Consider the following 68,884-nt stretch of genomic DNA (forward strand, 5'->3'; position numbering starts at 1 on the left):
TGCCGCCATCCCGCTGGCGAGAGGCTGAGAGAGGCCGCCCGCTCGCCGGCCGGGCTCGTGTGGCCAGTGCGTGAGGGCGCGGGGGCCGTGTCAGCGAGACGCAAAGCGCAGCCGCCGCCACCGAACGGACATGTTAGGGCGCAGCGCCGCCGCCTCTTGTTCCTCAGCCCCCGAACGGCACTGAGAGGGGCCCGCCGCCGCCGCCGCCCGCCCCGCCGCCCCGCTTCCTGCCCGGCCCCCGGCCCCCGGCCCCGCCGCGGCCGCCCGCTCCGCCCCCGCCCCCGCCCGGCCGGGCCGCGGCCCCGCTCCGCCCTGCGCGGTTCTATGTGACCGGCGGGCCCGGAGCCGCCGCCGCAGCGCGAACATGGACGCCGTCAACGCCTTCAACCAGGAGGTGAGGGGGCGCGGGCCGGCGCCGGCTCTCCCGCGCGGCGGGCTTGAAGCTGGGCTCGGGTGGGGACGCTTCCTGCTCCGGTTCCGGCGGCCGGGCCCGCGCGGCGGCCTGCGGCCCGGGAGGTGGCAGCGGCCGCGGGGCCGACCCCTCCCCTCCCCCACGCCCGGCGACGACCTCGGCCGCGTCCCCGGCCGCGCGGGCCCCCCGTCCGGCCGGCTCGCCCGCAGCCCCGCGGGTGGCCCCGGGAGCCGGAGCCCGCCCGGGGCCCGGACTGGAGCGCGGCGCGTGGGGGGCGGGGCGGGAGCGTCCGCCGGTCCCGGCTGCCGCTGCCGGGCCGCGGCCGCTGGACTCTGATCCCGGGCGGTTGGCGCCCGCAGCGGGTCGGTAGCGCGCCGGTCGGACCCGGGACTCGCGCACGTGGGAAGTGGGGTGGGTACACGCCAGGGGTGCTCCTTGTCACTGCCAGTCGCGCACGCCGCCCTCGGGGGCTCCGAGCCCGGCGTGACACCTGAGAAGTTGAATGAGCGACGCGAGCCGGCGGGAGGGCGGCCTCGGCGCACCGACCCCCGGCCGCTCACCCTCAAGCACGCCCCCCGCCCCGAGCCTCGCCCCGCGGAGACCCCCAGCCGGGCCCGGAGCTGCCGCGACCCTCGAGCTCCACTTTCCCTCCGGTCCTTGCGGGCGCGGCGCGGCCCGCGCGGGGGTGGGTCGGGGCCTCGGGGGCAGGGCGCCCGGCCCGGGTGATTTAAAACGCAGTCCGGGAGAGGGGACCATTGTCACGCGTCGGGCTGCACAGTCTTCCTCTCGCACACGCCAGCGACAAACCCGGCATTTAAAACGCCAGATGCGGCGGTCGTGGGTGCCTTGATGGGGCGCTCAAAACTTGCTGCGTCTCACGAGATTTTGCGGGGTCCCTCCCATCGCACTTCCGATTTGCGGGGCGCGGCGAGCACCGCTCACCGCCTGTTGGGTCGCCCGGGAAACGGCGCGTCTCCGACCGGGGGCCTGGGGGCGGCCCAGCGCCCGCGGGCCCGCCCGCCGTCCGAGGTCGCCGGCCAAGTTCGGCGGTGGCCGCTTTCAGGCTGGGGAAGTGGCTCCTGTCTGACCTTGTGTTTCTTCTCCAGTCACAGCTGACGTTCAGGGTCGGGTCGTCGGTGTGGGGCGGGCAGCGCCGCGGCTCGGCTTCCACGCTCCTTCGGCGGGGACCGCGCCGGGGCGACGGGCGGTCGTTCCTCCTCCTCCGGCGGCGGCGGCGGCATCGGGCGGCTCCGCGGGCTCGGCTCCGGGGCGGAGCCTCTGGCCGGCTGCCCCCCGCCCCTCCCTGGGGCAGGGCCTGGCAGGTGCGGTGCAGCGCGGGAGTCTCTACCCGGCGCGACCGTGGCGTAAAGGTTCCGAGGACACTGCTGTCCCGAGATGAAAACAAGGAACTGCTTTTGCTTCGGGAGGACACTTACGAGAGCCGGGACTGGGAGACAGGAAGGGCTTCGGGTGGGAGAAGCGACAAAGGGGACAGCCGTCCAGGGACCGGCGGTGCGGGCCGGGGCGGGCCGGGGCGGGGTGGGGGGCGCTGGCTGCAGGGTTTCGGGGTGGGGGGGATTGTCGGCGGCGGGCCCAGAGGGGGGTTTCGGTGTGAGGAGTATTCAGTCCTCGCTTAGGCTCCGTGCACGTTGCGGTTAAGCCGCGCTGTTCGGGGAAAGGACGGCGTGTTCGCCCTGGAAAGGTGGGGTGGGTGGTTTTTACCTCAGGAAAATCAGGGATGGCCTGGGCGCCTCGGAAAGGGGAAGTGTGTTTTAATAACCCCTTTGAGGGCACAGCAGGAGACTTCGGCCGTTGCTCGGTCCCGGTTCTTACTCCCGCCCCTAGTCCGTCGTGGCGGACTTCGCGTGGCGCTGGGTGGGGGCGTGGTGTCTGCCAGTCCTCGGAAGGGACGGTCTTCCGAGGGGACCAGTCGCTTCGGCCCCGGCTCGGCCCACGGTGCCGCTCGGGTATTTCTCACCGCTCGCTCGCCACGCGGCGTTGTTTCCTGTGACCTCGGGCTCCCACGTCCCCTCCTCGCCGGCTGCCAGGCGGAGCCCGGCCTCACCGAGGCCGCCAGGCGTGAGTAGGCCCAGGCCTCGGGTCTGCGGTGGCGCGGGGCCAGGGGGCCGCGTGGGGAGCGGCGCGGAGGGGCCTGGGCCCGCCGGCAGGGGCTGCAGGGAGGGGAGCGCGGTGCGGTTGAGGAGCCGGCCGCCGCCTGGAGCGTTTGAGCTCCGCGTTTGGGCTGCGGGCAGACGGAGGTGGTGAGTTCGAGGTGATGTGACCGGGAGGTTTGGTTCGTCGTGCCCTTGTGGAAGCCCGGGTTTGGGGACGCGGGGCGGGGCGGGGTTCGGCTAAGAGAAGCCGTCGAGTGTGGACTTGGCGAGTGTGTCGTGGGAACGCGGGCTCGGTGGTCGCCTGGCGCCCCGCTCTCGGAGCTGGGCGCGCGGGGGCGGTAGCAGCCCCGCAGGCAGCCGCCCGCCCCGCACGCCGGGGGCCTGTGGCGCTCAGACCCGGGCAGACCCTGCGGCGACAGCGGGAGAGACCCGGAGTCCCTCCCGCGTGTGCCCTGAGGAAGAACATGGCGGGGGGGGGGTATTTAATACGCACCCAGCCCTCGGGCCCTTGACGTGCACGCGCCCTGCCAGCACTCCCGCGGCCTCGTCACGCGCGGAGGAGGCGCCGGCCTGGAGAGGAGGCACCGGGCCGCGTTCTGCTGCCTAACGGTCGGGGCGGGCGCCGCCTCTCGTTGGTGCCCGGGGTGGCGCTCTGCGCCGAGTGGTGCGAGAGTGGTCGCAGGTTGGAGCTGAAGAGAACGGCGTCTGGACGTTTGAGGGTAGTGGGGTCTGGAGCCTGAGGCGAGACGGGGAGGTGGCAGGCGAAGGGGGTGGCGAAAGTCACGCGGTCGTCTTCAGACGCTCGAGTGAGCGCTCGAGGGCCAGGAGAAGGAAGGGCAGAGACTAGTGCCCTGGGCACTGACGCGGGCCTCCCGATGGCTGGGGTGGGGTGGGCTGGGGGCGCGCAGGTGGGGGAAAGTGTGGTTTCACGCAGCCAAAGGGGCGGGTCACTCGGAGCAAAGTCGTGCGGGAGGAAGGAGCGGGGGGAGCCCGGCCAGACGGGCCTCTCTCTGCTGCGGGCGGGAAGGTGAGGAGGAGGGGGCGTTACAGACGCCGGTCACGGAGCACCTTCGGGCGAGACACAGTGTGCGGGAGGCCAGAGACGGGCGGAGATGAGCCAGAGAAGTCCGCGTCGGTTCCAGCCGGTTCTCGGTTGTGCTCCGTCCGGGCTGCACGCACACTCCTCGGTGTGACGGTCCGGTGTTCGGTAGCTTTGTTGGGCGACTCGGGTTTGTGAGTGCGGTTTCTTAGCCCGCCGACTGCACGTTCAGCCTTCAGTCAGTCTTCTGGAAGTCCGAAGGAACACATCTACCCCCGCCACACACGCACAGCCCCTGCCCAGATCATCAGCGTCCGGGGCGCGGAAACAAAGCACGTGCAGCCCTCCGCGTTTCCGAGCGCACGGGTGGTGCGTGGGCGCGCTCTGCCGAGTGGGGTTCGCTCGGACGCTAACACCGGGTGCGATTCCGTCCGCTCCAATGGTCGTGTGGCTGCCGCCCTTGACTAAACGGCATTCTCCGTGATTCCCCAGTGGGTGGACATAGGGGGTGTCTCATTTTTTGCCACAGACACTGTAGCGAGTGTTCTTAAACGTCTTGGGTAAGAGTTTCGCTGGGACAGCTTTTCTCAAACTGGATTTCGACCTCTTTAAACTCAAAAGTTAGGGAGCACAGAGCTTTCGTGTTTGTGGATTGTGGGGGCTGATATTTACCATATTAGAAATTCAAGCTGAGAACTGCATACATTAAAAATAACAGTAAACCCACTAGCTACATGGTAACATAAATGACAAATGCTTTCAAAACAAAAAAAAAATTAGCGAGAAGAGTGACGTTTTCCGTTTTGCAAATCTCCTTTAAACTTTGGTGAAACAAAAGCTGGACTCTCATCTCCTTCCGTCTGGCCTCACGCACATCGGACAGCGTCTGGAAAAGGGCTGTACCCTTGGCAGAGGGCGGCGTCTTCCTCTGGTCGGGAGCGGCTTGCGCCTCCCAGACCCGGAGGGGAGCTCGGACCCCTGGGTTCTGTTCTGAAACTGCAGCCTGAGGTGGTGCCCACGATGCCGCCTTGCAGTGCGGGCGGGAAACGGCGCTTTCACTCCACTCGTTTCCCTTTCAAGTCAGCCAGAAGGGAGCTTTATGAATACTTAATGTATGGCCCGAAGTTGGCGCACTTGCCTGCGTGGGCGTCTGCCGTGAGCCGCCGTGTTGTGGGGAAGGAAGAGCTGAAGCGCTCCAGGCTGCTCTCACTGGAAGTCTTCTGTGTGGACTGTTGTGCACCTTTTACCTGCGGATTGCGCGGTGCGACTGTCTTCTGCAGTTCTCAGCACGTGGTGAGGACACTTGCGAAGTTTTCTTCCCACCCGCAGTGCTACTCTTCGGTTGCTCTGATCCGAGGTCTGTCTGCAGGGACGCAGAGGCCTGGCCCAAGGCTCGCTGTGCACAGGAGACGAGAAGAGCAGGGCGAGTGCCGGCGCGCCGCTGGAACACTCCTCGGGTCTCCCTGGGTCGTGGCACCCTGCTGCCAGCCACAAGGAGTCTGGGGGTCTTGGAATTTAGCCATTCAGCCCTGGCTGGTGCCGTTCAGTCAGTGGATCGAGCATCGGCCTGCAAACCAAAGGGTCACTGGTTCAATTTCCAATCAGGGCACGTGCCTGGGTTGCAGGCCAGGTCCCCAGTAGGGGGTGTGTGAGAGGCAACCACACATTGATGTGTGTCTCCCACTCTTTACCTGTCCCTTCCCCTCTCCTCTCTCTCTAAAAATAAATAAATAAAGTCTTACGTTAAAAAAAAAACAAACAAACAGAAAGAAGTTACCACCTTCACGTTGGGTCGAGGACAGCTGGCTCCTTACTGCTTTCTGGAGCAGTGTTTATCACTGGTGTTCATGTTGAAAACGTCCCCTCCTTATGTATTATTTCGTCAAGTATCTTGTTTCAGTAAAAAGCTACTTGGGTGCATGATAAGGAACTGATCCAGAGAAAAACTGGGATAATGGAGAAGTTGACTTATAAAGTCCTGTGAAACGATGCAGGAGATAAAGAAACGGAGAAAACGGTACTTCATCCTGTGCATGCGCGCCCTGTGTTGGGGGAGGGGTGGTTGTTTTTTTTACCGGATACGAATTGGAGGTTGTGCTCTGGAACACTAGTGTTCCTTCCAGGTAGCTTTTCCATAGGTGACTGCACACATTCAAATCTCATTCTAGATACACCTGGGTAACACGGCACAAAAAACATGGTTACGTAAAGGATGAACCTTTAGTGTTATTTGTTGAGACAGTATGCTGGATTCTTTTTGTCGGCACATTTCAGAACAACGGCACACAACTTTAATGATCTAAAAAACAACCTGTGTTATATACAGAATAAGCAGCTTACCTGTTAGTTGAATTTTTTGGTAATATTGGTTGATTAATAATATTCTGTTCCTGTGGGACCATAGAAAAGGTAGCATTAATAATTATTATATTTGATTAGGATTAGGCCTGACCAAGGTCTGTTGAGAGCTTATACTAGAAAAGACACGTCTACACTTCTCTGTTAATATTAAGTAATTAACGATATGCTGTTACAAATTTTTTTAAAACTAGAGGATTTCACAAACAGTATTATAATTTACTATATCCTGGTTGCCTTCCTCCTGTTCAGTATTTGCATGGCTATTGATTACTTTTCATTCCTTTACAGTCTGAGATCTGTACTGAAGCTTTGAAAGCGTCAGTAAATACATAGAAACCTTGGTGTTCCCACGCAGCATTGGACACGTAGTAGAGAATTCAGCAGGAAGTCCAGTGGAACTCGAGTGGAGTTTAGGGTAGAAGCTACAGCTAGATGTGGAACATGAAAGCTGGCCACTAGTGCTCAGTTAAAAGTGGGGGATCGTCCGAGTACCTCTCCAAAGTTATAATTTGTGTTTGGATCGTTGATGATTTTGGTATACATCCTTGTGGGTCGGTGATCCTAGTTGGAAGAGACAGTAGAGCAGTGATGTACCTGGCATATTAGACATCGAGAGCAGAGCTTTTTCTGTACTTTTTTCTTTTTTTAAGTACACTATTTTTTTAAAAAAGATTTTATTTATTTATTTTTAGAGGGAAGGGAAGGGGAAAGAAAGCTATGTCGATCCACTGCTTCTCACCCCCCCACACACACACACACTGAGGACCTGGCCCGCCACCCAGGCATGTGCCCTGTCTGGGAATCGAACCGGCGACCCTTTTGTTTGCAGGCTGGTGCACAATCCACTGAGCCACACCAGCCAGGGCTAAGCACATTACTCTTCTTACAACAAAATTGTTTTCAGAAAGTCACAGAATCAGCCAGGAAAGAAACCTGAACTTCATACCAGTTACAAATAAGTATTATGGTGGGGGAAAAGCTGGTTAATATTTTTAAATTCCATTAATACCTTTTGGGAAAAGGTAAGAAAAACTTGTCTACGTACTGGTCTGTCACAATAACGAATGATAATACTCCAATTTATTTTCAGGCCTTACCTTCTGTGCATTTGTTAGTGACTGTCAAAATTGATCATCACATATTGTATTCAGTGGACACAGCCAGATTTATCAATCTTATCTTCACCCATAATTGATAGAAGCACACTTGTTACTAATTTTAACTACAAAAACTTGTGCATGGTGCAACAGATATACCAGAGTTGGGAAGTCTTTGACGTGATGACATTGTCTATGACTTTTTATTCCTGGATCTTTGTATTTCGGAAGTACTGTTCAAACAGAGGGTCCACAGGTGTGTGTGTGTGGGGGGGGCACACAGGACGGAGACCACGGAGCTGGAGGGGCAGCGCGCAGGCTGCCCTGAACCTTTGTGCAGTGTCGCTTCACACGCCGAGGTGCGCGGGTCGGCTTGCTGGGCGCACTGGCCGTGGGGCCACAGGGTGTCCTCATTGAACTTGCCTGAGAGTAGACTGCTTGTTAAAGTGTACGTGATAAAAACGTGCAGATTCCATGCTCATGTATTGTTGAAACTGAACAGCCACCGCAGCACGGTAGTTTAAAACTTCAAGAGCCCCAGTCAGCAAAATTTTGTTCTTGCTGTTATTTAGAATTGCCGGTGCGTGGTGATGATAAAATGACTTTTAGTCAGCCTTATTATTGTGTTTAGAGACAACTTACCCACTTAACTACCTGACCCTAGGTGGATGTCTCCCACCGCTCCACTCCAGGTGTGCTGTCACCCTCGAGAGCAGTGGCTGACGAAGCCTGTAGTCTCAGTCTCCCTTTGCGGTGTCCCCGGCCCGGACGCTGTGTCGGGAGTGTCCCCCTTTATTCCCCGTTAACTTTGTCAGGGCTGCATTTTAGCTGAAGCAGAATTGTGATACTCTGCCTCCGGGAAACCTGCAATATGGACATTTAGGGTAATACACCTTGTAGGCCTTTAGGAAACAGGTAAAATATTTTTAAGCTTTAATAGTTATGTATCATCTAGTTCAGCTTAATTAAGAGATGCTGAATGATAAGTCATTTGAGAAATAACAGCCAAGTTCGGAGTTCGGTTGGAGATATGTTCAAATCTTTATAAAGGCCTTTACCATTGCTTAATAAGTGTAAATGCATGCTTTACAAAGTTAGGTTTTTAAAAATACATGAGATGTCCAAAACAGACACATCCGTAGAGACAAAAGGTAGATCGCTGACTGGGACGAGGGAGAACGGAGGGTGACTGCTGGTGGGTTCGGCTTTGCTTTGGGTGGGATGGTGGAAACGTTCTCACCGTGCGTGGTGTTGACGGGTGCACCACTGTGAGTGTGGCAGAACCCACTGCGTTGTACACGCTAGAGCAGGGGTGTCACACTCATCTTCACCGGGGCCACAGCAGCCTCGCGGTTGCTCTCAAAGGGCCGAATGTAACTTGAGGACTGTATGAGCGTAACTACTTCCTAACGGTTAAGTGAGAGCTGGGCGCTACGACGGGTAGAAGCAAGGTGCCGGGCCGCATAGAACGAGGCGGAGGGCCGGATGGGGCCCAAGGGCCTTGTGTGTGTGCCCCCCCCCCCCCGCCCCGTGCTCTATGGGGATGGGTTTTACACTGTATGATCTCAAAGATATTTGAAGAACAGCACAGACCTGTTAGGCTTTAACACATTGTCTTCGTTGCTTTGTTGCTTGGTCTGATTTTCTTTTTTTAAATACTCTTAAAACTTTTGTTTTGAGAGTATTGTATTAAAGCTGGGGACGGTGATGCGAAGGAAGGACTTCCGGTAACAGAAGCGACGGTAGAGAGCCTGGGCGGGGCTGCCTCGCTGCTCTGAGAATGCAGTGGGGCCTCGGTTCTCAGACCTCATTCGTCCGCAAGTCGGGAGAAATCTGTCAGACGTTTGTTTGAAAACGGAATCTCCTTTGTTTCCTGAGAGGGACGTGCATGGCTGAAGGGTTGTCGGCTGTAGAACCAAAGTTCTGGTCAAGAACCAGAACCACATTGTTCAGGATGGGAGAGGTGCGAGAACTGAGATTCGACTGTTTCGGGAGAGAGATGCGCCCCGGCCGGGCCGCGTGGGCTCGCTGGGGAGTCACAGGGAAGGGGCCTTGGAGACAGGGTCTGCGAGCCTTCAGCCAGCCGCCGCTGCCCACTGCTCCCTGGCTGCACGTCCCCTGGGCACCCGCCAGGTTTAGGAGGTGCTGCCTCTGGGGGAAGGAGGGGGCAGGGAAAGGCACCAGCTTGCTCTCCATAAGGTTAAAACAGTACCTGCCAAACACCAAATGGCTGTGTAAATTATATTGTTAATCATGAACTCTAAGTCCAAAAGATATCTTTAGTTTCTACATGCTATTTCAAGACCCAGTGGGGACATTTGAAGGGAAGGACAGGAAAGGAATTCTACATTTGCTCATTAAATACCAACCAGATGCCACCTAATGGGTTAGGTGTTTTGTATGTATGTGTCTTCATGTTCTTTCTACTTTAAAGGGAGGCGTACTGGAAATGTGGTGTGAATTGTCCAAGGTCACGGTGTAGGAATGGCTGCTCTGAGATTTGTCTGAGTCCAGCCCGTGGCCCCGATGGCTGCTCAGAAGTGTGTGAGCAGCCGATCTTTGTCTTTTGGATGGTCTGTGCAGTGAGAGGGCTCACCGCAGCGCTTTCTGTAAGATGGGAAGCATGGCAGCGAGGGTGCTCCGGCGCCTGCTTTTGGAAGCACGTGTCAGCGTTTAAGAAGGACGAAGTCTGGCTAGTGTTTAAGTCATCCACAGCAATGCAGTAGGTACGAGGTTTAAAACTCAGGGTACTCCCTTAGGCGGTGATATTTCCTTGACTAGTTTATATTCAAAATTCAGATTTTTAATTGATGAGGGGTTTTATAAATGCTACCGTTTTCTGTTTCAGTCCCACGCATGTGCATAGATCCAGTCATTGAAACTTCACGGAAGTAGCAGGGTCTGGATAAAACACATAAAGTGGGGGCGGTGTTTATTTTTTTCATCTTGTCAAATGAGTGTTTGTCCTGGAAACAATTTTTATTTTTTCTCTTGAGGTCTAAGAGAGAAGTGCTTAGTTCACAAAAATGCCTTATAGCCAGCTTTGGGGGGTACACAGAGTTCACTAGCAAGGCACAGGAGAAGTGGTTTTGAAATCTGGCATCTGTGCCAGTAAAGTAGAGTGAGGGTATGAATGAAACATTGGACGTTTTCTAAAATCACCTTCTGGCCTGTTTCTTGAGCAAGTGAAACGAAGGAGTTGCGGCTTGATTGCAGTTCAGCGAGCCGGGGTGGAGGAGAGGACTAGCAACCCCTGCGGCTGGAACACAGCAGGGCACAGCACTGCTGAGGGAGGGGGGCAGGCGGGCAGGCGGGCAGCTGTGGATCCCCAGGGCACAGGCCAAGGAAGCGTAGACCCGTGGAAATGGGAGGGGCATTGGTCTTACATGAAGCTTCAGTTAGGGCATACTCTATAGAGCAAGGCATCAGAAATTATTCAGAAAATTTGTTCTGCCAGCAGTAAATGGTAACAGAATCAGGGTTTGGTGATATAATTTTAAAAAGTGGGAAATAATGCAGATGAAGTTTAAACTGCCATTTGCTACGTTACTGTGTTCCATTCTCTTAAATACATATAGAAGTCACTAACCCAACAGCGGTTTCATGTTTAGTATTAGCAGTGTATATTGCACTTGTATGTGTTTTGTAAAAAAGCCTTGTAAATTTGTCCCATTTTAGGAATATTTCATATTAATGTCTCCCTGCCTCCTAAGCAAGTGGAAAATTGGTTAAACATTTCGACTTGAAAGGATTTGACTATGTAAAGTAAATAGAATTTACATAGGAGTAAATTATATACTGTTAATTAAAGGTATGTTATTTAACACACAGGTGTCAACCAAAAATACATTTGAAGAGTGATTTCTCAGATTTGGTTTGTTTATTTTTAGAGAGAGGGGGAGGGAGGAAGAAAGAGAGGGAAAGAAACATTGATCGGTTGCCTCTCACACACACCTGGACTGGGCCCAAAAGCACAACGCTGGCATGTGCCCTAACTGGGAATCGAACCGGCAACCTTTCGTTTGGTGGGACAATGTCCAACCCACCGGGCCACACTGGTCAGGACAGATTTGGGTTTTATAGCCACAAGAGCTTCAGTTATATTTTTAAATGGGGTGATTTTTTTAAACTTACTTTGAAAAATTTGTCTCAGTAATTTTGAAAAATTTTATTAAAGATTTATAAGCCATTGATTAGACATAATTGTTAACTTAAAAAAAAGGTTTACACCATGGATAAGTTGGATCTAATAATGATGATTCTATATGTTTATATTTAAAGTAGGAGAAATGCATTTTGTGTTTCAGCCCTGGCTGGCGTAGCTCAGTGGATTGAGTGCTGACCTGTGAACCAAAGCATCCCGGGTTTAACACCCAGTCAGAGCACAGGCCTGGGTTGTGGGCCGGGTCCCCAGTAGGGGGTGTGTGAGAGGCAACCACACATTGATGTTTCTCTCCTTCTCCCCCTCCTCCCCTCTGTCTAAAAATATATAAAATCTTTTTTAAAAAATTTCATTAATTTTAAAGTTAATGAAAGTTAGAAAAAGTTAAATTAGAAAACATTTCACCAAATACCATTAACATTTTAGAGTATTTCTGTCTTTTTTTTTTTCTCCACTTGCTTTTGAAAATTTTTGTATGGTTATGGAATAACATGACATTATTTTCTAAGTTTAAATTGCCATCGTGGGAAATTTGAGAACATATTATTTTATAAATTTCTAGAAATAAAAGTATTAGATCTAAAAGGTTTAGACATTTTTTGAGTCCTTGATTATATAGCTGCGAACTTCTCTCTGAAGTGGAAACCCGCCCACTAGGTCCCACAGCAGAGCGTCCTGTTTGCTCTCTGCTCTTCTACACTTGGGCCGGCTGGATGACTGAAGAATTACATCTCGTCGTTCGAACTGCTCGTTAATAAGGTTGAACTTTCTGTGTCTGTGAATCAGTTAGTAGGGTTGTTTTTCTTAATTGAGTTACTTTCCTCTGTACCTTCTCCCGTTTCACTAGTGCACCCTTGTGTTTGTGCATGATGTCGACTCATTCTGCTTCCGGGGAGAGGGGCAGAGTGGTCCTTAGCTGAGGGGGCCGATCCGCCGCCCCAGCCCCCACCCTGCACCCCTCATCCCGGTCATTTCCCCGTGGGCAGGAAGAGCGCGTCAGCTCGAACGGGCCGTGGGTGACGCGTGGGCACAGCCAGGGCGTGAACTAGCAGGTGAGCAGGACCGCCGACCGTCCCGCGCCTGCTCGTTCTGGCAGCGAGCCTCTCGCAGAGCTGTCTTCGGCCTATGGTTGGAGGGACAGAGCACACTTGCATGAAAATGATTTCAAAGTTGTTCCTAATTGTGTTTTGTGGGAAAAACTTGACGTGTACTTTCATGGGGTGTTTATGTGTTAGTAATAAACATTAAAGTTATGTTGGACTTAACTCTTGGTTTGGTTGAAGCCAGTACATGGGATATATTAGGTCAAAAGAGCAAAAGGAAAATTGTAGAATTGAACGCTTTGATGTCTGCATTTGGGGGGAGGGGGGATCAGAATCCCAGCCTGTCACTCTGTAGGTGTCTGTTTTTAACTAGGGGGCAGGGGTAGGAGTGAGTATCCCACTGGAAAAGAGTCTGAAAGGAAATACTGCTTGAGGGGTTTAAAAGGTTAAAAACATTACTTAGACTAGTATGTAGTCTTCTAATTCTTTTCATTGCTTTGACAGCTCAATTTCAAAAAATAGAAAAAGACATATTTCAGAAATCATAGGCTTGATGCCAGTAACTTTTCTCTCTGCCAGTTGTGTTTTATGAGTTTCTAGAAATGTCACTAGGAGCCAGAACAGATTCACTCGTGATTTATACTACACCAAATTAAACTCCTTTGTTTTGTAAAGTGTGTTTTGTCTGACAAGCTCTATAAACTGATAATTGTCAGGATTTCATCATGAATAAATTGGAAAGATGGAGGCAGGAGGAGTTGTGTCGCCGAGTGAGTTTTAGCTAGCTGGCAGTGTCCAAGGAGTAGCATAGCAGCTAAAGTCGTCCTTCAGGTAGGCTCTGTCCTTGTTGCTTTTGAAAGCACCATTGACTCGGGGGAAGGCACGCAGAGCAGGTTGGTGAATACACACGCGAATTGGAGTAGCTGCTGCATCAAGTGGCAGAGAACAGCCTCCCGGCTCAGGACCTGGAGTGCAGTCGGCGTGAAGGTCTGCTTACAACAGAGATGCCTGCGAAAACAGTCTTAAGGGTTTCAGTTGATGGTAGATACAAGGTTAACAGTGGATTAAGCACTGTAAAGGAAAAAGAAAGTGATGATAAGTAATGGCCCTGACTGGTGAGGCTCGTGGGTTGGGTATCGTCCTGCAAAGCGAAGGGTCGCGGGTTCAATTCCAGTCAGGACACGTGTCTGGCTGCAGGTTCGGTCCTCAGCTGGGGCACACAGGAGAGGCAACCAATAGATATTTCTGTTCCTCTCTTTCTCCCTCCTTCCCTCTCTCTCTAAAAAAAAATTTAAAAATAATTATAATAAAGAATGCCACTCCCACCCCTCCAGATTCTGAATACTAGAACTTGTGAATATGTTCAAATATGGCAAAAGAGAGTTTGCAGGAGAGGTTAAGTTAAAGGGATGGGTTGGTCATCACACACTGTCCGGATGGGCCCGCAGGACCCTCGAGGTCCTTCTGTGAGAGAGGCAGGGGGTAAGGGTGATGTGACGGCGGAAGCGGGGGTCCCAGGCAGAGCAGATGCTGCCCTGCAGGCCTTGAAGAGCGAGGTCGTGAGCCACTGGAAGGTAGGTGCCCCCGGAGGCGGAGAAGGCGGGACGGGCCTGCCCCGGAGGCTCCAGGACGACCGCAGCGCTGCCGGCAGCGCCTCGGCTGTGGAGTCTGGCTTCCAGCCTGTGGAGTCTGGGGCTTGACACGTTTCTACTGTTTCAAGCAGCAAAGTTGGTTGTGATGTGTTACTACAGAAATGGGAAGCTAACACGAAAAACAGTTCATTGGATCCCAGCAACATAGGAATAAATCCGGAAGGAAGTATCAGAGGGAGATTTGGGGTCCCTAGTGGGAGGACTGGGGTAACCACTGGAGCACGTGAGGGGCTGAGCCTGTGCCGCTGGCCGGCATCCGCCAGGGCTATTGCGATGTGGGCATGGTTTTGGCGTGAGCACTGGAGTAGGTGCTGAGATGCTCTGCAGCTTTCAAAGTCTTTTTTTTTTTTTTTTTTTTAAGATTGTATTAAGAGGGAGAAATATCTGTGTGGTTGCCTCTTGCACACCCCCTACCTGGAGACCTGGCCCACACCCCAGTGCTCTGACTGGGAGTTGAACCAGCGACCCTTTGGTTCACAGGCCAGCGCTCCATCCACTGAGCCACACCAGCCAGGGCCAAAAGTCTTCGATGCTGCAACATCTTCACCAGTGGGAAGATGGCTCTTCATGCGGTGCTTGGGTAGTAGATGCGACACGGAGAAACCCCCGTGGGGCCCTGGGCAGCTCCACTGCCTGAGCTGGGCGCACGTCCCGAGCACGTGCCCTCTGACCTCTGCGCGTGGTCTCATGTAACCTGAACAGCACGATGACGGGGGTGGGGGCCAGTCGCCCTTGCAGGCTTACCAAGTCCCTGAAGTTTAGAAAGGCTAACTAAACTTGTCGGAGTTTGTGCCACTAGTGAACAGCACAGCATCATAGTGCTTTGACTGACACCGAAACCCTGAGTTCTGCCGGTGTCGTGGCCAAGTATTCTCATTCCTTATCTTCTCTTGAAACCTCTTTGTTCATAGAAGGGATTGTGAAGCGAACCATGCGCCCTGATTTTCTGAATACTTTGTGTATCGAGCTCCTATACGTCATGCGGGGGGACGCTGTTCATACTCAGATTTCTCGTAATCATGCAGCTTGTGACAAAGCAGAGAGTCAGAGCCCCGTGTGTTGCTGGCAGGTGTGCTTTTCCTCCCGCTCTGAGTGCGTTTCATCCCCTGGGGGCTGCTGCTGGTCTGCGTGCGGGCACCTCATGGCCCTCCGTGTCGTGCACACGCGTCCTCCCCCTGACCCATGCACAGGCTGTAGGGAGCTCGCTGCCCCGGCGACGTTCAGCGAGCACCTGCCCTGTTGCCGGGGAAGTGCGGGTCAGTCCGTGTGCAGGAACTAGTGTGGTTGTCGTGATACCTGGGAAGTAGGAAATGGCGTGTCCTTGCCGCGTGTGCGGACAGTGAGGCTGACAGCTGAAGTCATTCTCCCAGAATCATCAGTGTGGACCCAGTTTCAAAACCAGTTCTGTCTTACTTGCTCCATAGTAACCACAATGTCTGCTTTGGGTGTGTTTTTTTTCCCCATTAATGGAGTTTGTTGGAATTTTTATTAAGTTTTATAGCTTTCAGATTTTATATATAAAACTGATAGGTTTTTCCTTAAGGTTGTTGGCTGAGATTGGATACTGGTCAGGAAAAACTACAGCCTGCATTGTCTTTACCCCCGTTGCTATCGTGTGTCTTCTGGTGTGGCAATGCTGCTTTTCCCCAGTCTTTGTCCGTAAGAGACGGAACGCTGGTGTGAGCCCTCTCTGCCTCACTGAGAGGTGACCAGCGGTTAGTTTGGGCTTTATTGGCCTCAGTTGTAAAACAGAAGAATTTTTGGAATAATTAATTGCCTTTGGGTTTTTTTTTTAAGATTTTGTTTATTTATTTTTAGAGAGGGAAGGGAGGGAGATAGAGAGAGAAACATCAACGTGCGGTTGCTAGGAGTTATGGCCTGCAACCCAGGCATGTGCCCTGACTGGGAATCGAACCTGCGGCACTTTGGTTCGCAGCCCGCGCTCCATCCACTGAGCTGCGCCAGCCAGGGCTGCCTTTGGTTTTTTGTTTGTTTGTTTTCCGTGACCCCACAGGAGGAATTTCAGCTCTACTCTGAGCTGGGGAGCGTGTGCGCACACACCACGCCCGAAGCAACGGGCTGCACCAGGCGCTCCCCCGTGTGCGCGTGTGTCCGGGTGTTTCTGCTGGGCTCAGCTCAGTTTTACGATCTGCTGCACGTCCGCGCACGGTTTGCAAACCCTGCCCTGGAGTTTCCCCAGGGGTCTTCCTGTCTGACAAAGCTGCGTGTGCTAGGAGCAGGATGAGCTGACACCCAGTGCGTGCTCACTCTGCGCCAGGTGCTGCGTTAAGTGCTTGTAAATGAGTCGCCTGAATTCTTAAGCTTCCCTAAATAAGTAGGGGCTGTTATCCTCCTTGTCCCCGGGAGGAAGCGGTTTCTCGGAGCCAGTGAAGGGCTTCCCAGGGTTTCCCAGGCAGTTGATCGTGGAGCCTGCGTTCTGATCGTCACTCTGACAGGAATTGGCTGTTTTCGGAAACTCAGTAACCACGATCTAAATCATAAATCTTCGATCAGCACCAGGTCGTTTGCTTCCCAGCTGTCTTGGCCAGCACCGTGGCGTGACAGGTGACTCCTCTTACTCGAAGTCATTGACCTGCAGCCTTGCTCGAGGCTCAGGTGAGGACCCAGCACACTGCCTCTGACCTGTTGCTGGGTTGGACCGTCACTTTACCTCTGTGCCACTTTTCTGTTCGTTATTAAAAAAACCTCTGGGCCCACCCCCTTACAACAGTTAATATTTTAGCATTTATTACCTTTTCACTGGGTCTAAATGCATATATTTTCTCTTACTTCATAGTGTAGTCTCCATTGTCTTTAGTGTCTGTGCTATTCCCTTGTGCTAACGTATTGGAGTATTAAAGAATTTCATTATTGTTGGGTATTTATTGGAAAGAGTTTGAGCTTTGGGCAATGGTAGACTGCCTCTTAATCAGCTGTATGGCTTTGAGCAGATTCTCGAACTTCTGAGCCTCGGCGTTCTCATCCGTGAAGTGGAATTATAACATCTACCTCGCCGTAGAGGCTACTAGTGTTTCTGTTCCGATGAGCACTGTCCGCGGGCACAGTACTGTCAAGGACGCTGCTGTCTGCGCCGTCTCTGGGTCATGGCCTCTGGCGGGGGCCTCGACCTGAGTGCGAGGGGACTGTGTGGTGGCTTTGCACGTGAGGAAGTCAGGGAGGCACTGATGCCTTTCACTGGGCTTTTAAAGGGTAACTTTTTTTAAGCCTCCAGTTTTGAAACTTCCATACCTGTTTGTAGTATTTTTTTCATAAATTATATCAAATACGGATGCACGGGTTTAAGATTTAAGAAAGACACTGGTAAAGGAACGTGAACGGCATCTATTATAAAAAGAAGCTTGGATGTGATGGAGCCTTGCAGTGCTCAACACGGAAGGGCTGTCTGAAGGGCGGTCACCGGTAAGGCTTCGGAAGACCACCGTCCCCTTCCGCGTGCCAGGCACTGAGCTTACGGCATCAAGCCGCCCACTAGGCTCTCAGATTTTGTTGGGTGAGTGAAAAATGATCCGATATTGCATTTCTGCTTTCTCACCTGCCACTTACGTCTTAACCGGCTGGACTTCGGAATCACTTTCAAAAACTGGGATCACTTGATACCGAAAGAACAAGGTTGGCACCCTGATTAACCTCATAGCATTTGGCCACGCAAATGCCTGTAATTTCTGGGGCTGGCCTTGGTGTCCCTTCACGCGGCCCCTTCTCTGTACCTCGTTGGCATTTTTGGTGTGTGCCCTGCCGAGCTCCCGCGTTGTTCCTGGCGCCCTCGTCTTGCCGCGAGCTCCTCTCACTCGTCCTCATGGCGTTGATTCTGCGGCCGTCTGATTTTTAGCCTGGATTTCTCTTTCTGCGTTCAAGATCCGTGTTCCATTCTCTGCCCGAAGTCTCCGCCTGGGTATTCACTAGGCGTCCCAAATTAGATTCATTACGTTTCATTATACTGTCCCTGAGTCAATACAAAGTATGTTAAACCAGGCATGGACGCCTGCTTGCCATTTTTTCTGTACTATCACAGTTCATGGTCTCTGCATGTCTGTAGTAGGTCCACAGCATTGTATAAGGCCATGAATGTGCCATTAGGGACTGGGAGCTTTCACCAAATTTTAATCAAGACAATTCTCTGGGCATCGTCCAAAAGAGATGTAACCCTTCTGGGTATTATCTCAAAACAGGTGTAACAGCATTTATGTTAGTTGTTAAGTTGTTACTATATTGGGTTGGCCAAAACATCTGTATACTTTTTTTTTCCATAAAATAAAAGGCATATTTTCATATTCACCAGTAATTTTATTATTTGGATATTTTGAGTGTGTTGGCTATCTCTCGTGTGGTATGACATTGATTGTTCTCCATGTCTTGATTCAATTGCTGTCACCTTCAGCTGGTCAGCCCGACTGCGGAGTGCCGTCCAGCGAGAAACTCCACAAACCACTTCTGACACGTTTGACCCATCACAGCACCTTCTCCATACACTGCACAGATCTTTTTCTGCATTTCAGTTGCATTGTTACCTTTCCTGAAATAATAAAGCATAGTATGCCAAAAATATTGCATGTTTTCTTCCATCTTCAGTGTTAAAATGGCCACACAGAAATTCACCAATTTTGGCAGTTTTGAAATGCATGCTGATATGACAGCTGTCACAATATAATCTAACAAAATTGTTTCAAATGAAGTTAAAGGCAACTAAGTGCTACTAGAGCCACTCTATGGAAAAAAAACGAACGGACTTTTTGGCCAACCCGACAATTAAATAAGATAACGCGCCACTACTCCTCAGCTCTCCCTTACACTGAGCAGGCCCTCCGAGGCTGGCCCCCACTCTCGGCCTGGCCGCCTTTGCTTTGTGGAGCGGAGGGGCGCCTTCCTCTGAGTCTTAGAGGTGCTGCATGAGGGCTCTCTCGCTAGTCCTTTGCCTGAATGATGGCTATACTATTATACCATGCAGTCTGCATTTTAACTTTTTCATAAGTCCTGATAACTTTTTAAATATATAGACTATCGTGGAGAATTTCTTCAGAAGATACACTTACCTGGTCTGTCTTGTGAGCTCAGTTGGCTATTATTTTAATGTGGCAAGTTACTTTCTACTGAAATTATCAAGAAATCCTGTTTGGGACGTTAGTGAATATTAGCTCTGGTTTGGGCTTCATTAAAATGGTTCTCTAAGCTTTTAATGGCCAGAGAAGTAGTTCTCACTGTTGCTCATTCTTAAGACCCATGTATTAACTTTTTTGTACCCCCCTTTCTCTGCTTTAAGGTATAAAGAAGGAAATAGAAAAGTAATAAACAGCTGTCTTAATTTTAAAATTTACAAATGGTCAGAATATAGCCTTTATAAATGTATATTGCATATGTCATGTAATATTGATATTTTTAATTTGGGGTTTTTTTTTTGACCTGTACAATTTTAGAATTTGTATTTAAGTTGAAATATTTTCAGTTTTTCTTGTTTTTGTCTGATTTATATATCTCAAACATTACTATCTCCTTTCTGATTGCTTTTCAATCAGTGAGCATCCTCAAGAAAAGTTTGTATTATGTTGCTAAATGAAGTAATAAAGAATTACGACCATATTTATTTCGATATTCCTTTTCAAGAATGAATTTCTGCATTAGTATCTTTGTTTCTCCTCTCTATTTCTTACTACTTATGGGGGACCCCACGTTCCAGGATATGTTGCCAAGTAGGGCCGCCCCTCTGGGGGATGAGACGTCCACCCTCTAGGCTGGCCTCTCAGTGACGGGCTGGTAGAGGTCTGTTCTCAGGAGTTCCACATTTGACGCAGTAACATGACTTGGGGAAAACAGAAATATGATTCACACAAGGTTGAAAATGCTTATTTCAAATATCCTTTTAGAAATCCCAGGCATTTGGTGTGTGCCTGTGATGGAACGAAACAGAAACAACAATTGGAGAAGGTAGATACTGGCTTCTGGCCAAGGTGAAGGCGTAAGTACATACACTTTGTACCTTGCACAACCAAAAGAAGGATAACAGCAAATTCAAAAACAAACCAAAAAAACAACCAGAACTGCCAGAAAATTGAACTGTGTGGACGTCCTACAACTAAGAAGTTAAAAGAAAAACATTCATCCAGACGGGCAGGAGGGCTGAGACCAGTAGCCAGGCGTAGGACTTGCAGCAGGGCGGCAGCTGGAAGACTAGGACGTCCCACATTTGGGCGCAGATAAACCGGGAGGAACAACTAGGCAGCAAGACAGACCACACAGCCCAGGGCTCCAGCGTGGGGAGATAAACTCTCAAAACCTCTGACTGCAAAAATCTGTGGGGGTGAGGCAGTGGGAGAAACTCCCAGCCTCACAAGAGAATTTGTTGGAGAGACCCACTGGGTCCTACAACACACAAACCCACCCACCCGGGAGCCAACACCAGAAGGGCCCAATTTGATTGTGGGCAGCTGGGGCAGTGACTGAGAGCCGGCGGAGAGCCGAGCAAGTGGCAGTGTTCCCTCTCGGACCCCTCCCCCACACAGTGCCACAATGCAGCCCTGTGGGTTGCCCTGCCCTGGTGAATACCTAAGGCTCTGCCCCTTACAACATAATGGGTGTGCTGAGACAGAAGTATGGCCCAAGTGAAAAAACAGATCAAAGCTCCAAAAATAGAACTAAGCAATGAAGAGATAGCCAGCCTATCAGATGCAGAGTTCAAAATGCTGGTAATCAGGGTGCTCACAGAAATGGCTAAGTATGGTCACAAAATAGAGGAAGAAGTGAAGGCTATACAAAGTGAAATAAAGAAAAATATACCGGGAACCAACAATGACAGGAAGGAAACTGGGACTCAACGGTTTGAAACAAAGGAAGAAATAAACATTCAACTGGAACAGAATGAAGGGACAAAAATTCAAAAAAATGAAGAGAGGCTTAGGAACTTATGGCACAACTTTAAACATTCCAACATCCTCATCGGGTGCCTGGAGGAAAAGGGCAAGAGCAGGAAATTGAAAACTTACTCAAAAACATAATGAAGGGAAACTTGCCCAATCTGGTGAAGGAAACAGACGCCCAGGAAGCCCAGGAACCTCAGAGGGTCCCAAAGAAGTGGGACCCAAGAAGGAACACACCAAGACACATCCTAACTAAATTACCCAAGATTAAAGATGAGAGAATCTTAAAAGCAGCAAAAGGAGACAGTTACCTACAAAGGAGTTCCCATAAGGCTGTCAGCTGATTTCTCAAAAGAAACCTTACAGTCAAGAAGAGACTGGAAAGAAGTATTCAAAATCATGAAAGGCAAGGACCTACATCCAAGATGACTCTATCCAGCAAAGCTATCATTTAGAATGGAAGGGCAGATACAGTGCTTCCCAGATCAAGTTAAAGGAGTTCATCATCACAAAAAGATCAAAACTATAAACAGTAAAATGACAACAAACTCACAACTATCAACAACCGAACCTAAAAACCAAAACCAAACTAAGCAAACTACTAGAACAGGAACAGAATCACAGGAATGGAGATCACATGGAGGGTTATCCGTGGGGAGGGGAGGGGGAGAATGGGGGAAAAGGTCCAGGGAACAAGAAACATAACTGGTCGGTACAAAATAGACAGGGGGAGGGTGAGAACACTATGGGAAATGGGGAAGCCAAAGAACTTACATGCACGACCCATGGATGTGCACTAGGTGGGGGAATGCTGGTGGGGGGAGGGGTGGCGGGCTGAGAGGGATGAGGGGGAGGGGAAAACTGGGATGACTGTCACAGCATAAACAGTAAAATACATTTAAAAAGTGAAGAAGGTAGACGTGAGCATCTAAACGTCGGGCTCATGTCTTTAGAACCTGTGCGCTCTCGTTGTGTCTCGGGGGCTTTGAACTCTCAGGCGCTCCTGACTGCTGGGTTCACTGCCGTGTGACTCGCTTAGTACAATGGTTATTCCCCCACTGAGTCCAGAAACTGTGACTTCCAGCTTTATAATGGCACTTTAAATTTCTCGCTTGATTTTAATACATGTGTTTCTTCAGATGAATCTTAGAATTATTTGAATAGTCAAATCTCAGTGAGGTTTGGATTGAAATTACATTAAATACTGAGTTACACTATTGTCATTTCAGTTTAGGAAAATAATGTGTTTGTTTACATTTAAATCATTTTTTAATTCTACATAATGTTCATAATGTAGACAGGTAAAGTTTTGTGATTTTTTTCTATTGTGCTATAAATTTCTTAATGTTTTCCCCCCTTTTTTGATATTTTTAATATGGTCTTTTCCCACTTACTAATGGCGGTATAGTTATATAGGAAAGCTCTTGACTTTTCTTCACTAGTTATATTTCTTAAACTTAGTTCCAAATGTTTGTTACTCTTTTAGTTAATAGCCTGCAAACACCTTTGTAGAACTGGTGAATTGACCTCTACCTTTACCTATAATTAAAAAATTGTTTTTGCTTTTTTTTTTCTTAAGCTCTTTTCACTTATGGACATGAAACCTCCCATCTCTAGAGCCAAGATGATTCTCATCACAAAAGCTGCTATTAAAGCCATTAAGGTAAGAGTAAAATCAATATATTTAACTTGAGAAAATGGTTTTGAAATTTTGACACTGTTGCTAGAGAAGTTATCCTGTGCGTCTGTGCAGGCCTGAGCCGTTGAACACTAACCGGCCCGCTGTCCTTACGTTCCTAGTGCTTCCCCGGACAGTGTCCCAGCTTTACTGACACTTTATGGGCACACAGCTAACAAGTGGAGATTGTGTCCGTTTAATAACATATACTGAAACACAATTTGATACATATGCATTGTTCAGTGAGCACCACAGTGAAGCTAAGCTAATCAGTACTGTCACCTCACGTAGATCGTCACCGTGTGTGTGTGTGTGTGTGTGTGTGTGTGTGTGTGTGTGTGTTGCTGAGAAAAGTGAACTCCCAGAAGTGGAGAGTAGAGTGGCCAGGTTTTTTTTTTTTTTTTCGTGTAATTCTTGTCATAAATCAGCTAAGTGTTAGTTTCATTTTTATTTAAAAAAATAATTTGGGCTGCATGAAATTAAATTTCTTACCCAAGATGAAACCTAAGTAAGTGACTCATTTTAGAAACTGCATGATTTAGTTTTGATTCCATTGTTCTTATCCCTCTCATACATACTGCCTTATGAAGGTTTATTGGTTAAAAATCTAAGAAAAGGGCCTTCTGTTTGGGGGTGGGGGGTGTGGTTTTATGTTTTAGTTCATTTCTGATATTTTTTCAGCTGATTTTTTCTGATGATTTTTTCGGCTGATATTTCTGATGGTTTATTCAGTATTATCTTGAGAATCATTTAAATTGTGCAGATTTCAAGGTTTTAAGTATTTTCTAATTATATTGCAGGGAATGTAGACATGTAAACTAAATAATTTTCTTGTAATTCTTTTCAGCTTTACAAGCATGTAGTTCAAATAGTGGAAAAGTTCATCAAGAAGGTAACTACCCACTTTACGATCACCTCATTTTAACTGCGTGCGGTGTCTGGGATGTGCTCTGTACGCCGTGATTCAGATGCTTGCTTGTAGAGCCACTGAGCCAGCAGGTGTCACTGGAGGTTCTTCTGAACCTCCAGAGGCTGTTTTTAAAGAAACAAAACCACCCGAGGGCAGCCCTGCTGGCCGAGCGCCCGCTGCGGGGTGGGCGCTGGAGGACAGTCCCCCGTGCGCGCTGCCTGCCCCAGCCCGGCGCCCTGGCCCTCCCTCCGTGGGCACTTCGCTCGTCCCAAAGCATTCCCGACGAAACACTTCATAGTAGAACCCGTCCGGCTCTTCCCTGCTCCCAACACGGTTGCGTCGTTCTTAGTCCCAGGGGCGGTGCCCTCGTAGCCGTGTGGCCGGCACACACGTCTCCGCAGAGCACAGCAGCCGGGACTTGGGCGTCACTGTCTGTTCCCCCGGTCCGTGGCTTTGAGCACTGGCTCAGGGAGAGGGAGCAAATCAAAGCTCCTCTCAGTGAAGTGGGAAAATTACAGTCACCTGCCTGCGCACTGGGTCTGCTCGTATTTCACCACACACGTGCACACGCCTGAGGGGAAAGGGGGCGCGCGCTGACCGATGACCGCCCCCCGCCGAGGTGACCGCAGACACCCGCAGGGGGCTCTGTGGCTCCACCGGGCCGCACTGACCCGCCCGTCCCTCTGCCGGCCATTCCACCCTGTGGCCAGCCCGGGGGCGGGACCAGGTGCGGCGCAGTGGTGGTTCTGAGGGTGAGCTGCTGGACGCGCGGCTGCTGGCTTCCCTGAGGCTCTGCTTTCACGCGAACTCGTCCTCGTGACGCGTGCGTCACTGGGATGCGTGTGGGGGTCTGTCCCTGTGTCCTGCCCGTCTTGCGGGCTTCATAGTCCCAGAGCGCCCTCCGTTAGTCTTTGTTCCTCTGGGACTGTGTGTTAACATTTCCTTGTCCATAATGTTAAAGGGGAAAATCAGTATCGTTTTTTTAGCAGGTTGCTTCGGGTTTGTGTGGAAGCGGTGTAGGGATTGGCACGGCAATGCTGACCCTGGGGAGCTGTGGGAGGCGGAGGGTGGGAGAGCGGTGAGACCGGGGGGTCTGGCGCACAACGAGAAGGGTAGCTCTGTGCGGGGGCCTGGCCGGCCGGACAGCCGGGCCCGAGGGCGGTTTCCGGACAGAGACCGTCGTGTTGGTGGCCGTCGGCCTGTGCGTGTGCTGTTCTGAGTTGACGTCCCGTCTTTCTCTCTGCAGTGCAAACCAGAGTACAAGGTTCCAGGACTGTATGTGATCGACTCCATTGTTCGGCAGTCTCGCCATCAGTTTGGGACTGACAAAGATGTTTTTGGGCCAAGATTCTCTAAAAACATAACCGCCACATTCCAATATTTATATCTTTGTCCATCTGAAGATAAGGTATAGTTAGTAATTTTTAAATTAAAACTTGTATGATTCTTATTTGTATTTATTTGAATCTATTTAAATGTACTTTAGATGTTGGAAGCCTCTATGATGTTTTCTAATCATATAGTAATCTCTGAACTTGGAACAAAACCCCATTTTTTCTGTAATGATCATCTCATATTTATCTATTTTTTTAAAGATTGTATTTATTTATTTTTAGAAAGGAGGGGGAAGGGAGGAAAAAAGAGAGGGGGGGAAACATTGATCATTGCCTCTCACACGAACTTCCTGCTGGGGACCTGGCCCCCAACTCAGGCATGTGCCCTGACTGGGAATCGAACCAGCAACCTTTCAGTTTTCGGGATGGTGCCCCACACACTGAGCCACAGTCAGACAGCCAGGGCTATCTGTTTTCTTGTAAAGTCCTTTAGGAATGCCACACTATTGAAATAGGAAAGGAGCACCATCTTGTTTTGAGGAAGACAGAGAGGAATACTTGTGGCTGAGTGGTTAAGAAATTCTGTGGTCGAGGGGGCCAGGGTTCAGCTCAGATGGCTGCTTATTCTAGAAGGGACAGCAGTGCGAGAGCATAAGTGGTCTTCGCCAGCAGTCAGACGGCAGACCTGGTTTCTTACTCCCGGGGCTGGTGTTACGGGGGTCCAAGGTTGCAGGTCCAGCCCCCCGTCAGGGCACATACAAGAGTCAACCATGAATGCATAAGCGAATGGAACAGCAGTGACAAATTGATGTTTCTCCCCCCGTTTCTTCCTTCCCTCCCTTTCTCTGGAAAAAAAAAATCAATAAATTAAAAATATATATTGTAATTGTTGCAGTCATCCTAAAGAAATAATTCTTCACTTCTGTAACTTTTTTTTCCAGTGATAGGGTTTCTTTTTTTTTTTTTTTAATGCACTTTTTGCACAATATTTTTAATTAAATATTTCTTTTTATTTATTTATTTTTAGAGAGGGAAGGGAGGGAGAAAGAGGGAGGGAGAGAGAGAAACATCAGTATGCGGTTGCTGGGGGCCATGGCCTGCAACCCAGGCATGTGCCCTGACTGGGAATCGAACCTGCGACACTTCGGTTCGCAGCCCACGCTCAATCCACTGAGCTACGCCAGCCAGGGCAGGTTTCTTTTTAACTATAAAGTAAATACGGAAACTTCAAGTACATTTCTTCATTATTAAATAATCCACTTCTTCTGAGTCTCTAGGCTGTGTCACTTTCCGTCCCTCCCCCCGCGCTCTTTTGAGGCAGGGGCTCCCACTGCTGAGATGAAAGGCTCGTCACGGCCGTCCAGCCAGGCCGCGGCTCCGATGGTCGATTTTCCTTCCGTGTTTACGAAACGGATTTAGCGTGGAAAAATTGGCCTGGGACTTTTTCTTCACTACTTCTGTGAGGCGCAGTGGGTTATTTATGCAAAAATTTATTGTGTGTTCATGTTTTCTCACACTTCACAGAGTAAAATAGTCCGTGTGCTGAACCTTTGGCAAAAAAACGGAGTGTTCAAAATCGAGATCATCCAGCCTCTCCTGGACATGGCGGCGGGGGGCGGCAACGCTGCCCCGGGGGCTGACAGCGTCACCAACAACGAGGGTGAGGCCCCGCGCGTCTGCGAGCGAGCGTGGGGAAGGCTGTGTCTTCCCGTCCATGGGGCGTTGGGGGTCTCTTTCTAGCGGTGGGGTTCTTTCACGAGAAGGAGACTTGCGGTTACATCGTGGGAGGTGCAGGGCATTTTCCCCGCAATCGTTCACAGGGAAAACACCGCTCTTCCAGGACTCCGTGCAGCACAGACTCCGGTGCCCCGGTCCAGTCCATGTTTTTACCGTGCTAAACCGGACCGAGTGTTGCTTTGGTGAAAAAGCTCGATGCAGTGTAAACAGGAAAATGGGTGCATTAAAGTCTTCTTAGGCCTCGATGTCCTTTTCTTTTTTAGGTTCACCCCCGCCTCCGGTTAAAGTCTCTTCAGAACCCCCACTCGCCACTGCAAACTCGGTACCAACTGTCTCACAGCTGCCCAGCTCCGACGCCTTTGCTGCCGTGGCCCAGCTGTTTCAGACCACTCAGGGGCAACAGGTAAACTGCCCACCCAAGATGCTATCGTTGCAGTTTGGCGCTGTTGTCCCTGATGATGGACACGTTTGAGGGAGGCAATAGTTCCGCTGTTCAACTAGGAGCGCCTTGGCTAGGGAGGTGGTGGCATCGAGGAAAGGGGGGGTGTGGCAGGGGAGAGACCAGGGGCAGACCTGGGGCTGAGCGGGGCCCTTGGGCGGGAACCCCAGAGCCGCTCTGACTGGCGCCGCTGCCCTGGGTTGGGCTCTCGGACTGACTGCAGAGTCAAAGCACATGTATTTACCTTGCTCGCTACCCAGTGTAGTTTCTCTTTGACCATTATTTTTCACCATTGGGGTTGTCGACATATATTTTTAACTTTAAGCAGTGCACCTTGTATCCCTGATTGTATTTATTCACAAAAAAAAGTAACCCTTCCTGAAATGTTGGCTCTTCTTCCTAGCTTACTCTGTGCCTGTGGTATTTCGAGTCACCTTGAAGGGTTCTTTCTTAGTGAAAAATGCCTTTTGATGCAATGGGTTTACCTTGTGATGTGGTTGATCAGTGTACCCATTCTTTAAGCTTCAGCAGATCCTTCAGACTTTCCAGCAGCCTCCAAAACCACAGTCTCCTGCCCTTGACAATGCTGTGATGGCTCAAGTTCAGGCTCTCACGGCCCAGTTGAAGACAGCTCCCACGCCCCCGCCCGAACAGAAAGCCACTGCGTTTGACAAGGTAACGATGCCCCACGGCACCTGCCTGCCCACTCGTGTCTGTGCCCCGCCCTGGGGGTCGGGGAGCCGGCCTTCTCCGGAGTCTTGAGCGCTCGCTCTGTTGTTTGTGGTGTCGCACGTTCTCCCGGGGACATCAAAACACTGACTGTTCTTCCTAGTTACCGACTCAGTGTATTCTCTGTGAGGGATTTTCCAGTGGCAGAATAAAGGAAAAGGAAGCAGGGGACCATTTGCCATTGAACCCCGTACTTGGAGATAACTGCTGTAACACTTTGCTGTGCGTTTTTTCAGAATTTATTCCCTGTGGGTATATGCCTTTATTTGGTCGTATTACACACACACACACACCCACACACACACACACACACACACACACAGTGTTTAACTTGCTTATTTTGATCTTAATCTTCTCGTCTCATTCTTGTTGGTGGTGCTGTTAAGGCTAACAGGTTTAGATGTACATTTTTTGGAGAGCTTGTCAGGCCCACTCCGTTGTGTGGACACGTCACTGTTTGTTCAGCCATTCCCCTCTCCGTGTGCGTGGAAGTTGCTTCCCGAGTTTTGCTGTGAAAGAGCCTTGGCCACCACATGCGCGTGAGGGTTTGGGCTCCGGGTCTGCGCTGCCCTGCTGGGCCTGGGCGTGTAAGAGGGGCAGCTGCCACGGGTGTTGGTGTGAGGAGAACGCGCAGCCCAGACCCGCTGGCTGAGGTGCTGGCCCAGGCCACTCCACCCTCGTCCGTTTGTGGCTGTGTAAACCTTATTTCATTTGATAGGTTTCACTGCAGATAAGCGTGTTTGAAGGCCCCAAAACTAAATGTTAATCTTGAGATTTCTGATTTCTTTTCAACATTCTAATGATAAGGTATGATGACGTTAGCTGTCATGTTTTGTATAAGACACGTGGTGCCGGTGGTCCAGAGTAAGACCCCGTGCAGTGAACACTGGCTGTCCTGCATCTTGGTGGTTTATGAGCAACCGCTGATCAGAAGAAGGTCAGATAAAACTTTTCGGTGCAAAAGGCATGTACACATAAGATGAAAATGCAGATAATACAGAATTGTGTAAAGAAAAAAGGGAAGCAGTTTCTCTGCTTTGAACAGATTTGTGTATTTTTTTCAGACCTATTTCCCTGTACATGTGGACATATATTTTCATATACTATGGTTTTGTTTATTAGATTTTTATTTGGAGTCCTGATTAGGAAACCTTCCCATCTATACATTGTTTAATTTTTTATTTTATTCTAGAAGTTTTATATCTTTTTTATGTTTGTCTCTTTTCATTCTTCTGGAACCTGCTTTAGAGTATGGTTCAAGGCAGTTAAATCTTTATATTTTTAGAAATGAGCGTTTCTCCCTCGCCGTTTTGGTCACACACTAAATTCTGTTTAGTGCCTGTCTCTGTGCCTGTCTGTTAGACTCTCTAATATATTTGTTTATTCCTGCATTACAGTTTAAATCCTTACAGCTCACACACCACATTTTATTTCCAGGTGTCGGGTCCTTCCTCCCTGCGCACCACGTTCTCTTTGGCTGTTCCTGGGCGTGTTTGTCGTCAGGCTCACCAGGAAAAGGGCCGGGTTTATACACACAGAACAGGGGTGGAAACGGGGGAGAGGCAGCAATGGGTTGGTTTTTGAGGCGCTGGCTCACACAGCGATGGAGGCTGGCGGGCCTGAGACGGGTGGGGCGGGCGGGAAGCTGAGACGCGGGCGAGAGTGGCAGTTCCAGGCTGAGTCTGTTCTGAAGGGCAGGGTCTCCGTGTTGCTGCTCTTAAACCTTCAACCGATTCGTTGGGGCCCATGCAGATTATGGAGGATTTGTTTTTTAAGATTTTATTTATTTGTTTTTAGAGAGAAGGGAAAGGAGGGAGAAAGAGGGAGAGAAACATCAATGTGTGGTTGCCTCTCACGCGCCCCCTATTGGGGACCTGGCCCGAAACCCAGGCATGGGTCTTAACTGAGAATCGAACCAGGGATGCTTTGGGTCACAGGTCGGCCCTCACTCCACTGAGCCACCAGCCAGGCTAGGGGGTACTTCTTTAGTCAGTGTCTTCTAGTGGAAACATTAATCTCGGTTTTTAAATGTCTTTGCAGCAACAGCTAGATTAATATTTGACCAAACAGTTAGGCACCACAACCCAGCCAAAGTGACACATAAAAGTAACCATCACAGCCTGCTTTTCCAGATGAGTTTGAGCATGTATTTTGGAATTCGTGGATTTATAGGCTGATTTAAGAAGTATTGACAGCTTATTTATACAGTGTCCATATATTACAATGTCTTTTTTCATGTCTTGTACACTTGTTTCATTTAGTCTTAGCTATTTAGTCATGTTTCATGTTTAATGTTTCATATTTCATTTGGTTAATGATGACATAGAACAAAACTGTTGATTTTTATTTTACCTTGTAAATGGTCATGGTATTAAATGCTTAATTTTCTGGTTGGTTCTCAGATTTTTCTAGGTCGCTACTCTTTTCCTCTTTTACATCTAAACCTGTTTCCCTCCCTCCCCTCCCCCCCCCCATTGTATTGGTGGCCAGGACTTCCAGGAAAGTGTTGAATAGTAGCAATGCTACTGGTGTCCCTAGCTTGCTACTTTGAATGGGAATTCCTCTAGTATTTTACCTTAAGTGAGTTGGTCAATGTTTGTTTTTATATCAAGTTCAGAAAAAAAGGAATTTTGTGCTTTTCCTGTTGCTAAAAAGTCCTGTTTTAAGCTAGCCAAACAGGTTGACTGGAAACAATTTGTGTATTTCAGCTGACTCATAGATTTTCAGTTTCCTGAAAAGGAACAAAAAATGTGTTTGTGGATGGATCTCAGTTTAATTTTTTAATTGCTTCAAATCTTTTTCCAAAGCAGTAGGTGTAAATCTTAAAACCTTAAAACACATGCCCACACGTGGCGAAGTGCAGGGGCCACGGGTTTGTCTTTGTGGACCCAGGCGTCGAGGGTGGCAGTGCACCGACGTGGGGTTTCTCAGCTCTTCGGCGCGTACCGCCGTGCAGGGTGACGGCGGCACCTGCGTCTTATGCCACAAGGGTTGGGTGAAGCCAGCGCGTGCACAGCCGCGCGGTGTCTGGATCACGCGGTCACAGTCAGCACTTCAGTCCCGTGGCCCGGAGCTGCACAGGGAAGGGCACGTGCTGTCCCTCCCGCACCTAGAGACCCGGTGCTCGGTGCGGTGTGGCAGAGCGGTCCCAGGACTCGGCCCACACAGGGGTCTGGGGCTGGAAGCCCACGCGCGGAGCAGACACCGCCGCAGAGGGGGCGTGCGTTGGGTGCCGGAGCCGGGGCTGGAGGCGGAGAAGACTGGCGTCCACATCCTCATCCTGCCGTCCTCGGCCCTCCCGTCCCGGCGGCGCTTCTCGGTGATGGCCAGAGCCGCAGTGTCCTCGTTTGTAAAGCGAAGAAACTGTCTCCCGGCCTGCTTCCTGTGGTGGGGGAGCATTGTGGGCGGTCCACCCAAACACACAGTGGGTGTGCGTTGTGCTGCGGCCCCCCTTCCCTCCTTCCTTTCTGAATAAGTGTAGTCGGCGTTTAAGTGGTTCTTCTGGGTGTGATCTTGTTGAGTGCCCTCATTCTTTCTTTTTCTTTTTAAATGAACAATCTGGTCATCTGAGGTGGCTGTGAAGTTATTAGAAAGAAGCTGGTGCTCAGGTAGTGAGCCGTTTCCTACGGCTTTTGTAGTGACCGAATTGGGTGGTCTTGCTTTTTGTGCATTTCACGGCCTCCTGGGAAATGTGCACCGTTGTAATCCATGTGGAGTCGCAAGTTTTTTGTCTAGGAACATGACTGTTTCAGTAAAACATTTATATCGCTAATAAGCATATAGACAATGGTCAGAAAGAAAACACTGCATTTATAATTGGGGAAGAAAGCAGAACAAAAAATGTCTCACGTGACATTTGTGTTAAGATGGGTTGCCCATGAGCCAAGGTCCTAGGGGCATGTGCGGGAATGGTGGTGTGCACGACAGCATGGCGGGAGTGGAGATGGTAGAAGCGTCTGCTGTTTTTACAAAGCTTTTGTGCACTGAACACAGTCAGCTTTAAAGCGGAGTGCTGATGTACCTGTTGCAGAAGCTGCTAGACCGATTTGATTATGACGATGAGCCAGAAGCCGTGGAGGAGTCAAAGAAAGAAGATGCTGCTGCCTCTGCTGCCAGCACGGCCTCTGCCACCGCTGCCCCTGCTGCCCCCGCCGCCACTGCCCTGCCCGCCGCCGCCGCTCCTGCCACGTCCCCGCCACAGGCGCCCTTGTGAGTCTGCGCTCCTCAGTGTCGGGAGTCGGTGGTCTCTGCGAGGCACAGCTTGAGGAACGTCAAGGAGGGAGATTGTTTTCCATAGACAGTCATGTCTTTTTAAACACTGGTGTTTCGGGTTTTCTTTTTCTTTTTCTTTTCTTTTTTTTTTTTTAAGATTTTTATTTATTTATTTTTAGGGAGGGAAGGGGAGAGAGAGAGAGAAACATCAATGTGTGGTTGCTGGGGGTTATGGCCTGCAACCCAGGAATGTACCCTGGCTGGGAATCGAACCTGGGACACTTTGGTTCCCAGCCCGCGCAAAATGTTGATTATTAATGATTCCTAGATATTTTTCTTCCATTTTTCAATCACTTATTTTAAATTATAGTTGACATACGCTATGTCAACTGTAGCGGAGAGGCTGTCCGCACTCCTGCGCAGGACGTGAGGAAGGGGCACAGCCCTCAGCCCACAACAAATTAGAGTTGACATACGCTACGAGTTCCAGGCTAGACAGCATTCTCTGTGCTGCTGTATACGCGTGGGTGAGAACCCCGAGTGCTCCGGACGGGTAACAGGGTCACTCGCATTTTTCCAGTGGGTTCCCTGGCGACGGCATGCAGCAGCCGGCCTACCCCCAGCATCAGAGCATGGACCCGTTCCCGCCTCCGATGATGGCGCTGCAGCAGGACCCCGGGCACCACCAGGTACGGCGCTTCCCTTGCAGCTGGGCACCCTCACCTTCCGGCGTCTTCATCGGGGGCTGCGAGTTGCACCTCACAGACCGGTGTGCAGCTGTGCAGCACAGGACTGGTCGGAGGTGCTCTTCGCTTTAATCAAAACAAGGATGCCAAATACCGCATGCTTGTACTTTAATACCGGGTGTTTCTGTTCAAGTGGCTTAGCGAGCAGTTAGGGCCCTGTTGCAGGGAGCTGGCCAGTCTAGTGGCAGAGCTCTTTCCCGTGGGAGGGGCCTCTCTGGGCCCTGGTGGTGGGTGCCGAGAGGCTGTCCGCCCTCCCGCGCAGGACGCGAGGAAGGGGCACGGCCCTCAGGAGAGCTGCAGGGAGTCCTCGGGTGTGGGTTAGCACAGCCTCTAGTTCAGAGCTCCCTGAACCTGACTGTGCATCTGAGTTAATGGGGGCAGGGAAGGGCCTTTTGAGAACTACGGACCCTGGCCCTGTGGTGCTGTGGTCGGCCCAGAGGGCTGCTTCTGTGTTCCTTGTGCAGCGTTCTGTTGCGCGGCTGGTCTTGGGGCGGCCCTTGGTAGCCTCAGTTTAGAAAGGGTCCCGAGAAATCTGTTTAGGCTATCTCCATTTTCTTATATCATTTTCCGTCCATTTTATACATGTGGTAATATGAAACTTACATTGTGATTTCAATGACATGTTGATGAATGAAGTTTGAGAAGTATTTTATAAGTCTGTTTAAGATAGGAAGAAAACCTATGAACTTACTTCAAAATGTTTAACAATTACTGAAAGTTTATAGATAATTTAGAAAGAATGCCTCTCTTGTGACCTTATAATTATACTTTTAATTATGCAGACACGGGAATGGAATGGCACGTACAGAAATACGTTAGTTTGTGGTTCACTGTCGTTATTATATTTGATGTCCCAAAAGTGGGCTTGTTAGTCGAAACTGTCCTTAGAGTAAATTTTTTAAATGGTTTTATGTACGTATGTATGTATGTATGTATGTATTTAGAGAGGGGGAGGGGATGCGGGAGAAACACAGGGAAAGAAACATCCACTCATTGCCTCTTGCACACGCTGGACCAGGGACCTGGCCCACAACCCAGGCTCCTGCCATGACCCGGCATCGCACAGGGTCCGCCCAGGCCCCGTGCCCCACCCATCAGGGCTGCAGTGAAGTTTTCAAGGGGTGAACCTCAAAGTGACTGCTTCCAGCCAGTTTCTCCCGAAAGTCAGACCTTTGACTTTAAGTTCAGTCTGTGTCCTCACATAAGTGAAGTTGTATCTTTAAATACATGAAACCCAAACCTTGTGTGTTTGTCACGTTGAAATGAGTCATAGGGTTTTTAACCAACACACTTCAGTGTGTAACAGTTCTTTGGGTGATTGTTATTTGTGGAAATTGTTCGTCACTATTGTATGTCGTTGTAATTTTTCTTAGATCAAAATCTGTTGAAGGCATTTTAAAGTATTTCTTAAAAATTATTTTTGGTAGCTATTACCTAAAACCTACTCACACTTTCTTTGAAAACCAAGGTTGCACTTCCTCCTAACGGACAGATGCCAGGGTTCGGCCTGCTTCCCACGCCCACGTTCCCGCTGCCGGCTCAGCCAGCCGTGCCCCCGGCCGTCCCCGGGCAGCCGCCGTTCCAGGCCCCGTTCCCGGCCCCCAGCGAGCCACTGGCGCAGAAGGCGCACCAGGTAGCACTGTGTTCTCGGCTCCCCCTGGCTTTGGTCGTGGGCTGGTGCGGGCTCCTCCTGCCCGTGGGCATGGTACCCGAGTTCTTTAACGTGAAGGAAGGCTCTGGCTTGGGCACACGTTAACCCTCTCTGTGCCCAAGTTTTTCGTCCGGAAAGTGCACGTCGTAACACTGCCAGGTCATGCCCATGAGGTTCTTCGGGATTGGGACACGTGAAGTACAGAGTGCTTGACGGTGCCTGACCGTGGTTTAGCAGAACAGCATGTACCCTGTACGGAGTTCTTTCTGAAAGTGAAGTGTTTCTTCTAATCTTGTCAACCATGTAAAAAATGTGTCCCACTGAAGGCCAGTGATTACTGAGCTAGTAATATGGACTCGAGCCACCAAAAGAGAACTGCTTCAAGGCAAGAGATCTGTGATGTAATGTCTTTCAGATTTCGTCCTCTTGCCTTATTTATAATGTTCACTTCCCGTGTGTAACGGTGGCTGGCTCTTCGTTGGTTTGTCTTTGAAGGAGGTGAAAGCCGAGCCGCCGTGCGCCCCGGAAGTTAACAAGCGGCACATGTCCGACAGCAGGAAGTCGAGATCCAGGTCAGCGTCCAGGTAATTCCCGGGAAGTATTTTCCAACCCTGCGTGTCCTGGGACGCGCTGAGAGTAAAATCGAGTTGGGTTGGTTTCAGGTTGGGTGAACAGAGTAGCCGTGTGTGTGTGTGTGTGTGTGTGTGTGTGTGTGTGTGTGGTGGGAGTGGGGACAGGAGTATGTCTAGAAAATTCCAAGCTCAGTCACCTTACTCCTATTCGTTCCCTCTGAGTTGCATCGGTGCCTGCGCACAGAGTGCATTGCAGAACTGTGTCCTGGCAGTTCTTACAGTAACAAGCACAGCGCCTGTACGCGCTGAGCAGCTGACAGCACAGAAATAGTCAGACTGCGTTCTAATCGCTGTGGGAAGAAGACCCGACTGAGAGAGGGGTGACGGCCGCAGCCCGGGGCCGCAGCCCGGGGTCGGCACCCGGCCCTCCCTGGGTCTGCTGGCGCAGAGTCTGCGCTGCGCTGGGGCACTTTCATGCGTGCGCAGCTGTCTTGATCGTGTTTGCAATCCGGCCTTTCCCTGCTCCCGGTTTCTCTCTCTCACCCTCACCAAAATTATGTGCTTGTATTTTTCCCTTTTTCTAAAATTAACACAGGCTTACATTTTAAAAAAACTTTTCTCTTCGTGTGCTACCCGTTCTCCATCCTCGTGAAACTGCTAGGTCACCGAAAAGGAGGCGATCTCGGTCTGGTTCCAGGTCTCGGAGGTCTCGCCACCGACGTTCCAGATCCCGGTCCCGGGACAGACGCCGACACTCTCCGAGATCCCGGTCCCAGGAAAGACGGGATCGGGAGAAGGAAAGAGAGCGCCGCCAGAAAGGCCTCCCTCCGATCAAGTCAGAAACGGCGAGTGGTGAGTTCTCTCTGCCTTCAGACTCCCCGCGTCGTTTCCTCGGCGCGTGGGTTCGCGGTGGTTCCTGGCGGCCATCGAAGCACCGCTGTGTCTGTCTCGTTAGTTTAACGTGTGTCCTGGCCGGGGCGCCGGCCGCGGGCTGCCTGCAGCCCAGCACGAAACCGTAAGCTGACTTAAAACCCTCTTTTTGCTCATTAGTTTTCGTTAGTGTTTGTGTATTTAATGGGTGGCCCCAGATACTCTTCTTCGTCCTGTGTGGCCCAGAGATGCCGCGAGGTCACACACCCCTGCTGGGAGTGACTGTACGAGACGCACCACGCGCACTCCACAGGTGGGCAGGGACACTCGCACAGAGGGACTGAAAGCGCTGAGTCGGCCGGCCGGCGTTCACGAGTTAGGGTCGCATCTTAGATCTGCTCCCGGAGACCGGTTTCTGCAACTCGGACATGTGTCCACTGTCCTGGTCTCAGTTCTGGAAGCGGTGCCGCAGTGATTCAGAGATTTGAAATGTGTGCAGGGTCTGCCGTTCCCACTGCGGTATCTCGGTGTAACCCACGCACACTTCTGCCGCGATGGCGTCGGGTGAGGTGCAGGGCCGCTCACTGTCCGGGTGCGTGCTCATGGCAGGGGCGTTCGTTTCAGTCTGCAGCACCACGCTCTGGGTGGGACAGCTGGACAAGAGGACTACTCAGCAGGACGTCGCCAGTCTCTTGGAGGAGTTTGGCCCCATCGAATCGATTAATGTGAGTGTTCATTAAACTATTCAGTGGAAGTGGACAGGTGCAGAAGCGTCTGTGTGGTAGCGCTTAGGGGGTTGTAGGCTCGTTGATGATTGGCAGTGGAGACCAGATTTAAAGTGCCAGTTTACAAGTGATTTAGTCCCCGGTGATTGGAGCAGGGGTCGATTGAAGAGGTGGGTTGTGGGAACTGGTTACTTACTATTCTATCTTGTTGCTCTTTAATTTTGTTATCATATTTTATGACGTTGGAATGTTTTGGAGCAGATGATTCCTCCCAGAGGTTGTGCCTATATTGTTATGGTTCATAGGCAAGACGCGTACCGCGCCCTGCAGAAGCTGAGCCGCGGGAACTACAAAGTGAACCAGAAATCCATAAAGGTACGGTCATTCATATGCATCTTAAAAAAGAGGTGTCTGCTAGAAGTTAGCAGTGTTTAATGTTAGGTTCGTGGTAGAATTTTTATTTTTATTTTTTAATGTAGATAGAACAGTTCATTAAGGTATTTAAGTAATTGGTGCTTTATATATAATATCATTTGGTGAAATATTTTGTGTCACTTCAAAAATGTTGGATTTAAAATTTGTCATTTCATCTTAGCATTAACTATGAAAAGTATTCAACAAAGATAGAGAAGTGGATATATAGACCCGTGGGTGTTCTTCCCCTAGGGCCACAGTCAGTGTGTCCTCATTGTCATAACACTCTGTTCTGCCCTTGCATTGGGCCACAGATAGGTCTTGTCCAAAGTCTCGGTGTGTTGGGTGGTGCTTGGGAGTTTGCACTTGGCCCTGGTAAACCTTTTCCTTTAAGTTTTGTGCTGGCTCGGCTGGGCGGGCGGGGTGGGAGGAGTGGGTAAGGAGGTGACACCAATCAAATTTCCATTCTAGGACAGAGTGACAGGAATGGGCTGCCAGTGTCCTGGTGCCAAGTGAGGTCCAGGGAGAGCTAGGCCAGACTGCAGCTTTGCTGCCCAAGTGGGGGGGGCGGGGAGAACAGTGGGAACCAGTGAAGTCTCAACATGTGTGACATTCTCGGCCTTCCTTTCTTGTCTGTTTTTTAATGAATGGTGGAATAGATCGCCTGGGCCTTAAACAAAGGAATAAAGGCGGATTATAAGCAGTATTGGGATGTAGAACTTGGCGTTACTTATATTCCGTGGGACAAAGTCAAGCCTGAAGAACTGGAGAGTTTTTGTGAAGGCGGAATGTTGGACGGTGACACTCTTAACCCAGGTACGGCAGGACCCAGTGTCTTTCCGAGTCATGCGTTTTCCTGTTAATGCTTGTGACAGATTTTTTTATTTCTTTGGTAATATTACAGAGTGACTTTTGTGGCCTTTGCTTTATTAAGCAACGTATTAAGTGAAGAGATGCAGATCCAAACAAAATGACTGATCCTGGGGAAAACAGAGCAGATGAGTCTTAACCTGGTTGACTGCGAGGCTGTGCTTTAACCCACGGCTTCGTGATGATTGCTTTGGAAACGTTTGAACGTTCAGAGGAGAGTCGAGAGTGAGAGTGCACGCTCAGCGGGTGCCGCTACTGGGGTCAGGAGCACTAGCAGTGCCAGGGTGGCTAGGGTCCTGGTGTGGAAAGAGCAGCACCAGCAGGCACGGCCTGGAGACCCACAGGTGGCCTGGCGGCGGAGCTGCGCAGGGTGGCTCGGCCAACAGAGTGAGCGTGTCAAGGAAGCGTCCCAGCAGGAGCGAAGGCAGGAGAGCCTGTTCCCACAGCCCCCCTCCCTGCGCAGGCAGCCCGGCGTCGGGGTCCGCTCGGTGCCAGGCACGCTGGGGGGCTCTGGTCCAGGGGCGGGTTGTGCTCTTCCTCCCCAGACGCTGTCCCAGCAGCTACGAGAGCCGGTGTGTCTGGGCTGAGTCTCGTCTCTGCCACTTGCGGGCATATGACCTTGGACAGTTTGTCTTTGTTTTCCTCGTTTGTGCCATGGGAATAATAATAATGGGAACTATTTGTGGTTATAAGAATAGATTCAATTAGTGAATATGAAATGCTTAGAACTGTGCCTGGCACACAGTAAGCACTTTTTTTTTTTTTTTGCATATCTGCTAATTTAAATAATATGTATAAGATTAGCATAATCTTGTGTATAAGACTAGCATAATATTTCCTTAGTAATCAGACTGCTGGTTTTTTAATACAATCTGCATTTTAAAAATCATTTCTGGATTTAAAGTTACAGACTGAACATGGTAGGCCTGCATTGTGAAATTTGTTGAACTCTTACAGAGTGGAAAGGAATTCCCAAGAAGCACGAAAATGAAGTTGCTCAGAACGGAGGGGCGGAAAGTTCGCACACGGAACCAGTGTCGCCCATCCCTAACCCGCTGCCTGTGCCGGTCCCCCCGATGCCTGTTCCCGCACCCATAACGGTGCCTCCTCCGCAGGTACGGCCGCTCGGGGCGCTGCGCAAAGCCCAGGTGCCTGAGAGACGCCCTCTGACCCTCCCGTGGGGCTGTGCGTCTGGACTCGAGGTCCGGGTCGCGAGTGCGTGAGTGTGCACTGCTAATGTGGCACATTTTGGTGCGTCTGACCTGTCGCTGAGGTCTTCTGACACGTTTTTGACGGATGCGAGTGAAACCCAGGCCCACGCGTTGCCCACACCGGTCCGTGTCCCTGAGCGCGCCCCGGGTGGTGCTGCAGACGGGAGGGGCACACCTGTCCCGGCCCCTCGTGCTCTCAGCACGGCTTCGTTCTCCGTGGACTCGGGGTCGGAGGGGCGTGGGTTCGAGCTGCGCAGGCAGCTGTTGTGGGGAAAGGTAGTTTCTAAGCCTTCATTCTGGGTGGGCCGTCATGAAATTTTTTAATCGATTGAGTGCCATCAACCATGAAGGCGTATTCTTAGAGAGCCCTTACTGTCCTGGTGCTTCAGAAGAAAGGCTCTGGATTCTGGCAGAACAGGGTCTGGTCCCAGCTCCGCGGTTCGCTCAGCAGTGAGACCTTGGGCGAGGCACCTGACCTCCCGGCTTGGGCTCCCTGTGTGTGAGACGCAGGCCCCTCTCCTGGCTCCCGCCCTGGGCCCTGGCGTCTTCCTTGGTCAGAGCCATTCTGGGGGTTCAGTGAGCTCATGTGTGTCAGATACTCGCGGGTTTCCTGTTACATAATAAGCTGAATCATAAAAAACCTTTTGGTTAAAACTATAAATAGTTGAGCCATAGCTTTTATATGGCTTTTTCTCGTCTTTCAGTACCTCCCTTTCTCAGTTTCTCACGGCAAACCTGGCCGGTAGATCTGCACTAACGGGAAGTGGGGGCCTGGCCTCCTGCGTTCGCTGGAGGTTCCCCAAACCGGCAGTCGGCCTCCCACCGTGCCTGTCGGTGTCGGCTTGAAACGAGACTCCAGCACATCGGCACTCACTGAAAGGGGCCTGGCTAACGTGTTAAAACCGACTGTGCTTACTTTTATTAATAGCTAAGGTTTCTTTGCCGGGTGTTTGCACAGTGCCAGGCACCGGCATTTAGCGTGCACTAGCCCTTCGACCCCCGCAGTCCGCAAGGGCGACACCTTGCACTCCCAGACGTGTACGCTGAGGTCTGCGCACGCCTGCCCAGGGCCCAGAGCCGGTTCGGGGCGGCAGCCAGCCGACCCTGGGGCCTGAGGCCGGGTCACTGTGCACAGGTCGGGGAGCTTTTCCCCGAGTTCTGTGTCTTGGGGCCGCCTATTCTCGGGGCGTTGTTCAGCGGGGCGTGTTCTGTCGGGTGGGCGCAGTGTGGGTTGGCCGTCATGAAGCAGAGGGCAGAACTGTCGTTTCGGGCGGGGACAGATTGCCGCGTGTGTTTGGATTTACTCACATAGTAAGAACGAATTTGGAAATAGCTTTTTTTTCCAAGAAGACGTTTTCGTGGCCTCCCGCAGCCGTGGGTGGGAGGGCTCACGTGCGACCCCCATCCCTCTGTCTCAGGTGCCGCCGCAGCAGCCCGGTCCCCCCGTGGTCGGCGCCCTGCAGCCGCCCGCTTTCACGCCTCCCCTGGGGATTCCTCCTCCGGGCTTCGGGCCCGGCGTCCCGCCGCCGCCGCCGCCGCCTCCGTTCCTGCGCCCAGGGTTCAACCCGATGCATCTCCCACCAGGTAGGCCAGGTCGTGTGAGAACATGCCGGTTCAGAGTCTGAGGGACAGTGACCCCGCGGGACAGTGACCCCGCGGGAGTGACACCATCTTTGTCGCCGTAGGTTTCCTTCCGCCTGGACCCCCGCCTCCCATAACCCCACCGGTGTCCATCCCTCCTCCGCACACTCCACCGATGAGCATCCCCAACCGTAAGCACGGCCCCGTGGGCCCGCCCCTCTCGGGGGCGGGGGGTGGGGCGGGCTGGCCGGGGTCTGCAGTGTGGCGAGAGGGGCCAGGGGATGAGGGACCGTTCGGCTTCACGTGTCCCTGTGGTTGTGTCCCTTAGCTGCTATGGCTGGTGTAAGTGAAGACACCACAAAAGACTTACCTATTGGAAATCCCATTCCAACAGTGGTGTCTGGGGCGAGAGGAAACGCCGAGTCCGGGGACAGCGCGAAAATGTTCGGCTCTGCCGTGCCGCCCGCTGCGCCCACGAGTCTGCCCGCCCCTCCTGTAACCCAGCCCGTCTCACTCCTGGGTAAGTGGATGTGTTACCGTGCGCTGCTTCTCCTCTGCCCACGCTAGGGGTCGTCGCTTTTCGAACCGGTCATTTTGGCGAAATTTCCTCCATGAGTCTGACGTTTTCTTTTGAGGACGAGCTTCCTCTTAAATACGGGCTCTTGATCTTCACCACAAGTAGCCCAGAGACGGCCTCCCCGATGAAGTGGTGTGCGTGTCTGCCGTGAGCGGAAGTCGGGGGCTGCGTGTCTGATGTGGGACAGGAGAGGCCCTGGAAGGGGTGGCGCGTTGTCCGAGGCTCGGTGCCCCGCCTCGTAAGGGGGGGCATTTCCTCAACAACGCAGCGCCCCGCGCCCTGCGCCCCGCGCCCCCGGTTTGGACCGGTTTTTCTGTATCTGCCTTTGGTGGCGTCCTCTGTGGGCTGGCAAAGAAAACGGTCTTGGATACGCTGCAGTGAGAGGGCTTTGTTGCCTGAGTGGCAGAGCCCTCGGCGTCCCCCCGCTGGGGGTCGTCTGCTGTCCTCCACCCGGCGTGACCACGGTGACGGACGCAGGGGTGATTCGGCGCGCGGGCCACTGTAAGAGGCCGTACCCTTGCTCGCCCAAACTGCAGGTGGATGCACCGTGTCCTTGTTGTGCTGACCGTCTCCTCATCAGTAACTTGTTGTCCTGGAGGTGGCAGTGTCCAGTGTGCCGAGCACCTGCGTCTCCTCACGGGTGGCTCGTCCCCCTGGTGTGGGGGCGCTCCAGTCCCGCGAGTCCGTGGGTGCTCAGGGGTGCTCGTGCGTGCACACGTGCGTGCGTCATCTCGGGTGTTTCCGGAGAGAGCGCCCCGGTCACCTGCGGTGTCGGGCTGTGGGGCGCCGGTGCCAGGCGCAAGGCTTCGACTTCCCACCTGCGCCTTCCAGGGCTGCCGGGGGTTCCCCTCGTGCCCGCACTGCGTTTACAACAAAGCTCTGCTTGTTTCTAAGTGGCGTGCAGTCTTCTGGCCTCCCCAAGACTGAGTGTAGGTTGATCATGAACTTGACCTTTACTTCCCCCAGCTCACAGACTGAGTGACTGTAAAAGGGTGTGGGGTTGGGATCTGTCACTAGCGATGTAGCGGGGGTCGTCGTGACGACAGCAGACGGTCGGTGGAGTGGGGAGGCCGCCGCAGAGGGGCCGGGGGGCCCCGGGCAGAAGGAACTCGGACTAGCGGCTGGGGCCCGGCGGCTGCGGTTCTCAGTGTCGTCTTGTTCTGGTGCTCACGGTTGCGGCAGAGTCGCAAGGCTCCCGGGCTCCCAGGTGGACAGAATGTCCCGGTGAACCCCTCTCTCACCCACACTCCTGATCACCAGTGCTGTTCGAGATGGAATCTTCTGGTCTGACCTCCGTGGATGCTAGGCCACCTGAGAACGTTTACTGAGTTGTGTGCCTTTGCTTTTTTTTCTGGGCTTAATAAATTAATTGAATAAGAGATTTCATTAATCTCCCAGAGTGTAATACCCACCACTTTCGAACAGCCTTGAAGAGTACGTAGCCTGCCTTGATTTACCATTCAGGGCTAGAAGAGTCTGCCCTCTGCTTCTTGTCACTGCCGGGGTGTGCGAGGGAGACTCCGCATCCACCACGGGAAACAGAGTGGGGCCGTTCTGAAGGTGTGTGCTGGGAAGGCAGATTTAGCGTTACCTGGCACACCTGTAGTGCTGTCCCTCCTCCCCTCCTCGCCCCCAGCACCCCCGCTGGAGGGGACGTCAGTTACATGACGGTGCCAGGCTGTGGCACCCTGCCTGTGGCAGCCTTTGTAGCTTTTAAAGCGCAGTTCAGAGATTGACAGCTCTCCAAAATCTGGAAAGCTTAAAATTTGACATAACGTAACAGTGAAAACTTGTTAAAAATCAGCAGTTTTTACTGAAGTGGAGTTTCAGTCAGAGAAGGAAAGCCTTCTGTGTTCCTTCTGTTAGAAACCTTGAAAAGAGTGCCCCGTGAACTTGACCTTTCAGAGAAACGAGGCTTCTCTGTGTGCATGCAAAGAAGGGGTTACCCAAAAGACTGGCCGTGGTCCCCTCGTCTGGAGGAAGGGGTGACGTCATGCGCACCCACCAAAGGTAGTGGTCGGGTGGGGGCCCTGCTGCTCTGGGCCAGGTTGCGGGGCCCTGGCTGCAGGCGCTCACGGGTTCCTCGGGGCGCCCCGGCGCGCTCTTCCGTGGGACGCCCCTGCCCTCTCAGCCCGGGAGGGGCGTGTGGCCCCGAACTACACCCCAAACTTCGTTTCTTCGCCCGAGAAAAGGGGACTGGAACGCTGTGGGTGCAGGTGTCCTGGGGACTGCACAGCCTGCCACCCGGCGGGCACGCCGCAGGGGGCGGGGTGGGCCGCAGGCGGCGCCCAGACCGCCTCGGGGCGGGGCTTAGCTGCTGTGATCGGTTTCAGGGTCTTACAGGTTTCGACAAAGGAAGCAGACCCTTGGGGGGGGGGGCGGATTTTTATCTTGACATAGTTGCCTCGGGTGTTTTCATGGCAGATCAGACCAGACCCCAAGTTCACACACATGTTAAAGTTCCGTGAACTGGCTTGCAGAGAACCTGTGTGTGTTGGTCGTGACGGAGCCTCATCCGGACAGCATGACACGGTGTCTGGCCCCTGCCCGTCCCTCGTGCTCAAACAGTTTCCCGGTGGAAGGCGGCTGTGTCATTGAGACACTTAGCTGACTCGGGCCCTGACCTCTGAAGTGCAGCAGTGACATTTTTAAGTGGCAGGGGCCAGACACGCGTCCGTGAGAGCTGCCGGAGGTCTGTGATGAGGCCTGGTCATGCTGGTGGGGGCGGCGGGGTGCTCGGGGGCGGGGCCCGGTTCCGTGTGCAGAGCCCTGGGAGCGTCAGACGTGAGTGTAGGCATTGGTTTGGGGTCGCCACTCCATGTTTCTGGGGTCGTGCTCAGGCAGCCACACAGCCAGAGTCACGGAGAACTGACCCTCCACCTTCTAGAGGTTCTGGGTGTTTTATTAGAGACCGATCATCTGAGAGGACACAAGTACTTGATTCACAGTAATTCGGTATCACCGATGTTTAAAGAAATCCCGTCTAACACTGCACACCCCGTGAGAGCGGGCAGAAGGGGGGCTTGGTGCGGACCGATGGGAGGTGTCCTGGCGCTGGTCGTTCCGGAGGGGGGTGTCGGCGGCGACAGCAGCTTTGTTCACCCCCTCCCTGTGCACGTGCACCTGCACCTGCTTGCTCCTGTGCGACGTGTGCCTGCCATACTCTGTGCCGCGTGTTTTGTCAAGTCTGTCGTGAAGGCGAAGTTTGGGTTCCTTTGATGTTCCAAACAATAAAAAAGATACGTAAAAGAACTGTTTGTTTGTGTTACGTGTTTCTACTGTGTTACCAGTATATCCAAAATGTTTTTTCAAGGAAAAAGTATCCTAGGTTGGACTCATTCCTTCTGTGGAAAATTAAAGCTTCTTTTCTTGCCAAACACATTTAATTATTAATGTGCAGAGAAGCTTCGCAGTTTTGTAACACTGCTGTAGGTGATGGTAAATTCATTAATAAGAATTGGGTATTTGTAAGATTGTTTCCTGCTTACTGGTAATTTCTGTTACCGAAAATTTAAATCCAAAGTGACAGGTGGGAGGCCGCAGCCTGAGGTGCTGGGTGTGCCTTGGGCTGGGTCTTCGCCCGCCCGCGCACGGCCCCAGTCGGCACGACGTGTTGGGGTTCCCTGACCCGCACACTAAGGAATCACGTGGACGGAATTGGTTTGTGAACTGTCACACCAAAATAGCTGTGTTTGCTTTCATGCAGTATTTCATAGTCCTTGAAACTGCCTAGAAGACAACTAATTTTACCCTTGACTTCTGTAATTGCTTTAAAACTGGTATTTGGTTTGCAGTGATTTTAGTTAAATTTCTGTGCGCAGATTTTTTTAGTCATTAGTAACTTTTAACAACATTGGGACTGGAACGTCAAGGCACCGGCTTGCTGGTGTGAGGCACCGAGAGGAGACCTGACGACTGTCCTGGAAAGCAGTATTTTTAACAACATCTAACTTTTCAAACACAGTGTTTTGCAGCCTGATATTTTTTCCTGCAAACCTTGTCACGGCGTCCAGTCACAGTGATCGTAAGCCAGAGGACCCGCCCCGCGCTCGGTTCAGTGCCAAACGAGCGCGTGGCCCGTGGACCCTGTGAAAGCGCCTTCCTCTGGGAGGCGTCCGGACACGCACTGTGTCGCCCACTCGTGTGGTGCGGTGGAAACGGGTCCCCAGACTCACCACGGGGCCTTCAGCTCCGCGTGTCGCATTGTTCAGGAGCTCCTTCCTGCAGGTAGCCCACAGCCGGTGCTCGCCCTGCTGTGGGTTGGAGCTTTCTCGGCAGGGGCAGCACTGCAGACGGCACACGGGAAAGGTCTCGAGGAAGGGCCCGGAAGGTGCCCGTCACGTTCTGCCCACACCCCCTGCACTCCCTCGGCCGCAGAGCCCCCGCCCACAGTCTTCACCCTCATTCACCCTCGCTCTCTGGGGCTGGGGGCAGGGGGTGGGGCGGGGCGGGGCTCTGGGCGCGTTTTATTAGCCAGATTCTGCTGTGAAGAGTTCCAGGTAAGATTTCTTTGCTGATAGCATTGAGAAAAAATTCCTCGTGGATAATCTCATTCAGTGATAGGTTAACTGTATGTTTTAAACTGTTCATGCTAATAGCCCAGCTCTTAAATCTAAGTCATAGCTGTTACACTTCGCCAATTATAGTAGGAGAGCAATTAATGTGCAAACTGGAATTCTAAAAAGCAAGTGAACCATGGGGAAATAATCAGACAAAGCCCTATCACACTTTTTTTTTTTTTTAAGGAAAAACCAGGAGTCATTTTTAACTGATAGTAATCAATCTCTGATTTCTCTTTATTTGAAATTCTGGTTCCCATGTAATAGATTTTATCAAAAGTGTACCTTATGCTAAAAATAGATACCAGCCTGCCTGCATTAATTATTGAAAACTCAAATTTCTCTTTAAAAATCTTTCACTAATATTCTAAGCACGATTTTAAAAATAATCTTCATGTACAATGTAATCTAAAGTGGGCTTTAATTCTTTGAAAACGAGCCCCTTATCCTCCCGTTCTCCCCGGCGGCCGACACAGTGCCTCCGGCGAGAATGGCGTGGCGGGCAGAGTGGTCCGTCACTCCTTGAATGTCGTTAACTGGTGAATCAGGCAGAAGACACACACTCGGGGGTTGTCCTGAGTCCGTTTTCTTTCTGTCTGTCTTTTAAGATTTTATTTCTTTCTTTTTAGAGAGAGGGGAAGGGCGGGGGAAAGGGAGGGAGAGAAACAGCAGTGTGCAGTTGGTTGCCTCTTGCACACCCCAGGCACGTGCCCCGACTGGGAATCGAACCGGTGACCCCATGGTTCGCAAGCTGGCGCTCAGTCCACCGAGCCACACCGGGCAGGGCCTGTTTCCGTATTCTGAAGGGCTGGAATAAAAGAGAACACTTGGTGAACCTGGAGACCCCCCCTGTGGACATCGAGGCCTTGGTGAGAGAGAGGAGCGGCCGACCTTTCTCCCCAAGTGGGAGGTTTGTGTTGGGTTGATGCAAAACACCACGATGATGTCCTGCTGGGGTCAGCTCCACGCAGGCAGGCCTGCCGCCAGCACAGCAGTCGGGCTCGTGCAGGAACCGCAGCCTCTCGAGCCTCAGGGCGTCTCAGGTGCCCGCGGGCAGAGCCCGGCTGCCCTGCGCAGAGGCCTGGAGCTGGTGCCCTCTTTACCCGCCGCCCGGAGGTGTCCTCATGAGTCTGTCGTCACCTCTGCCCCCACCGCTCGTTCGGATGTTTGCCGTGGGTTCTTTCAGCACCTGCCGTGGCCAGGCACTCGCTCTGCTGGGACCCAGAGACGCCTGGGCGAACGAGACCAGGCCTGTCTTCCTGGAACGCGCGTGCCGGCAGGGGCTCAGGCAGTCAGCAGACTGACGGTCTCACGTGGAGGGTGCTTGTGAAGAGAGGAAAGCAGAGGGTCGGGGGCTGGAGGAGCAGCCTGTGGGGTGCGCTGCTGCACACAGGACGGCCGGGGGGCGGATCTGCAGGGGAACCGTGGAGGAACGAGCCCAGGCACATGGAGGAGAGAGGTTGCTGCTGGCACGGAAGAGGGGCCTGGGCTGAGGGCGGACTGGGCTTGTGTGAGGGCCACGGTGGGGTGGTGCAGCTGGGGGGGCGGGCGGGGGGCTGGCAGGCTGTGGTGGGGGTGGAGGGTCCGAACAGGGGGTTCCAAGGGACGCACGTTCTCTAAAGGACTGCCGTGGCTGCCGCGCAGGGAACCGGCAGAGGGGAAGGAGGCCAGTCTGAAGGCTGTCGAGTAGGTGAAGTGCAAGCCCACGTTGTGGAGGTGCATCTGAGGCAGTGAGCGTTGGGTTCTGGCTTTATTTTAAAGGTGGGGCTTGCAGAACTGCCTTACAGCTCTGGGGGGTGAGAGGAAGGAGTCACACATGACCTTGACCTGAGCGGTTGGCGGGGGGCGGGGGGTGCCCGTCCCTGAGATGGCAGCTCTCACCGAGGAGCCGGGGCATCAGGAGGGCACCCGGTTACGACGTCGGACGCTTCAGCCTCGACGGGCCGTGCACGTGTCCAGGACGCAGCTGGTCGATGAAGTCCGGCGCTGTCGGTTCCGGTGCCGTCAGCGCAGCCGCTGGGGCCGGAGAGGGTTCCCCGGGGAGGGAACGAGAGGGGTGGGGAGGGGCGAGCCAGCAGTGAGACTTCCACTCGGAACGTGGGCCATGTGCTGAGAACGAGGTTCCGAGTCCCGGGCGTTCCTGCGAGGGGTGTGAACAGACCGTCTCACTGGAGCCTCCCAGCCCGGTGGGCAGAGCGGCGCCCACTTCACACGTGGGGTGCTGGGCCGTGAAACGGTGGGAACCCTGCCCGCGGGCACAGCCGCACGTGGCGAGGCTAGACCTGGAGGCAGCCTCGCGCAGACCACTCCTGTGCATTTGACCCGCCCTGCACTGCCCCGTCCGGTGTCCGGCAGGCGGCACCGAGAAGGCGGGGCAGTCAGCTCGGAAGCCAAGAAAGGGGAGGTGTTCCGGAAGCAGGCGGAGAGTCCCTGGGTGGAAGGGAGGACCGGGTGCCGTGTGTGGGGCGAGGACCAGACAGGGCAGCTGCGCGTGGCGAGCTGGCACCGTGCGGCGGGCCTTGGGCAGCGTGGATTCGTTGGGGCGACGGGTCCAAAACCAGGCGCACGGGGCAGAGAGAGGGTGGGCAGCGAAGAAGTGCGTGCCGTGGTGTGGGACACCCGAGGTTTTCTCTGGGGGGGGATGGGAAAACGGGGCAGTCACTGAAAGGAGGTGAAAAGTGAGGTTTATTTTTTTATTTCTGAAAGATGGGTGAGATTATAATACCTTTGTTACTGGAAGGTGCAGTGGGAGGGAAATGTTTGGCGCCAGACAGAAACATTTGCTAGCCGAGAGCCTTTCACGAGGGAAGGGGGTGGGCTCGGGGTCTGAGGGGTGGCGGGGCCTGCCTGGCCTTCAGAAGCGAGCTCACGGACAGACGGAAGGCGCAGGTGAGTGAGCTGGTAGGTGTGGTGGTTGGTCAGCGGGGAGACACACGTTTCTCTGGGTCTTTACTTTTCCTGAAGTGACAGGCAGCTGGGATAAAGGCGGTGCGCCCGTATGACGGAGCACGACTTGGCCACGAAGAGCGAAGTGCAGTGCCCTCAGGGACGCGAGCAGGCTGGGCTCCAGACCACTGCCGTGAAGCAAGCGGTGCGGTGGGGCGAGCCTCAGACGTCTCGGCTGTGAGACGTCACACTTCCCCTGCCTGTGAGAGTCACACTTACACTCCTCTGGTCTGCTGAGTGTGCAAGAGCATGTCCTAAAAAAATGTGCACACTTTGACTGAAAATCACTTCACTCCTAAAAAATGCTGACCCTCGTCCGAGGCTTCAGGGAATTGGAATCTTTTTGCTGGCGGGGCGTCTTGCCCTCCTTGTTGATGGCTACTGACTATATCCAGGTGGCAATTTCTTAAAACAAGGCGACAGTGAAATTTGCCTCGTCGTTTGGCGCTTTTTTCAACATTGGGGTCAGTCCCCCCAAGCTCTGCTCCAAGTTTGCAGCACTTCAGCCCATCTCCGGGCTCCGCTTCCAGCCCTCGCGCTCCTGCCGCTCCGCCGCCTCTGCCGCCGCCGCCGGCCTCCAAGCCTCGGACCCGTCACGGTCATCCTCGAGGCCGGCGACCGGCTCCTTCCCATGTCCTGTCGACGTTGCTGTTTTGACCTCTCCCATGAATCACAGAGGTCCTTAATGTCATCTAGACTTGGGGGACCCTTTCCAGAGAGTTTCCAATTTACTTTGCCCGGATCCACCAGAGAAATCATGTCTGGGGCAGCTGTGGCCATACAAAATGTATTTCTTAGGTCGTGAGACTTGAAAGTCACAATTAACCGCTTGACCCCTGGCTGCAGAGTGGATGCTGGGTTAGCAGGCATGAGAACAACATTGATCCAGTCCATCTCCCTCGGGGCTTTGGGTGACCGGCGCACTCCCCGTGAGCAACACTCTTCTGGGTCGCTGTGTCCTGGCCGTGGGCCTCAGTGGTGGCTTCAGGTACTCAGTGAGCCGTGCTGTGGGCGGACGTGCTGTCACCCAGGCTTCGTGTCCCCGCGGTCACAGGCGGACTAGACGGAGCACCGTCCCGAGAGCCCCGGGTTTCCAGGGCAGTGAGTGGGCGCTGGCCTCGGGTCGCAGCCGCAGCCGCAGGGGCCCCTCGGGGGGAGCCCGCCTGCCCCGAAGCTCTGCAGCCGGGCCCTGCCGCTCTCCGGCCGGGGACGCCCTAGGTGGCGGCGTCTCCCGGGAGAAGGTAGTTCTGTCTGTGCTGAGAACCTGCTCAGTGGGGCCACCTTCGCGAGTCCGCTGAGCTAGGTCTCTGGACCTCTCCTGTCCCCCCCCCGCCACTGGCACTTGCTGGCGCGGAGACGGCCTCTCTCTCGAGACCCCACGAGCCCGCCTCCGCCGGCTTCAGACTCTCTTCCGCAGCTTCCTCGCCCCTCAGCCCTCACAGGACCGAAGAGAGGGCCTGGCTCGGGCTCAGGCCTCGGTTTCGGGGCGCAAGGTGGCCGGTTTACTCTTCTCTCCCGACCGCCAGCGCGCCCTGCGCAGCAGCAGCAGCAGCAGCAGCAGCAGGAAGGCGGTTTCCCGATCCCGTGCTCCCCGGGGCAGCGCTTCGGTCGGCTGCTCCGTGCCAGCGGCCTGGCTTTCAGCCTCGCAGCCTTGGGCGTGCCTTCCTCGCTCCGCCCCGCCATCATGGCTTCTGATGTGCGTTGAGAAGCGTGGCCTCCCCCCCACTGGAGTCCCCACGGCCGTCGCAGGGTTGGTCGTTTATTCGCTGGTGTGGTGTCTGTGCTGCCGCGTCTCGGAAGACGGAGGCCGGGGACAGGCCGAGAGATGGCGACGGCGGGGCGGGGGGAGCCGTCAGAACACAGCGTTTGTGGAAATGTTCGCCGTCTTCACGGGCCTGGTTAGGGCGCCCCAAAACAGTTGCAGTGGCAACATCAAAGGTCACCGATGCCCATAGCCAATCACAAAAAGGTTTGACATGCGGCAAGAACTACCAAAACGTGGCACAGACCCAAAGCGAGCAGATGCTGCTGGAAAAACTGTGCCCGTGGCCTTGACTGACGTGGGGCTGCCCCAACCCTCCGCGGGCGTGAAAAAATAAAAATAAAAAAGCAGTACCTGCGAAGAGCGGTGAAGTGAGGCCTGCCCGGCCCGACCGACGCCTGCGACTACACGAGGGAACCTCAGGCAGATGTGCTGAGGGAGAGGAGCCGGTCATGGATGCCACGCTGTGCAGGCCCGTGCACTGTCAGCACAGGCCGGTGCGCTGAGCCGTCAACGGGAGACGTGGCTGTGGGGCGGGGCGGGGTGAGTGGGTACAGGGTTCTGCGAGGTGGTGAGCGCGTTCTGAAGCTGATGGCCGTGGTTGCCCAGCCTTGAATAGCGTGCAAGCAGAATTACACGCTTTCACGTGGATGAACGTGGGCCCTGAATCGCATCCCGCTGAGGTTATTCTAAGGCGGCGTAAACCAGTTAAGAACAGGCAGGATCCAGGAGAGAGGGGGACAGGTGGAGTACGTGGGAGGACGTGAGAATGCGAACAAGCAGGAAGATTCGGGTTGCGGGCCAGGACGAAGGGGGCATGCGTGGCTGGGGTTAGGAGGTCACAACGAAACCAGCCAGCGGGGTCGGGGTAGGGAAGCCCCAGCCTCGGTCAGGTGCAGCTTAGGTAGAAGAGTTGCACATAAACACAGCATGGAGGCCTCTGTGGTGGGGAAGGCACCGGGGGTGATGCTGGTAGGCCTGGAGAGAGCTGGCGGGGGCGGGGGGTTCGGAGAGTGGGGTACTCAGAGGAGAGCATGTGGGGGTGACGGGGTTGTTTGCAGTGGAAGGGCCGGGAGGCAGCGGGGGGCAGGGCCACCGGCCGCCTGGCGGGACTGCCTTGCCTTCGTGCACCCTGGCCCAGGCGTCCCCTGCGTCCTCGAGGAGAGCGGCCAGTGGACCGATGGGCCGGGCATTCCCGCAGGGCCCGCTCCAGACCCGCCGTGCCTGCCCCCCGGCTGCACACTGCCTGTCCTCGTCCACGCCCCGCTGCGCCAGCGCGGTCCGCCTCCCCCTCGCACCTGCTGCTGAGCTCCTGCAGCCCTGGGTGCCCTCGCTGGGGCGGCCGAGGCACCACTGCGTTCATCTTTCCTCTGGGACCGCCCTCTCCTGGCTCATCCTAAGAAGTGTGCAGCCACGTCTTGGGTTGCGTTAAACTGCCATGTGTTTCTTAAACTGGATGAACTCTAAATTCAGAAACTTTGGGCTGTCTTTTTCTTGGTTCATCTTAAAATCTTGCTACATCACAGATTTTTTATCTTCTTCGAATGTGCTTCCTCAGGTCTAAACTCTTCCTTTTTAAACCTCCATTCTGGGGACAGGGACTCCTCTCTGGGCTCCAGGCGCGCGCACAGTGATTGTCTCCTCAGCACGTCCCCTCCCGGTGTAACCTGGACCCACCAGGTCTCGGTGTCTCTGCCAAGATTAGCCACTCTGTCCCGAGAAAGAAGGGCTTCTCTTCCTGAAGACCAACATTTGGGACCAAGGGAACATTCTCTAGAAAGTCTGTAAATGTTCTTGGGCCATGAAGGGTTAAGGAAACCCATTCGTTATTTACAAAAGAGGAAGGGGGATCAAGTAAACATCTGCATGTGTAGGGCAGGTGAATTAGGCAGCGCCCTTCTCTGTAAAGCTGCGCGTTGGGGGTGGCGTCAGTGTGCAGAGGGTTCCGTGCCCGCCCTGTGGAGCGGAGCTGCACCCTCGAGCCACGTCAGAACCGGTGGGAGAGACGCTCGAGGGGCGGGCTTCCGTGTCTCAGGGAGAGCCGCTCACTGACCTGGGTGCCGGGCGAGGCGGCCTTGCGTCCTCTGGCCCCCGTTTGTTTTGGGAGGGGGGCTCGTCCCGTGGGAACGAGCAGGGATGGGACCTTCCCACCCCGACCGGGTTTCCTCTCAGACTCACCTGAGCTGCGGCCCTTGTGACGCATGGAGCCCTCCCCACGTCTCCAGGGCTGTGTGAACACTGGCCGCGGCCCCTCGAGCCTGTGGCTACTTGGGTGTGCCGCAGCGACCCCGTGACAGTGGGACGCCGGTCTTCGGTCCCTGGCGGGAAGTGCAGCTCCCTTCGTGAGAGTGACCGTGGTGGTCAGGACTGAAAACTTGTTTGTGCGTCACACGCCCGGCGGCAGGCTGTTGGTCGCCGTCCGAGCGCACGTGCGGCCCAAGGGCCCCGGCACTCGGCGGGGGGCCGGGTCTGGGCCGGGCCGCGGGCTCGCCGCTCCGGGGTTTGCGCCCCTCGATCTCAGCTCGAGGCAGGTGTGATTAGCCCTGTTTCTGAGGTCACGCCTACGTAAGCTTGCACTCACCGAACGGGTTTCTCTCCGGGCGTTTAAAAGAAGGTGTTTTGTTTCACGGAACACCAAGCCTGTGAGAGTTCGTGGGCACAGCGGTGCGAACTGGCCTGCACTCAGCACGCAGCCCACGGTGCCGGGTGCTTCGCACCCACGGAGCGGGGGTCGGGGCAGAGACTGGGTGGAGCTCCTCGTTGGCCACATTTGGTTAACTGTCCACACAGAGGACCTGGGAGCAGGCGGGACTTGCTGAACGTCCGCTTAGAGCAGGCGGGAGGAAGCGATTCAAGACGTAGACAAAACAGCCTGGTGTCGGAGGGGGGGGGTTCGAACACCGCGTGTCAAGTGCTGGGCTCTTGTGGCCGTGAGCACGCACCGCCCTGGGTTCGCTCGTGTCTCGTCGCGTCTGGAGCGTTGTCTGCCAGGGCGACTCCCGGGGGGCGTGCATGGCCTTTGCCTTGCGATGCTCACATTCGCAGAGAAATAGACGGAGAGGTGACCGTGCCTTCCTGGCCCTGAAGCGGCAGACCGAATCGAACGCTGGCCTGGCGGACGGCGCGCGTCTCCTCCAGCTGGAGGAGCACGGCCAGTCCTCGCATGGGGGCTCGGAGCCCGACGAGGCTCTGTCACTTCGGCAGCTCTCACTGGGTCGGTCGCCCGTGGCCCCTCCGCCTCGCCGGAGACGCGGCGTCTGTGCTTTCAGGGCGGGGGCCCGGGGCCTGGAGAGCGCCCTCCGCGTTCGTGCTGGGCCTTTCTCTCGTGGGCCTGTGTGTGGGGCGCTCGCTGCGGGGGCACTGCGGAGGCGTTCTAGTGGCACGGAGCTGGGGGTCCTTGTCACTTGGTTTTCTGGTTGGTGGCGCTGTCTTTTTCTCAGGAAAGGGCAGGACTAAGGCTGAGCGTGTGAGCTTTCCTGGGAGGACACGGGAAGTGGCGTGGCACACTGTGTTTCTCGGGCGCTCCCGGCACTCCGAGGGGCAAAGCGGCCCCTCCTCCCAGAGCCCGGCCGTCACCGTGTGCCCGTGCCCCTGCCTGACCTCCGCGTGGAGGCTGAGGCGGCCAGTGTGCCGATGCCTTACCTCGAACGTGGGCGACAGGCAGTGTGTCGCTGTGTGGTCGCTGGGCCCTCGCCTTGGGTTGGCGGGGATCCTGGCAAGCGGTCCGCAGTTTGAGGAAGGTGGATAAAATGTCATCTTGTTTCAGGCTCCACGGGAGACTTGGAAATACAACACCGTCTTCCGTTACTTTATTTACATTTGGACTCTCGTTGCCTTTCAGGAACGCAAGGAGTCGCCCCCGGCCCCGTCATCGGGCTGCAGGCACCGTCCACCGGGCTGCTGGGGGCCCGGCCCGGCATGATCCCGCTGCAGCGCCCCCCGGGCATGCCGCCGCCGCACCTGCAGCGCTTCCCGCTGATGCCGCCGCGGCCCGTGCCGCCGCACATGATGCACCGGGGCCCGCCGCCCGGGCCGGGGGGCTTCGGGGTGCCCCCGCCCCACGGGATGAAGGGCCCCTTCCCGCCGCACGGCCCCTTCGTCAGGCCTGGCGGGATGCCGGGGCTGGGGGGCCCAGGACCGGGCCCGGGGGGCCCTGACGACAGAGACGGGAGACAGCAGCAGCCCCAGCCCCAGCCCCAGCAGCCGCCACCTCAGTCGCAGCCCCAGCAGCCGCCACCTGCGCAGCAGCAGCCGCCGCCGGCGCAGCAGCCGCAGCCGCAGCCGCAGCCGTTCAGAAACGAGAACAGGCAGCAGTTCAATCCAGGGAGAGACCAAGAAAGGTTTGGACGAAGACCTTTCGGAAATAGGGTGGAGAATGACCGGGACCGCTACGGGAACCGGAGTGACGAGAGGGAGACTAGTGGCCGCGAGCGGCGCGAGTGGGGCCGGAGGAGCCCGGACCGGGACAGACACAGAGACCTGGAAGACCGAAGCAGGCGGTCCGGCGGGCACCGAGACAGGGAGAGGGATTCGAGGGACAGAGAGCCGCGCAGGGAGAAGGAGGACAGCCGGGGCAAGGAGAAGCCCGAGGGGGCCGACCGGGCCGCCGACCCTCCCCTCAGCCAAGCGGGCGCCGCAGAGACAGTCTCCGAACTCGCCCAGGGGGAGTCTGCGGCCACAGCGGCGGCCGCGAAGCCTGCTGCAGAGCTGCCCGCCGAGGCTACCTCGTCCGCCGGCCCCGAGAAGGAGCCGGGCCCGGCCGCGGAGGCTCGCTAGGGGCGGGACCGCCGGCGGGGCGGGGCGGGGCACCAGCGCAGGGGCTGGAGGTGTACAGACGCTGTATCATATTGGCCCCGCTCTTTCTGCCCCACGGTCGTCGTGGGGCCTCGTGAGCAATTTGATTGCTTCCCTTCTATTTAAAAATAGCCACAAAATAACAAAAAATACTGAAAATATGAATAAATATTACCCTTTTTGCTGTAACTTTTTAAAAGTTTTGACTTTAAAAAGTTTACAAATCGTAATTAGAAGTGCTCTCTATTTTTTTTTTTTTTAATTTAAGACATGGTAACAGTGAAAGCTCCTCAAACAATAGGGATGTTTTTAATAAACTCTATTTTCGTAACAAACTCCGGTGTGTGCTCTCCTTTGTGCACGGCCCTGAGGGGGCGCGGCCACCGTCTGCGCTGCGTCGGCGTCCCTGGTGAGGGCCTCCGGGTGGGGACAGACGCGCTCGTGCGGCCTGCAGACACTTGGACTTGCGGTGCTTTCGGTGTTCACTGTTTCAATCACAAGGTAAAAGTGGTTTTAATATTTTGCAGATTAATCGAGGGTTTTTTTTGTTTTGGGTGGTGTGTTCGTTTTCTTGCCGTTGGCTTGGTGGTCAATACCACCCTCACTGATTTGTAAAGAGAAGTTTGCTAGGAGAAACACGGATCTGACGTTGCCCGTTGTACGGTGAACTGCTCAGTTGCCTGGGTATTACTGATTCAGAAGGCTGGGTGTTTTTCTTACCATCCCGTTAAATTTTTCAGGAGGGTGGTAGATACCGAGGTTGACGTTTGCACCCTAGGAGCCTTCTGTCTTACTCTCCGTGTTCAAGGCTGTGTGTGCAGACTTGTTCCCCGTGAGCCCTGCCCAGTGCCTGTCTGGATTGGTCTTGTGGGCGGGAACCCCGCGCGGCCCGTGAGGTGCTCCTCCCTCTGCCTCGGACCGTGGGGTTGGTCGTAGGTCACCCAGGGAGTGTGGCGCGAAGACGTCTGAGGCCCGACCAGCCTCACCCCTGAAGCCCGATCGGCCGATCGCTCGGCCCGAGCACTTGCCGTGGGCCGCGGGCAGGGAATGCCACTACAGCACCCGAAGGCCCGCCGGAGCCTCGCGCTCGCCAGCTCGCGCCCAGCCCAGAGGGTGTGCTGAGCAGCGGCCTCTCCCGCCCTCGCCCGCAGGCGGGGCTGCTGGAGGAGGCACTGTAGTGCTCTGTGGGCGCAACGCTGCTCCTGCTCCGGGCGGTGGGGGGCGGGGGGGGGCAGCCCCGGCACTGACCTCGCTGCCTCTGGGAAGCGCGACCACCCCGCGTCCCATGCCGGCCCACGACGTCGGACAGCCCTGAGCAGCTCTTGTGGAGAAGCGGCGTCTGGTGTCACGTGCGGACTCCAAGGCCCTGCAGCCCGGATCCCTATCCCCGGTTGCAAGTATGGAGAACACCCTGTTCGCTGGCACGCGACAGCCCCCGCAGGTACTGGAAGTGCTTTCACGAGGGTGGGCGTGCCCTTGGGCCTCGAAGGTCACGAGGGAGCCCGAGTGAGTCTTCCCTGGCACGTGGGAGACCGCACTTGGGGAGACCTTGTCCCCTTCTCCGCCTGACTGCAGTTTTCCCACTTAAACGTGAGCCCGCCTCCACTGCCTCTGTGAAAACACCGCAGACCGGCTTTTTCTAGACCAGCTTCTCCTCCGACGTGATCCGCATTCGACCAGACACATCGTGTGGTTTTGACCCATCAGAACTACACCTCGTTCCTGGCTTTGCAACCAGGAATATTTTACAATGTTCAACTAAGAGACAACCACCCCACATGGTTGAACCTGCGTGGGGTTCAGGATTCGTCCACGCGTGTTCATCACATGTGCACGGGTGCTTCCGGGAGCAGCAGACCGGGCAGCCGGTTCCTCCGTCCGGAGCCCTGCCCCTTCCTCTCGGGGGCGCCTCCTCCTCTCCTCTCGTGGCCACAGCACGGCGTGGGCCATTCTGGCTGGTTGGTGAGCTCCCCGTCAGCCCTGCAAGGCCGTCCCCAAGCAGGCCAGCTTCCCTGCCACCCAAGGGCTTCCCAACATCCAGCTTTGAAATACCCATCCTTTTGGGTCTGGCTACCTGGTAAGTGGGGAGGCCCCGTACCTCCCCCGGAGCTGACAGAGGGCAGCCTCCCTGCCCAAGGCGAAGTTCAAGTCCATCTCGGCTCAAAGACCAGTGGCGGAAAATGCAAGCAGTGCGATTATGCATTTTAAATACTTTCAGAAGAGCAGTCTCTGAAATGACCCGTCAGCGTGGCACTTAACCGGCCCCACTCAAGCCCCGCGAGCAAGTGACGGCTGTGGGCGTTCAGGAGTCCGGCTCGGACGCCTTGACGGGCGTGAGAGGCAGCACCACGTCGGGTCTTCACTTACCGCGGGCTCGGACGAGAGCCAGAGCGAGTCAGACAGCTCAGTGCCCGTGTGTGAGAGACCCCCGAAACAGACATTTTAACTGAATGAGATGCATGCAATTACACAAATCTTCCAGCTGGTCACGGGTCAGCTCTCATCACAGGTACTGCAGCCACTTTTTAAAAAAGACACACATACACTTGGAAGGTGACAGAGTTTAATGGTCGTCAGGTTGAGTGTGTGCAGCTGGTGGGGCAGCAGAGGGGCTGCCAGGACACGGCCTGGTGGGGAACGCTCACTTCTCAGTCTTGGGCTGCGGTGCAATCCCGATCACGCCGCAGGCCAGGCGGCTGCCAGCGTTGCCTGTCTTCTTGCTCTCCTCGTCGTTGCCTTTGCCCAGGTCGTCCTCCTTCTCGTGGACCTGTGGGGACATCGGGAACACAGAGCTGAGGGGCCGTCCTCCCGCCCCCACCCACAGGTACCTCACGTTAGGAAGCAGCCCGTTCAGAGAAGCCTACCAGAGAGGCAGACCGCTCCTCAGCCCGGCAGGAGGGGAAACCACCCCTCAGCTTTGTCCTGGTGACGCAGAGATGTAAACCACCTTTAAACACTAAGTGGGTGCCCTCTCTCTGAAGGAGCACTGACACCCACCCCGCCCTGTCTCAGGCCGCCCGGCGCCGGGCCCCACCCTCCGGGAGAAAGCCAGGCGACCACCCTTCTCTCACGGAGCATTGCTGCGAGAAGGAAAGGGGCCCCTGGAAAACGGCATCACGATTGTGCCTCGTGACTACAGCCTATGAACGAGTAATCCTCAAAGGATCCTGAACTACTTAAAAATAGGGCTTTAATTTTTTCTCATGAAACATTTACAAGTTTCCCTGCTTCTCAGCTGTGGCTGAAGAAAGCTCTCAGGATAAGGGCCAGCCGAGAGAGGAGAGAGCGGAAGGCCAGTGGTGGCGACCAGGCAGCAGCGCATGCTCACACCGGCCCATCCAAGACCTCAACGGGACGGGTGCTCTGCTGAGCTACGAGGGGACCCCATCGCCGCCGGGAGAGCTGGCGGTCTGGACACCAGGCAAGGGCGACGTCGCCCATCCCGATCGGCTGCGTTACTGCGTCTCAGCAGAGCGGGGTCTTCACCGACCCGGGTCTCCGATTCCTCCTCACGGCAACCGTCCGGCACAGCCGCTGCTTTCTCTAACTCTGGGCGACAGGCACAGTGTGCGTGGCCCCTCGGAAACCAGGACCGAGCATCGGGAGCAGGTGCGCGACTGTGTGGGGACCTGCAGACTCACCACCATCGTGCGGCCAATGATGGAATGCTTCCCCGAGAGGGAGATCTGGCGGTCCACCAGAGACACGTTGGCCACCCCGTGTTTGTCCGCAGTCACGTTGCCCAGGTCCCCGACGTGCCTGGTGTTGACAAAGCATCGGAACAGCGCGTTAACTCAAGTAAAAACCGTCGGACCTAGCGCGGGCAGGGACACAGCACGGACCATGCAGGGACCGCCCTTCCAGGCTGACAGGTGATCAGACAGTGCAGACGCGGCTCCTCGAACACGGCTCCCGGGCTGTGGGCGGTGCCCGGAGGAGTCGAGGCTCAGGGCCACCTCTGACCGTGCGGGGGCGGGGGGACACCACCTGGGCCCCGCCTGCCTGCCTGGCACGGGGGGGCGGGCCCTAGGCCTCCACGAGGGAAACAAAGGGCGCCCTTGTCCTCGGGCTTGTCCTACCCCCAGAAGGCTCTCAGAAAACAGACACGCAGATGGGGTCTCAGGGCACAGACTTTCACCCACAAAGCCCCCCGAGGGTCTGACGCGGGTTTGTCTTGTCGGGCAATGACAGCACGGCTCCTCGCCTCCTGTACCGGCCCCCTCTGGTGCGGGCACGGGAGCGTTCTGTCTTCAGCGAATGCTGCCAGACCAGCCGCTCTCGGCCAGCGCCCCCGTCCGCGCGTGTCCCTCCACGTGGCAGAGGGTCACGGGGGCGACGCCGCTGGGTTGAGCGTGCCATCTGAGAACGGCACACCCTCGCTGACCCGGAAAAGCCCCTGCCTTGTTTCTGATGGGAGGTAAGTGTCCATCACTCACCTCTCTTCATCGTCGGGGCCACCGTGGTTTTTGCCTTCAGGGTTAAAGTGAGGACCTGCAGTGGCACAGCCTGTGGACAAAAAAAAAAAAAAAAAAGGAGCTGGGTTATGAATCAAAATTCCAAAATGCACTCCAAGAAGAAGCTGGCTGTGGCTAGAACCTCCTCCAGAGACAGTGGGGACCTGCGGCACAGGAGGGGCAGGAAGGAGAGACAGGGCCTAGGAGCCCCGTGGTGCCGGTCAAGTTCACACCCTTCTCGGGGCTTGGATTTCTCCGAGGCCCTGGACGTGATCTTCAACAGTTCCCTTCCACCCCCAAAATCCCGCGGTAAGAGTCCTGGCTTGTGCGGAGGTAGAAAAACCCTTTGCCACAAAAACTTAGCTCCCCAGCCACACGCTACAGGCGGCCCCTGCCTGCGGCCCCTGCCTGTGTGCGCAGAACATAACACGGCGGGGTGCCCAGTCCCGGGGCCGGGCTGCCGCCCTGCACGACCCGGCAGCACGCAGACTGCAGTCTGTTAGCAGCTGTCCCTGGGCCGCAGCGACTGCCCTCCACCCCGAGCCCACCACAGGGACGCGGGAATTCGCCCTCCCCCACAGACGGACAGTCTCCGCTGTGCGCCCCTCCGCTCCCCTGCCACCCACCGGGAGAAGACAGGTCCCCAGGGCACTGCCTAGTAAGTCAAGGCCACAGCGCAGGGGCCTCTGAGCGCAGGGGCAGGAAAACCAAGGAGCAAGCTGGATGGAGCAGCTCTGTGATCGCCGAGGTGGGTCCCATCTGGCCATTGCGTCCCTATTTACGGGGCTCAGATTATGGACCATTCAAACCAACTTCCGTCAAATTGAGCCAGTCCTCAGTCTGCCTGCGCACTGAGGTCAGGTTACTCAAAAATGGCGGGAGGTCACCAAACCCATCCCCCTGTAAACTTTGTTCAGTGGAGCCCCCTGCACAGCACCCCGCCGTCTCCCTGCTGCCTCCCCAGGACCCAGTGCTGGAGGCGGGGACCGGAGAGGCCGGCTCCGCCGCTCACAAAGCTGGAGGCAAGCAGGTGGCAAGAAAGCAGCGGAACTGTTTTCCTTTAAAAACACCTGCAATCTGTATAATCAAGCCACAATCACATTTAAAAAAAAAAAATTCCTTCCCCTTCCTTTCCACACGCAGGCGTCAAAAGTAGTCGTGAGGCCAGCTCCACGAGGCTGTTCCTCACGGCGGCTGCTCGCCCTTGTCTCGCCAGGGCGAGGAGGTCTGGGTCCCAGCCCCGCACGGCACCCACCTCCGGTGTTGTCTCCAAACTGGTGGACGTGGAACCCATGATCGCCTTCGGTCAGTCCTTTGATGATCCCGCTGACTGTGACGGGGCCGCTGCCCTGCACCAGAGAGCACAGCGGGTCTGAGGGAGCCTCCAAAGGAAGGACGCGGGTGAGCCACCCCCACCACGAACAGGAAGGGGAAAGAACGTGGCCTCGAGAGTCAGACACCCCCGGGCAGTCGCCTCCTGGCAGGACACCCCAGCCGAGGGAGATGCGGCCCCAACCAACCACCAACCAGTGTCCAGCTGGCCAGCCTAGGGTGCCTCGTCCCCACTGTCCCCGGGGGGATGCTGATCAGGTGCCAGCGCACACTGGGACCAGGGGCAGCACGGGCGGCACAGGGCTCTGCACCCCTCAGGGCTCCCCCGGGAGGATCCCGGCCCAGGCACCAAGGCCCGGGCACCGAGGCTCCTGCAGCCAGCAGGGCTGCAGAGGGGCGTGTTTCTGAGGGCGCAGCCACTGAAACCCAATCGCCTCTCTGCCCCAAGTACGGAGGCCAAAACAAAGAAGGGTGACACCACAGCGAGGCCGGTGAGGATGACCCACCACGGCCGCACACCCAGGACCTCCGCGGGGCAGCGAGGCAGAAACCCTGACGGCTGAACCCACACTTGAGATCTGCACCGCCCGGCAAACGCAGGGACCTGCCGTCCCCCAGGATCCCGGGCTGACCTCCCACTGGGCAGACGCGATGCTCAGACCAAGTGGCATGGTGACGGCTGCCCTTGGTTGTGCTTTTTTTGTGGTAAAAACAGAGTACTGTGATTCTTCCGGGGGTGACCCTCAACTTCGGAAAAATTCAAACGCGTTACCCCACAAAACACATTATCGAAAAGCACGGAGACAGACAGCGGTTCTCCTGAGCCCGCATTTCCTGGGTGGTGAGCGCGGGAGCACCCAGAGGTTGGGGGCGGCCCCCTCGCACAGCCCTGCGGGGGCCGTCCTGTCAGTGGGGCAAACCCCTGGGCAGCACAGTGCGGCCCTGGCCCACGGAGGCTCCGTGTGGGCAGATCTCCAAACGCTTGGAGAGCAGCTAGGGGTTTGGACTTACAGGTGAAAATTTTCATTTTAAAAACCTGGGAAATGGTCCAAAATTTCAAGCACACAACAGACCAATCAAATAGCGCTTACTGGCGATTAAACGCATGCGCCTACCTGAAAAGCTGTCCTGCCCAACTGTCCAAAGGTCTTTATCAGGAACAAACAGCACCCCCACTCCCAACCCACCCCCACCCCCAACAAACGAAGCTGGGAACTGCAGGGAGGGAGCCCCGAAGGCTGCTCCCGAGGTGGGGCCTAGCTGCCTCCCAGGGGGGAGGAGGAGGGTCACAGAGAGGTCGGGCCAGTGAAAGAAAACGGCAAAATTCAGTCAAATGCCAAGGAGCCTTTTCCAGAAGCGTTGGAAACCACGGCAAGGAAAAGAATCCGGCTGCACCCGGATCCCCCTGTGTGAACACTTCCCTGCCCCCTCCCACTTCCGGAGACCTCCCCAACACTTGTCTCGCTCCCGCTCCCGTGTAAGTTATCCATCCGTAGGTGATAAGCCCAGCACAACGGGAACAGCTTCCACCGGCCGGCAGCCGCACGGAGACCTGGGGACACTCCTTTCGCCAGGCGGCTGCGCATCGCGTCGACCCGCAGTGAGCGTCCGCACACTTCGCATCACAGGACTGGGCCGAACGCGCTTCTGCCGTCTCCGTAATAGGCCTGCTGGTTGAGGGGCTTCACCGCCACTTTACCGAGGACGGGCTGAAACACGCTGCCAGGTCCGAGCGCCAGCTCCGCGCGTGGACACCGGGGCTCCCCGCCCCAGCCCGCATCCCCCACCAGCACGAAGGACCCGTTGCGGCCCCAGGCCGCTGCGACGCGGACACAGGCCGGACCCCGCCGGTCAGCATCCAGCCCCCGCGGGCAGTGCCCCAGGGAGGAAGCCCGCCGGGGAGTCCGTCGGAGGGGGGCTTCGGGGAGGAGTTTGTGCAGAGCGCCTTGCTGCCCTAGCACCTGGCCGTGACCCCGAGCAGCGGTCAGCGAGCTTCTCTGTAAGCCCACGCGCACTGTCGCAGGTTCTTATTTTCACGACCCTTCTTTCCACACAAATTCACCAAAGCGCCCTCTGCCGCAGGGCTGTGCCCACAGCGGTCCCGGGAGGATGGGGCCGGGGGCCGCGGTCTGCAGACCCCCAAACTAACGAGACATTTTAGGTTGCAAAGGAGCCCCAGACCGGCCAAGGGGGACACGGCTCTCTGCCGGCGGACCTGCTGCGCAATAGCCAGGCCAGGCGCACAGGACGCACAGGCGGCCCGGGAGGGAACGCCACGGCCGCGCAACCAGGCCCGCGCCCCGCCGCGGAGGCGGCGCCGGGCGGCAGCCTCCTCCCTCCCGCCCTCGCATGCTCCCCGGCCCACGGTCCGCCCCGGCCCAGCCCGTGCCGCCGGCCACAGCCGTCGGTGACTCAGCACCGCAGCCTCGCGGGCGGTCAATGGCCCCCAGGCCTTGCCTCCTGCTCGAAGCGGATCTCGCCATGCACCCGGCCCTCGCCCTTCAGCACGCACACAGCCCAGGTCTTGGTCTCGGTCGTCATGGCTTGCGGAACGCGCGCAGACCGGGTCCCGAAGATCCGGTAGACGCCGCAGGACACGCCGACGCAGGGGCGACGGCGCCGCGGACCTCTTATAGGCCGGATCCCGCGCCCCGCCCCACCCTGGCGCCCTTGGACCGCGACCAATTGAGCGCTGAGCTCGCCCTAGCACAGCGGCCTAGGGACGCGATTGGCCGGGAATGGCGGGGGCGGGGCCTAGGGCACGTAGGAGCCCCGCCTCCCGCGCCCGCGACTTCCTGTGCAGCGCGCGCGAGCTGGCTCCCAGGACCGGCTCCTCTTCCCCCTCGCAGCGGCTGCAGCCCGCGGGTCGCAGCCCCGAGGCCGGCGCGCCCGCGAGATCGGACGGAAGTCACTTGGGCTGGAGATGTCATCCATTGTAACTGGGTCCTAAACGTGTTTGGTAGAAATGGGGACGCGTGCAGCTGGGAGATTTTGTAGTTTCCTTGTTTCCATTGTCTTCTTGTTCGGGGTTTCTGGGAGCGTAGAGGCAACACACCTCCGCCCCTGGCCTCGTCGGGCCGGGGGCCGGGTTCGGTCCCGAGCGCGCGGCGCTCCTGATTTGGGCGCCGGGGCTCTGTCTTTCCACATTTCCTCTCTCGCACAAGAAAGGCCACAACCGTGAACCTACCCCAAGTCAAGTTACCGCACCGACCTCTGCACGTGGCCCTGTTTCCTCCCACTCTACGGCCGCGACAGGGCAGGGCTGGAGGCCGCACGATTCGTGTCGCCCCGGAGGAAGAGCGGGGAGAGACGAAATGGGGCCACGTTAGCCACGCTGCGCACTTGCTCGGGTCCTCTAGGGCGAGGCCGGAGGATCGGATTCCCCTGTGCTTCTAGCCAGGCTGGGAACTGGACCTGCCGGCCTTCGCAGCCCCGCCCCACGCGGGGTGCGCGGCACACCCCCAGGCGAGCCTCCGGTCCGCCCTGCAGGACAAGGAAAGCTGCCCGCGTGTCCAGACCACGGTCATCTGGAGCAGCAGTGTGCGCCTTTTCCATCTCACGGCACACACGAACTATATAGGAAGACTCTGTGGCACACCAGAAAAAAAATTTTTTTGCCGGTCTGGCAAAAAATAGGTATAATTTTTTACATTTTTATTCATTGACTTGAGAGAAAGAAACATCGATTTGTTGTTCCACTTATGGGTGCATCCATGGTTGATTCTCACGTGTGCCCCGGCCAGGGACTGAACCTGCAGCCTTCCCGTGTGTGGCCGGCGCTCTAACCAAGTGAGCCACCTGGGCAGGGCGAAAATGGCATAATTCTGACTCGTGCACACCGGACAGCTATTGTGTTGGCTGCTGTCACTTTTTAATTTGACAATGTAAGGGAAAAGAGGCCGGGCCCCTGGCTAAATAGTCCAGTTCTGCATGTTTTAAAAATTCTTGTGGCGCACCGTCTCGGACAAGCCCAGGCGCTAAGGAGGCCAGGCCGAGTCTCCAGACGAACTTTTCACTGCGAGGACCCTCCTTCAGAGCTCTGGGTATCGCCTCGTGTTTTTCCTTTGCAAACCCTAACCCCCCCCCCCAAAAAAAAAATCTTTATCATGTGTTTCTCGCCAAAGCCTCCTGATTCCATTTATGCTCAGCTGACACCCCCGCATGCCACCAGACGGGGACTGTGCCCACCGGCAGTGCGAGCTCTCGGCTTCTTAGGGGCGGATCTCACAACCCGAGTCCAGATGATTTTGAGAGTGTGTTCGTGAAAGCTGGGGACAGTGGGACAAAGGAAGGGCGGAAGGTAGAAGCAGCAGCAGGAGAGAGAACGGGGAGGGGGGCCTAGAAGACGGGTGGGGGCGGGGCGGGGGTGGGAGCCAGGGCGCCAGCTGCCGCTGCCCACTGCTCCCTGGTTGCAAGCCCCCGGACCCCGCCCCCCGCCCCCCCCCCCCCCCCCCCCGCCGCTCTGTACAGGAAGAAGAGACGCTAGGCCTGGTTGGGCTCTCGGGAGGGAGCGCCCTGGGTCTTTGCCTTCAGGCTTTCTGTCTTTCTGTGGCCTGGTGGAGTCTGGGGGAGGCCTCGGGGGAGGGTCTCCACAGAATAGCCATCAGCTTTCCAGGTGTGCCCTGCAACATCTCAACTCATCAAAACGTGTGCCTGGAAGGGTCAGGGCGCTTCTGTGGTCGGCCGCACCGGCGCAGAAGGTCACTGAAGAGGGACGGGCCGAGGCCGGGCCGGCTGGCGTGTGGGGCCCACGGGCTGCGCCATGTCCTTGGGGAGGGAACGGAAGACCCTGTGATCCCTTAGCCGCCCGCGACTCGTTCCGATTGCTCGGCCTTCTTTGAGTGTTTTGTCTCAGAGTCTCTCCCTCCACTGGCCCAGGAGTCCCCGCAGCGCCCCACTCTCCCGCCCCCCTCACGTGCGTGCGCCAGCGTGCTCCTCCCCCCTGCGGGAAGACGTTCCGAACACGTGCTGTGCGATGAGCAAACACTCCGAACGAGTCTTGTGGGGTTTGGAAACAGGCGGCCGTACGCCGTGTGCTCAGAAGTCTCCAGGAAGACGCACAGTGCGCTGTGGGCACCTGTGGGGGCGGGCATCAAGCTCTAACTAACGCGCTTCCCTTGGAACTTTTCACAGTGGCACGCACTTCTCTCTGAAACGTGGCTTAGAAGGAGAGCTCCCCCCACACGCACGCCTCTGTGGGAAGGACCGTCTGATAAACTGTGGAGGGGGCGGGCGGGGAGGGGAGTCTTCACCTCCGTCCCCACCGGCGGCGCCTGACCACCGGGGCGGCCCGCCGGCCTGCTCCCGGCAGTGGGGCCACGGGGGCCTGGAAGCCGCGCTGGACTCACGGGGAGGGCCCGGCGGCGCAGGCGCTGTGGTCCCGGCTGGAGGGGGGGGCGCGGAGGTCCGGGTGGGAGCCCAGGACCTGCGTCCCTCGCTTGTTTCCCGGGCGCCCCGACCCTGCTGCGCTGGGGCCGCACTCGGCCCTCTGGCTGGCTGGCGTTTCTCGGGCCCGGCCACACGGCAAGTCGGGGCGGGAGCGGCAGCTGCTTGACTCAAAAGAGGGTCAGGGGAACGTGGAGACGGGGACGCTGTGTGTGTGCGGCCCGGTGCTCCCCCGGGTGGGGTTTCAGCCCCCCCGTCGCTGGGACCCCCTTCAAACAGCCCGCCTTTCCCTCCAAGGCGCTGGGTAGCCAGGGCTGAGTTAGGAGGCTGGCCAAACACCGAGGCCTGACTCAGGGCCAGCGTGAGACCAGGCCAGAGCTGTGTGTGTGTGTGTCTGTCTGTGTGTCTGTGTGTCTGGGCCCCTGGGCTCCGAGGCCTGCTCCGTCACAGACGCACAGCCCCACACTCTCTCGCCCTGCGGAGGAGGCACCTGTGTGGGCCAGGGCCCGCCCTGCCTCCGTCTCTGGGCTCCCCAGCCAGCCCGGCACAGGTGCCAGCTCGGCACAGGGCCTCTGCCCAAGGCCAAAGTCTCTTCGGGTTTCAGGAAGCAGAGTCAGGTTTCAGGTCCCCGGGGCAAACTTGCCGAGCCGGCAGCCCACAGACAAGGGTGGGCCTGAGCCCCGGCCATGTGGGCTGGTGGGTGGGAGCGTCTTCCGGGCACCACAAGGTTGCGGTCCCTTCCCAGCCAGGGTGCTGATGGGAGGCAGCCGATCACATTTCTCCCCCCCCACACTTCCTCTCTGACAGTCCCCGAACATGCCCTCGGGTGCTGGTTCAAACTGGAGTCGCTCCCCTTCAACACATGCAGCCTGGAGAGCCCCTCCTTGGGGCCAAGGACGGGCTGGCGCCCTGCAGGGTCACAGGGGCCCTGAGGTCTGTCCTGGGGCGGCCCTCACACCCGGGCCCCGCCTGCGGAGGGCCCCGCTCCCCGAGGGGGGAGGACTATGCAGAGCTGAGGAGGGGCTCCCACGCGGGACCCCACCTGCCCTCGCAGAGCAGGCTTGGTGACACGTGGGGGCCAGGGCCACCCCCTAACGCTGACCAGCCCAGGGAGGCCCCGCAGGGCGTCCCTGAACACCTGAGAACAGAGGGTCGCCGCCCAGGGCGGCCCGGACACAGGAGTCCCTGACTGCAGCGGGTCGTGGCAGGGGGTCACACACGAGGCCGGTGGCCTCCTTGACCAGTGTCAGCCTCTGCTGTCCCTGAGCCTGCCTGCCGTCTCCTAGCACCTCAGACAACACCCCTCAGACAGGTCACAGGGGTGCCCCTTCCCAGACCCCTGGGGGCTCGGCCTCCACCTGAGCAGGAGGCCCTGGGGCCCCCCCGGGCATCTGGTTCCCCAGCAGCACCCCAGGCGCTGCCTCGGGGACGTGTGAACGACCCTGCCCCACCCGAGGGAGGGAAGCGGGTGTCTCTCCGTTTTATTCTTCATCGTCTCGGAGACTCCTCCCTGCTTTGCTCTCCCCGCCCCCTTCGTCTGCCGCCCACGGGTCCCTGTGCCCCCCCCTCCTCCCCTCCCCCTCCCCTCCCCTCCCCTCCCTCCCCCTCCCTCCCCCTCCCCCCCCCTCCCCTCCCCTCCCCTCCCCCTCCCCCTCCCGTGCGTGTGGGGTGCACTGCGTGCTCAGAACTGTGCCCTCAACCCGTTGAGGTTTCACTTCCCGGCGCGTCCCCACAGTTTGGCTCAAGTAAACTCTTACAGGAGTTTTCTTCCGCGGACAGAATGTAGTCCTCTCGCGGACCCCGAACCCTGCTGTTCTGCCCACCCCTCCCCCCGCCTCTGGCGACTGCCACTGTGTGCTCTCGTGTTTCGGTTCCACGCAGCAGGGAGGTCACGCGATGTCCGTCCCTGTCTGGCTCATTTCCCTTAGCACAGTGCCCCCGGGTCCAGCCGTGTGCCCGCAGCTGGAAAGATTACCTTCTTCTGGGGGGTGCAGTCATATTCCACACATACGCATGTGTGTTCTGGATTCCACGTTTTCTGTATCTGTCATCTGTCGGCTTACGCTGCTTCTGTAACAGGGTGCAGCCAAGAGGGGGGACCCCAAATGGGCATTTGAAATGAGGTCCAGAACCCAAGGTGTCCAGATTTTAGGATGTCCTCACCACCCCCACCCCAGGTGTGGGTTGGGGGAAGGGACACATGGAGCAGGGCCATCGAGAGCTGTTCCGCATAGCAACAGCCTTGCAGCTAACCTCTGGTGTGGTCATTTAACATATCTATGACCTTTAACTGGTTGCATAGACATGTTAAATAGCTGTGGCCATGCTCTGAGCCAGGGGGATGGAAGTAACTTCCCCACTGAGACATAACTGGGGGGCAGGTCCCCCGAGTTACAGCGCCTGCATGGGAGCTTGGAGAAGACTGGCTCCATGACATGGGGCCACGCCTGTGCAGGCTCACCATGGCAGCCCAGGGAAGCTGGAAGGATATGGGAGTGCTGGCATGTGGGGCCAAGTGTGGGAGGAGTCGGAAATGGGGCTGCAGAGGAGGGTTGGCGCAGGGATTTAAACCCAGACGCGGCAGCCATTGGAGGGAGAACCATGCGGTTTTGCCAGAGTGGGGACTCCCACGGCCCTTGTGCAGGTG

General features: G+C 55.4%; 2 protein-coding genes across 5 annotated transcripts; one reads left to right on the forward strand and one right to left on the reverse strand.

Annotated features, from left to right (window-relative positions):
* The first annotated feature begins 236 nt into the window (after positions 1-236).
* On the forward strand, positions 237-55,329 carry SCAF4 (SR-related CTD associated factor 4). 4 transcript variants are annotated; one of them, XM_045852647.1, is made up of 20 exons: positions 237-394; positions 22,329-22,412; positions 23,275-23,319; positions 24,584-24,745; positions 26,196-26,331; positions 26,672-26,811; positions 27,370-27,522; positions 31,607-31,785; positions 32,369-32,477; positions 34,003-34,167; positions 34,681-34,769; positions 35,419-35,609; positions 36,252-36,352; positions 36,614-36,727; positions 37,426-37,582; positions 38,594-38,751; positions 40,266-40,431; positions 40,533-40,619; positions 40,823-40,948; positions 54,114-55,329. In XM_045852647.1, exons 1-20 carry the CDS (start codon positions 365-367, stop codon positions 55,046-55,048), a joined length of 3,327 nt encoding a protein of 1,108 aa, XP_045708603.1. In that variant the 5' UTR covers positions 237-364; the 3' UTR covers positions 55,049-55,329. The 4 variants fall into 4 exon arrangements, with proteins under 4 accessions (XP_045708603.1, XP_045708605.1, XP_045708604.1 ...); XM_045852649.1 differs by having other exon boundaries at positions 35,455-35,609; XM_045852648.1 differs by having other exon boundaries at positions 34,681-34,757.
* A 2,283-nt stretch (positions 55,330-57,612) lies between these two features.
* On the reverse strand, positions 57,613-63,469 carry SOD1 (superoxide dismutase 1). The gene is made up of 5 exons (XM_045852651.1): positions 63,310-63,469; positions 60,776-60,869; positions 59,503-59,572; positions 58,708-58,825; positions 57,613-57,833 (listed from the first exon to the last, which is right to left on the reverse strand). The coding sequence occupies exons 1-5, from the start codon at positions 63,391-63,393 to the stop codon at positions 57,708-57,710; spliced, it is 492 nt and encodes a 163-aa protein (XP_045708607.1). The 5' UTR covers positions 63,394-63,469; the 3' UTR covers positions 57,613-57,707.
* Positions 63,470-68,884: the final 5,415 nt, after the last annotated feature.

This window comes from Phyllostomus hastatus, unplaced genomic scaffold (assembly GCF_019186645.2).
Source record: "Phyllostomus hastatus isolate PE091 unplaced genomic scaffold, TTU_PhHast_1.1 phas_contig_948, whole genome shotgun sequence".
NCBI classification, from domain to species: domain Eukaryota; kingdom Metazoa; phylum Chordata; class Mammalia; order Chiroptera; family Phyllostomidae; genus Phyllostomus; species Phyllostomus hastatus.

Excerpts from the sequence above, each read along its gene's own strand:
- SCAF4 (XM_045852647.1), top strand. The coding sequence starts at position 365 with ATGGACGCCGTCAACGCCTTCAACCAGGAG. Across the intron at positions 26,812-27,369 it reads AGACCACTCAGGGGCAACAG|CTTCAGCAGATCCTTCAGAC; the intron begins GTAAACTGCCCA and ends CCATTCTTTAAG. Across the intron at positions 32,478-34,002 it reads AGGACCCCGGGCACCACCAG|GTTGCACTTCCTCCTAACGG; the intron begins GTACGGCGCTTC and ends TTGAAAACCAAG.
- SOD1 (XM_045852651.1), bottom strand. The coding sequence starts at position 63,393 with ATGACGACCGAGACCAAGACCTGGGCTGTGTGCGTGCTGAAGGGCGAG. Across the intron at positions 59,573-60,775 it reads GTTTGGAGACAACACCGGAG|GCTGTGCCACTGCAGGTCCT; the intron begins GTGGGTGCCGTG and ends TTTTGTCCACAG. Across the intron at positions 58,826-59,502 it reads GGCCCCGACGATGAAGAGAG|GCACGTCGGGGACCTGGGCA; the intron begins GTGAGTGATGGA and ends TGTCAACACCAG.